At 34.0% G+C, this 72,089-nt stretch overlaps 1 protein-coding gene and 1 long non-coding RNA gene across 2 annotated transcripts; one reads left to right on the plus strand and one right to left on the minus strand.

Moving 5' to 3' along the window:
- The first annotated feature begins 32,902 nt into the window (after positions 1-32,902).
- LOC139525153 (uncharacterized) lies at positions 32,903-34,231 on the plus strand. The gene has a single exon (XM_071320339.1). It carries the CDS (start codon positions 32,903-32,905, stop codon positions 34,229-34,231), a length of 1,329 nt encoding a protein of 442 aa, XP_071176440.1.
- A 13,202-nt stretch (positions 34,232-47,433) lies between these two features.
- Positions 47,434-49,190, minus strand: LOC139524039 (uncharacterized). The gene is made up of 2 exons (XR_011664728.1): positions 48,559-49,190; positions 47,434-48,140 (listed from the first exon to the last, which is right to left on the minus strand). It is a non-coding gene; the product is annotated as an uncharacterized lncRNA (long non-coding RNA).
- Positions 49,191-72,089: the final 22,899 nt, after the last annotated feature.

A 72,089-nucleotide genomic window follows, 5' to 3' on the forward strand; every position in this document is an offset into this window, starting at 1 on the left:
TGTTATCTCCTCCATTTGTATTCAGATGTTCATAATAGTAGGTGCATGCACGTTTAAACACTTCAAAACTAGACGTGCTAAAAAACATTCTAAGGCCACCACCGGTCAATTTAAAACTTAAATGTTCTGATCTTGTTTCATCTAGTTTCTTTATCAAGGCCTTTGATTTATTTAAAGTGTAGTCTCTTCATATATTTTGATGTTGAACAGTTTTGATATGATCTGCGCTTTGAATTTTTTTCATGTTCGACTTTTATTGTTTTTTGTTGCTAGACGCCATTTTCTTAAACAATTGCAGAACGTAACACACACAATAGGAAAACGTTACAGAATAATCAGGGTTGTTATTATGACGTTACTCGTTGGAAACGCTTCTTATGACGTTACTCGTTGGAAAGGCTTCAAATCATTTTAAACAGCAATATCGCTTCAAAGAAAAATTATTAAATTGGCACAGTTTAAGATAAATATTTCTCGCCAAAAGCCTCTTCCAATTTAAATGAATATATTGTACCTTTTTTTTCTGAAGAATTCCGATCATAACAGGTTAAATGCACACTTTTTTGCGGAGCAGTTTTCAAGCAGCTACGCCATTGCACATCCGGGGCTAAAAAAAAGAAAGAATAACTGTTCATATTTAAACTTACGAACTTTTCGGGGTAAGGACTAGAAGCCCCGAAGTTCCCCATCCTAACACGATGTACCTTTAGCTTTCATACTTTATGGTTCACTATATCATGGCGCGATAAACATATTTGACAAATATTGGATGAATTTACGACTTAGTTTAATTGCATATGTGAACAAATTCACATCTGATTAGTTTTACACACATGTACAGGTACCTATCGTTCAATCACCAACCTTGTCCTAACATGTTCAACCCCGCAACATTATTTATGTATGTGCCTGTCCCAAGTCAGGAGCCTGTAATTCAGTGGTTGTCGTTTGTTTATGTGTTACATATTTGTTTTTCGTTCATTTTTGTACATAAATAAGGCCGTTAGTTTTCTCGTTTGAATTGTTTTACATTGTCTTATCGGGGCCTATAATAGTTGACCCTGCGTTGCTCATTGTTGAAGGCCGTAAGGTGACCTATAGTTTTTAATGTCTGTGTCATTTTGGTCTTTTGTGGATAGTTGTCTCGTTGGCAATCATACCACATCTTCTTTTTTATATTGTTGTATATATATTATTTATTTTGCAATCTGATAGTATACCATGAAGCTGGAAATAGTTACTGTTTTCAGCCGGTCAATCCTTATTAATTTTTCACTACCTGAGTCTCCACCAATATGAATGGACAGTCAAGAAATAGCCAAAAGTGTTAACCTGACATTCAACACAATCAATGAATTGTTTTACACGATACAGTGCCATTTGATTTTAAAATTCATCGCTAACCATGGTAAAATTAGAAAAATTAACTCCCCCATACCTGGTAGGATTTGAGGCAACTGAATGGTAGCTATAGATACTTGAAATGTCTTTTTATGCCCTATTTATGAGCTTTATGTTTTCTGTTCTGTGCGACCGTCTGTTCGTTCTTCAGTCCGTCCGTTCGTCCATCTGTTCCGCTTCAGATTCAAGTTTTCAGGTTAAAGTTTTTGTTTGAAGTTGTTTTTGGTGAAGTTGAAGTCCAATCAACTTGAAACTTAGTACACGTGTTTCTTATGAAATGATCGTTCTAATTTGAATGCAAAAGTAGAGATTTTCTTTCCTTTTCACGGTCCACCGAACATAGAAAATGATAGTGCGGATGGAGCATCCGTGTACTGGGGACACATTCTTGTTATCTGTCAAAATTGAAGAAAATATATGTACTTGTATTTGAGGTGAATGAACATGACACATGGGACGGACAACATAGTCAGTATGGAATTGAAAATATGTAAATGCTAGTTGATATACGTATTACTACTGCCTATAAGTATCATTTACAAAAGTACAATTGCTGGTTAATATTTATCTGACCCAATCAAAAATTAAAGTGACTAAATTGTTAATCAAGACTATATTGGCAGTTATACCACATCTTTTTTATCAATTCTATAGCTGTATTACAAAAATATGTATACAAATCAAAATAAGAAGAAAGCAATGTATGTCAGTGTTGTCGAGGATGCTGTCTTATGGGCGTTAATAAATACCCAACATCTTTTGCTAAAACTGCTAGATGTAAGAACCTGTAATACTGTGTAAATACTCCATCACAAGTTTCCAAGAGTCTTTACATTACAAAAGGATAAGATTAAAGAAATTTCTAATTGCTCAAAAAATCCATTTTGGAAAGACATATTTGAATGTCTACACATGGCAAAGCCTCATACAAAGTTATGTGTTCCAGAAATTTTATTATTGGAAATTTTAAACTTGATACCAATATCTGAATACCCTGTGTATATGAAATGGAAGTTATATGGTATACGGTTTATAAGGGACATTGTAGATAGTCAAAATAAATCACTATTAACATTCCAACAAGTAAGTCAAAAACTTAATTCGGAAAATTTTTTGAGATGCTATAGTTCATTATCTAACATTCCAAAATATATCAAAAAATACATCAAAGATTATTGTGATTTGAACTTAGAAAATTTTGTTCCTTTTGATGCATTTTCTAAAAGGATCTTGGAAAAAAAGAAGTTAAAGTTTGTATACAGAGATCTTGTAGATAAAATATGCATACTTCCATATGAGAAATTTTGAAATGGGAGGATGTAACAAAGTCTGAAATTTCAGAATGGTCTAAGTATTTTTCTCTTTTGAAAAGATGTTGTAGGAATACATATTTAAAGAATTTTCAATATAAAATATTACATAGAATTATACCTACTAATACATTTTTATATAGAATTAAGCAAACGGAAACAAGTCTATGTACCTTCTTCAATGAGGAAGAGGAAACAATAGATCAATTATTTTATGATTGTAATGTTACATACAATTTTTGGTTGTCTTTTTTACAGAAAATGAAATTATTTGATGATCAATTCAGCATTAGTAAGACGGAAAATTTATAGGGATTTATAACTAAGAGTTTGTTTATGAATTTGTTAATTATTATATCTAAAATCTACATTTTCAGATGTAAGTTAAGAAATATAGCACCTAGTTTTATAGGACTTAAATCAATAATAAAACAATACCAACCTAATTAATTTTATATTGCAAACAAAAATAATAGAGCAGCATCTTATGAAAGATTCTGGTCCCCACTACATACAATTTTTTCATGATTTATTATCATTTATACTTTAAATTGTACTATAGTGAGCAGTGATATTTTGATTTTTAATTTATATATATAGACATGCATGCATACTAATGGTAAGATTGCAGTGACTGTATGTAAGTAGTGAGAGAAAATATCAGTCTGAGCAGCTATATTCTCTTTTTTTTCTTTGTCTTTAATAACTATATTTCGGATATGTTCCTTACGTCGTAACTACAATCCCCTTCCCTTTCATGAATGTGACCTACCGAATTAGACTATTCACCTGATTTGTTATCACATAACCAACACGACGGGTGCCACATGTGGAGCAAGATCTGCTTACCCTTCCGGAGCACCTGAGATCACCCCTAGTTTTTGGTGGGGTTCGTGTTGTTTATTCTTTAGTTTTTTATGTTGTGTCATGTTTACTATTATTTGTCTGTTTGTCTTTTTCATTTTTAGCCATGGCGTTGTCAGTTTGTTTTAGATTTATGAGTTTGACTGTCCCTTTGGTATCTTTCGTCCCTCTTGTATTATGAATATTTGTTTTTAAAACAAAATGGATAGTCCTGTATATAACTTTAAATATTTACACCAAAAACCATAGTCAGGTGATGATTGTAGGGGTATTGTAAAATCCTGACCATTGAAAAAACAAATAAAAGATAAAAAAAAAAAGTTTCCAAGTTATGTATTCTTTAAAAAGATATTACTTTTGCACAGAAATTTTGAGTAAATTTATTATCAAAATAATAATAGAACAATGCAAGGAATTTTTTTTTTTAGATTAATTATTTCAGTTTCAAAAAATATTGGAAACAAATGATTTCATCATATAATAAATTCATATGTTTTTTTGCAAAGCTTGACCAATTTCAGTTTGGACAAGAATTGAACACATTGCAAAATATTCTGATTTCCAAGTCAGGTAAATGGCTATTGTTATATTATATTTCGTTTCTGTGTGTGTTACAATTTAACGTTGTGTTTCTGTATGTGTCGTAGTTTTCTTATATTTGATGCGTTTTCCTAAGTTATAATTTGTAACCCGGATTTGTTGTTTTTCTCTATCGATTTTAATATTTCGAACAGCGGTATACTACTGTAGCCTTTATTTATATAGACAAAGTAGATACATATACGGCGTTAATGAAAATAATGGCAGCTACACGATATATATACAAGCATTGAAATTATCTATATTTTTTCCAAACATTATATGGCTTTTACAGAGGTCTTTTTAAATGAAATCTATTTTGAAACACGAATTGTAAGAAAATTCATAAATCTCCAAACCGCTGTATTTGAAATTCATATCATCTGCAGTAAAAGCTTTTTAAGATGGTAAACATCAACTTCGATCATTGACACATGGAAAAGAATCTAAATTGTTTAGGTGAAATACCTCTATCTCAGCATTTAAACACTAAATTCAAACTCATTTGTATTGAAACAGCAAATGCTTCTACTTAGTACTTAACATAGAATTACTGCCTTTTCTACTTTTCATGAAAGTATTAAGCGGCTGTATAAACAATACATCAAGAAATTTAACTCGCTTGCCCGCTCCTTATATAGCTACAACATCATCAACTTCGTGTATAAATTTGACGTTAATTCAACTAAAGGAAAAAAAATTAAATTAGAATACAAGTAATAGTTATATAAAATTTCGTTCGTCGTACGTTTCATGAATATTCATGACATGTGACCATTTGTCCGCACTTAAAACCCGTGATGTCACCTTTCTGACCATCGTCTTTCGCTATATCCTAAAGAAGACACGTGTATTATGTCCGAAGAAGAAATTTCTGCAGTGGAGCCAATGGACGAAAGTCAACTCTTAAAAAAAAACGACGAAAGTGTTCTTACTACAGCTGATGCAGTTTCCTTATTTAATAGTTCTATAAATAAGGCTCTACAGAGACAGAAAATTGAGATTTTGTCGGAGATTAAAAAGGAACAAGTAAGCTCTGTCAATGCAAACACACGCACGTTAGTCAGTGGCCAACCTGCTACAATTGCTTCCCAGCCTCCGTCATTTGAATTTAGACAGGAAGGGATTAAAATACAGTTCAATTTTAACACCGACCGTATTCACTTGACCAAACGCTTGACCTACAGTCTATTGTTAAAACTGAACTTGACACTTTGAACCAGCGAAACAAAATTTTGAAAATCGCTGATCGCCATGGGTGGGATACCGTCCACGAATATCTGGACGATCCTATTGCTGACAATGTTGAAGATGCTTCAAAGTTACGGACTGCCGTTTTCAGAGCTAACCGTAAACGTACAGCTTACAAGCCTTACAGCAGAGGTGGTGGCAGAGGAGGTTTAAATGCTAGAATATTTTTAGTGACTTCAGCAAAAAATTTGGACCCAGAAATGACAACTATAGTCAGCAAAACAACTCCCAGCAGCAGTACAACGACGGACTGTGTTTTTACTGCAAAGGACCAGGACACACTGCCTGTTTCTGTCCCTAAAAAGCACGTACCTTCAGTAGTACCAAGTCAGCACCAGCCACTATTACAAGTGCTCCACCCCTGTCTTTATGAAAAAGTTGAGTATGATATAGAATTTGATAGTTATGAATATACTGATGGAATTAAGACTGTAAAAAATCAATTAAAAGATCATGTCCAGGTTTGGGAGATAGTTTAAAACCTTCTGAATTAGTTTTAAGCACTGTAAAATTTGGTTACGTTATACCTTTTATTCAAGAACCTCCATCAGTTTATTTGAATAATAACAGATCAGCATGTAATAATTCCTCATTTGTTTTGAAAGCTATTACAGAATTAAAACTGAATGGTTGTATTACTGAAGTTTCAAATAAACGTTATGTTATAAATCCTCTTACTGTAGCCATCAGTAATTCGAAGAAAGAGAGATTAGTTTTAGATCTGAGACATGTTAACAAATATGTACAAAAACAGAAAATAAAATTTGAAGGCGTTAAAGAGGCCAATCAATACGCAAAAAAGGGTTTTTTCATGCTAAAGTTCGATTTACGTCATGGTTATCATCATATTAATATACATCCAGAACATCAGAAATTTCTAGGTTTTTCCTGGGTAATTGATGGACAAGAAAGATATTTTATTTCTCAGTTTTACCTATTGGGCTATCTTCAGCTGAACATATTTTTACTAAAGTTGTTCGTACATTAGTTAACTTTTGGAGATCACAAAGTTTCCCGATCGTTGTGTATATGGACGACGGATGGGCTTGCGACAGCAGGGAAAGGTATGTACGCATGTCCAAATCTGTTTTACATACTTTATTGAAATCTGGGTTTTTACCAAATTTTGAGAAATAAATTTTTTCACCAGTGCAAAAATTAGACTGGTTAGGTTTTTCATGGAATCTGGTATCTGGTGTCATTGAAGATCCCAGAAAGAAAATTGAAAAAATACAGTTAAAAATTGAAAAAATTCTTGCATATAACCGTTCAACTGCTAGAAATTTGGCATGTGTTCTTGGGAAAATTATATCTTTGATCCCAGCTTTTGGTCAGATTTGCCAATTGATGACACGTAATTTATGCATGTCTGTTTGCCAGAGAAATACTTGGGACTCATATTTTGAAATTTCCACCCAAGTCAAAACCGAACTTGAGTTTTGGAAAAGTAATTGTAAATCTATACCTAATTTATTAGTATGTCCTATACACAAGATTCCAGAACGTATTATTTTTTCCGACGCCAGTATGTATGCTGGAGCAGGATTTGTCGATGGTAATGTTTTACAAATTGCTCATTATATAATTAGTGAACAAGAAAGACTTAAGAGCTCCACATGGAGAAAGTTGAAATCTGTCGAGTTTATATTAGAAAGTATGTTTGCACAGTTAGCAGGAAAACTTGTAAAAATTTATACTGACAATCAAAATGTCGTGCATATTTGTCGAGTTGGCAGCATGAAGCCTGATTTACATGAACTTGCTATGAATATTTATACAACTTGAATAGTTAATAGTATTACGATTGAGGTTGAGTGGATCCCTCGATCTGAAAATGTACCAGCAGATTACTTAAGTAGATTTTTTTATTTTGATGACTGGGCTGTGGACGACAGCGTTTTTCTTATGTTTAATAACAGATGAGGGAAATTTACGTTTGACAGATTTGCAGACGAAAAAAATTATAAAATTGCACGGTTTAATTCGAAGTTTTGGGTTCCTGGAACTACAGGAGTCGACGCTTTCGCTTTCGACTGGTCAGGAGAAAACAACTGGATTGTGACTCCAGTCTGCTTAGTTTGCCGAGTTTTAAATCACATGTGAACTTGTCGTGCAAAAAGTGTATTGGTAGTTCCTAAATGGAAGTCTGCTCTATGTTGGCCTATGGTTTGGAACATTACAGAAAGTATTTTTTACGATTTTATTACAGATGTTGTTGAATTTGATCGTCCTAAACATTTCTTTTTATCTGGTTCAGACAGAGACAGCGTTTTGCTCAATCCCCATTCATCAGTAACGTCCTTGTTTTAAACTTGATTGTTCATCGTAGGAGGTCACATTCCTTTGTACGGTTCAATGCACAATTTTACTATCGGGTGTAAATTTTAACTACACGGTACAGTACATGTATCGAAATAGGTAATTACTACGGAATGTACCCACACGCTTACATATGTATACATTATTAGGTCAAAGTATATAAAACAGTTGTTGGCATGACACGGGTTATGTTCTTCTCATATATGTTATGATGGTATGATACTAAACCCCTAACGGGAAGGATTGTGCCTGATGTTCATATGATGAAATCATAATCTTTCAGTTAGTTTAATTGAAGTCTGGAGCTGGCATGTCAGTTAACTGCTAGTAGTCTGTTGTTATTTATGTATTATTGTCATTTTGTTTATTTTCTTTGGTTACATCTTCTGACATCAGACTCGGAATTCTCTTGAACTGAATTTTAATGTGCGTATTGTTATGCGTTTACTTTTCTACATTGGTTAGAGGTATAGGGGGATGGTTGAGATCTCACAAACATGTTTAACCCCGCCGCATTTTTGCGCCTGTCCCAAGTCAGGAGCCTCTGGCCTTTGTTAGTCTTGTATTATTTTAATTTTAGTTTCTTGTGTACAATTTGGAAATTAGTATGGCGTTCATTATCACTGAACTAGTATATATTTGTTTAGGGGCCAGCTGAAGGACGCCTCCGGGTGCGGGAATTTCTCGCTACATTGAAGACCTGTTGGTGACCTTCTGCTGTTTTTTTTTTATTTGGTCGGGTTGTTGTCTCTTTGACACATTCCCCATTTCCATTCTCAATTTTAGCTTTAAAGAATGGAGATGCGCCTTGTGCGGTTATAATTTGAGAAGCACCTTGTGCTGTTTATAATTGAGATGCACCTTGTGCAGTATATAATTGAGAAGCACCTTGTGCAGTATATATTTGAGAAGCACCTTGTGCAGTATATATTTGAGAAGCACCTTGTGCAGTTTATGATTGAAATGCACCTTGTGCAGTTTATGATTGAAATGCACCTTGTGCAGTTTATAATTGAGATGCACCTTGTGCAGTTTGTTATGGAGAAGCACCTTGTGCAGTATATAGTTGAGAGGCACCTTGTACAGTTTATAATTCAGAGGAACCTTGTGCAGTATATAATTGCGAAGCACCTTGTGCAGTTTAAATGCAAAAATGCACCTTATGCAGACTTTAATTGAGAAGTACATTGTGCGGTTAAAGTACAAAAAACGCAAATTGCGATTTAAGAATAGAAATGCACCTTGTGCGGTTTATGAAATATGCACCTTGGGCAGTTGTTTAAGATGCACTTTGCATGATTGTTCTGTTATAGTGATATATTTATATTTATTATTTAGCTAAGTTGTGCTTAGTTTTATTTATGTTTCATTATTACAGGACACTGCAAGATGGAGGGAAATTTCTCAGTTTGCGAACTCAACAGTTACCGGATGTGAAAAAAGCATTTTCAATATTGTGAGAAGCAGTAAAGCAATTTCTACAAATAAAAAGTATGATGTGTATTTCCAAAAATTTTAAGAATGGTGTATTACATATAAAGTTATTCCGTTGCCTGCAAGTGTATCATCCGTTGCAGTTTATATTAGTGGCCTTGTGCAGCAATCCGTATCTGAGTCAGTTTTATTACCTCATTTTTATAGCATAAAGTGGTATCATGATTTCAGTTTAGTGTACAATCCGTGTGAAGACAAGCTTATTCAAATGATGAGTGAAGGAGCTAAGAGAATTTTAAGTAAACCAATTTTTGAAAAAAGAGCCAGTTACAGCAGATCATTTACAGAAGATAGTGGACAAAATTGGTAGTGATCGTGCTCATTTGCCGAATGTTAGAATTTGTGCAATGATGTTAGTTGGTTATGCAGGATTTTTACGCTACAGTGAGATAGCAAATTTAAAAATGTGTAACAGAAAATATTTTGACACTTATGTTTCTTTGAATATTGAATCTGGGAAAACTGATGTATATAGAAGGAGTAATAATGTTATAATTTCTAAAACAAATTTGCCTACCTGTCCCGTAGTTTGGTTATTGACATACATTAATTTAGCTAAATTGGCTTTGACTTTGGATTCTAATCAATATGTTTTTCGCTCTGTTAGTAAATTCTTATTAGTTAGCAGAGTTTAATCGTCCTTTATCTTATACTAGAGCAAGGGAGTTACTTTTGGGGACATTAACTGCGATTGGTCTTGATTGTAAACATTTTTGTCTTCATAGTTTGCGTAGTGGTGGTGCCACTGCTGCTGCAAGAAATGGCGTTACTGATCGATTAATTAAAGAGCATGGAAGGTGGCGTACCGATTTTGCTAAAGATGGTTATTTCAAAGATTCTGTTAAAAAGCAACTAACGGTTTCGTCAAATATTGGTATATAACGGGTTATAGATATCTAAATTTTTGGTGATATTATACAGCTCAAAGTTATGCTATGAATTTACTATTTTCCCTTTGTCTCGAGGTTACAGCGAGAGCACACATACATTATGTCATTTGTTCTTTGCGAAGGCCATAGAATATAATTACTTTATATTCGGACAAACGTAGCGAGGGAGAATATAAATAAAAAATGAATATTCATGACATGTGACCATTTGTTCGTACTTAAAACCCGTGCGGTCACCTTACTGACCATCGACTCTCGCTATAGCCTAAAGAAGACACATGTATCCATGGATGATTAAATGTGAATTTGTAATTGGAATTATGATATTATTGTTATTCTGTTTGTATTTGATACATACATTGATGTGTTATATAGAATTAAAGGTTATAGCGAATAGCACACCTACATTACGCATTTGTTCTTTGTTAAGGCCATAGAATATAATTACTTTATATTCGGACGAACGTAGTGAGGGAGAATATAAGTGTATGTTATGTCGAGTCGTATTATTATCCGCCGACTTCAGTTGTAATCTTGACTGTTATGTTGATGCTGGATAATCTAAAATACTCATGAAATGATGATCTTCTATAACGAGTATTTGCATTGTAAATTATTTCGTATTGGATTTTTGTATAAAACACCTTTTTGCTATTTGCCAAATTCGTAGATAGTTATTAAAGGCACCAGGCTTATAATTTGAAACGCCAGACGCGCGTTTCGTCTACATAAGATCTAGACTCATCAGTGATGATCAGATCAAAATAGTTAGAAAAACAGTCACATTCACAACTTCTTGTTTGTTTCAAGTGTCATCATTAGGAAACCGAAGGGTGGAAAAAGATATTATTTAATTATGATAGTTTTTTATCCAGGTTTTTAAAACACAGATTTATTAATAAAAAGTTTTGTTAGAAATGTTAAACGACGATTTGAACATGTGTCCCTAGAAACTTTTATGTACAATATTCCTATATTTTCGTAACTGGTGACAAATAGCTTCAACCGCTTTGTTGTTTTAGTAATACGTTTTGTAATTTCAGAACTAAAATAAAAAGCGATCAGGTGTTTCTTTATAATGAACCAGTCCCTAACGTATCAGGAGCGTATACATCTTCTTTGTTTGTTGTTAGTCTCTTTGTTTCCTCTTATTGTTTTCAATATAAATCAGCACGTGTGTTTGACCTTTTTCGCTTTATGGTATACCGGAACAATTCATAGATTTTCATAAGGTATGAATTTTTCTCGTTGTTGAAGACCGTACGCTGCAAATAGATTGTTTTATTGCCAATCATACCACACCGGCTTTATAATGTAGCATTGTAGAATACACGAGTAGTATAGGATTGTTTTAAAGGATATACTTTGAAGTTGATCAGACGAATGATAAGACGTAATTTCTTCCTTGTATAAAAACTAAGAACAGTTAACTATTAAAAAATTATTTTTTACGCATTTAATGTCTTAAAATCTTTTAAAGTCTGTATTTGTATTATACGTTTTGGTGTTTGATTGTAAATTAAGAATCGGTTATCATATTAGCTGTGCTCCTTAAGAAGTATTTTATATCAATGTCTACAAATCCCTTAACACACTTGACATAAACCAAAGCAATGAAAAAGCATGCTTATGTCCAGTTTTTTAAAATAGATTGAATAACGATGTATGGTCTTTGTGTTTGTCAATCCAATGTCTAGTTTAAGTTTTGATTTAAAGCTGTACACCTCTAAAGAACCAAAAAATTCTAAAATAAACTGTTTTCTTAAGCTGATTTTTGTGTTTATAAGACTGTAGAAACATAGTTGATGAAGACAAAAATCATATGATTGTACTCTTCTGTTTTTGCTACGGCCCTTTGAAAGTACCCAATATTGATGATTTTCCCCATTTTTCATAAATTTTTACCCATTTTTCGGCTTTTATCGGGAATAAAATCTTTGTTCCACAATTAAACTTTTTTTTATACTTTTAATAAAGATGAAGTGGATCAATCTGAATAGATTCAACTTTTAAAAAAAAACTATATGTAGGTGTTAAAGTCATATGAAACCTCAAATTAAAAAAAAAGATGTATATGTTTTTTTTTATAACTGAATGGATGAAACTTATGTTTAGATACTTTTTTTCTGAAAAAAAATCTTTAAGTTCGAATTCGAGGTACGAAAAGTAAAAGAAAAGAGATCCTTAATGGAATGAGATCGTCCTAGGTATCTAAGATAATTGTTTTGCGTTGAAAAACAAGGAAAAATGTACGAACAGGTTTATAAGTATCAACAAAGTTTTGAATCCAAAAACAGATTTGAAGATTAATTGATAAATTAAGCGTTCGAATATATATATGCAATTCTAGACTGTGTATAAAGAGAATTTGTCAATTAATTATCCGCCAGAATGTTAAAAAATATAGAGTGAAGTAAAAAAAAGAAAAATTGAGATTAGACAGAGAAGTTACTTCGTACTTTATATGACCATTTTAACTTTTTTGGATTCGATCGTCACTGATAAATCTTTTGTAGTCGAAACTCGCGTCTGCCGTAAATACCAAATTTAATCCTGAGTTTCTTAACTAACCTGTTTTTAAAGAAATAGATAACTTATGTTAACACTCTTTTTATTTGCATTATAAATCACATGTATATGTTCATTGTTGAAACTAAAGACTAAGGATCATAAAAGTGTCAACCTTGGATAAGCTTGTTTGACAAAAACAGGGTCAAAGTACTTTTTATAAAAAAAAAATTACTTTAAAGTAAGTACAACATTTTTATCAACCCTAAAGTTTTTATTCTTTCTTGGTTCAATTCATACATTCTTATTTACTATTCATGTGTCCTTAGATATCATCAAAACTGTTTAAAATAAAATACTTTTCCCTGAAAATAATTTCGATTAAGACTTTTGTTTTCCTCTGAGTCTTTTTAGTTCAGTTATTTACTTTAAAAGTTGTGCGCTTCTATTCCTTAAATTTTTTTGAATTCATTGATGGATTGAATGTTTTAAATCAACGTTTTAGCATGTTTAGATTATTTTATTTTCATATTTATGAATAATACTTTTACCACTCAGACTACGCTGAGAATGTCGATTCCGTTCTTTTACATAACAATCCCCGTATACAACCAACACGACGGGTGCCACATGTGAAGCAGGATCTGCTTACACTTCCGGAGCACCTGAGATCACCCCTAGTTTTTGGTGGGGCTCGTGTTGTTAATTCTTTAGTTTTCTATGTTGTGTCATGTGTACTATTGATTTTCTGTTTGTCTTTTTCATTTTTAGCCATGGCGTTGTCAGTTAGTTTTAGATTTATAAGTTTGACTGTCCCTTTGGTATCTTTCGTCCCTCTTTTCCTACTTGATGACATATTCCGATTCACATCATGGAAGCCGCTTAAGTCACCTCTTAATACAACCATCACTCAATATATCTTTGTATAATTGTCTTCAAAGACGACTTGGCAGACATTTTAAATAATTGTCTTCGACTTAAACTGCAAGGTTCTTGTGTTATGCTGATTGTTATATAAAAAACAAGTAATGATGGTCAATTAATATAAACAGTAGTTTACAGCAAACGGTTAACATGAAAAAAATGTTCTACATTTGTATTTGCATATACCATTTTTATATCATTTTTAAACTTATGTCAAATTCATTTTTGATATGAAATTGATGAAACGCAAATTTCTTGTTATTTTGTCCTCATAATGAAGGATCGAATTTAACCAATATTTAGTAAATCGCGATAAGTATGTAGCAAAACTTCGACGAAATACTCGCGCATCTAATCATATGTTTGCAAAAATATAAAAGGTTTGGATATAAAATTATCAGTTGGTTTTTTTAAGTTTTTTTTAAACGTTATTACATTTCAATATAAAATGTTTCATTCATGCATGTATTAATTTTTATATAACAGACAACAAACGCAAGAAAAATCCATATATTAAGGCGAAAGATACCAGAGGGACATTAAATCTCATAGACCGAAAAAAAACTGAAAAAAGGTGTTTTGTATTTTTGTTGTCACAAAAAAAAATGGAACAACTTATACTTAAGAAGTTTTGATATATAAAAGGTTGATAGAACATATAAATTTACTTTTAGAGGGCTTTTTATAATACTCATCAAATAGAAGTTTTACTATTCAATTGTCACCTCAATAAGTCATGTAACGCTCCCTTATTCTATTTTCCCCTGTCTAATGAAATACTGTGTTTTCACATTGAATCTGTTATGCATTTTCTTAATTTGGGTGAATAAGAATATGGATGTGTATCAATGTTAATGTCTATTTGTCTGAATAAGTATAGATTCTAAGGTTAAATAACTTTTAAGGTGCTTTTATTTTTGAGTTTTTCAAATAAACCAAATTAAACCACATTGGGGCACAACTGAAACAGTCCAAAACAATATTGGCAGAGATAATTCCATTAAATAAGAACGAGTATAGTGCATTAAATTCTGTTGTTGAGCCTTAACGCGTACAAGAAGAATGCACTTTGATGCACTTGAATTAGGGAAAAACAATGCATGTAATGAGGAATCAACATTCGTTAAAACACACTCCATTTGACCGGCTGGTCCAAATGTCTATTCTGGAGACAAAAGTCACACAACCATCTAAGCAATTAAGCGTGCCGATATTGTTTTAAAAGACGTATATTATCAGGTAGGGCATCCAGCTGTGAGTTTACTCTTCATAAATAACTTTAGGGACAAGCCGCTGTATTATTGAGAATGCGTTGCTAACTACTTGTTGAAATTAGAAATAACTTGCTTCTGATGCTGCAAAGAAGTCGGGGCATGATATTGCTTTTCAAAGATGTTATCTGTTAAAGAAAATAAACATTTTCTTTGTCGTAGAGTTCACCATTTACATTTTTTACAAATCTCTCATGATGCGGAAAAATTGTAAAAACCAGTTTACGATCGTTCGAAATTTCAAACTTTTTCTATCTATTTTTGTCAAAATATACTACTCCACAGCTTTACAATGTATTCCAACCTCTCTGGTTAATATTTTGCCTGGTTAGTAGTTGACATTTTTTTAATTGATAATGATTACAATGCAGTCGCATGTGATACTGAACTGATATATATATCTTAAGCTGAGTGTGTGATATCCCTATATAAAAAAACAGTACCCACCTTCCAATCAGAGATGGTATGGGTATATTGTACAAAGTTTTTATGTAAAAAGGTACAACAGTTATTGAGATTTGGCTTAGGACGCCTTTAAAACAATAATATCTTAATTTTGAAGACTTCTGGTGCGTCATGGGCGTGTTTGGTAGATATAATACGGAACATTGTTCCGAATCAGTAGAAAAATTAAGAAGGTCTATTTCAATAATGGTGGTAGATCTAATGTTCTTCAAGTCATTTAATGCAGATCAATCAAAGAATAAAAGAAATTTCTTTGTGCACCTAAACATGAACAGGGGTAGATAACAGTTGCAGGTGCATGACTATGCATTATCGCAATACAATGACTATAATTTGCAAGAACATGAAAAAATATTCCTTTCGGGATCTTTTCAAAATCTATAGACTGTGGAACAGTTTCTGGACGGCTCTGTAGTGGACAGAAGAGGCAGATATAAGAATCATTATGCCGCCTCTATTTGCTAATGAACAGATTGAAAATAGTTATTCCAGGGGTTGCATTAAATTTAAATCCAGACACGTATCTTTTATTTCTAATGAGGGTTTTTTCTCAGATGTCGAACATTGATGAATTGTGGCTTCAGACTAGAAGCATTTCTGCAACCAAATACGCAAGACGGTGTTTACCTGTTCACGACATATACAACTTGTTTTCGATCACCTGTTTACGTGTGAGTGAATGCTTATATCGCCAAACCACTAGCTTAGTCACTTTTGGAAAATGGATATTTGGAATAACTTTGAGTTTGCTAATATGTTGAACCTAATATCCAATTAATTTTTACAGAACCTTGTTTAACATGTGAAGTAAAACTATTTGTAGCAAATCTTGCGTATGCTACAAACAGAATATGTCGTGCACCAGCATTTGCTACGATAAGGATGATAATTGAATCTAAATGCCCAACATTTCAAGTGTTCTCCTGTTAGTAGACCCCCCCCCCCCCTACTTGCTGTGGTTTGGGAGCTCTCTCTTTCTTTCATGTTGTTCGTAAGCTATTAAACGAACTGAAGATATTTTTTATCGATTTTGTATCGAATATTTGTATCAGAAGTATCACATACCATTAGTGTAAGTGTATTATATAGAGAATAATACATGGCAAAATCCGTATCATATGTCGTATTATCCCGAGACATCAATATCAGCCCAAGGGCCTTTAGGCCCGAGGGATGATATTGGTCGAGGGTGATACGGCATGTGATACGGATTTTGCCATGTATTATACGCTTTATCATATATTTCAACAGAAGAGTATTATAATATATGAACTGTTTTCTGATCCATAGCGCCGGGTTACCTTCAGTTCTGCTTTTGTCTTGTTCCAAAGCCTTAGAAAAACTGCTCAATTATTTATACGAAGCACCTGGGTTACCTTACAATTTACGTGCTGTTGTTTTAAAAATATTTTGTTTATTATTGTACATGTATTTATTTTAGTGTTTTGTATTTTTTACAGTTGCATTTAGTGTGCCAAAAAAATATGAAAACTTGATGTTCGTGACGTCACATACAATATGAAAACTTGACGTTCGTGACGTAACATACAAAACAATGACGCAATTCAAAAAATTTACCTATTTTGAGGAAATTTTTTTTCTTAAGCAAAAAAAACCCAAAAACTGACATTATGTTAAAAAAAAAAAAGGTATGCGATACGGGGTATGCGATACGGATTTAGCTATGCGATACGGGGTATGCGATACGGATTTAGCTATGCGATACGGGGTATGCGATACAGTTTGGGTGATACAGACTGGAAAAACGAACCTTTATTAGATATACAAAATAGCTGTCTTTTGTACTAAATATATGATAAATACCTATACAGTTTCTTTTGTAGCGTAATATCTCTGTGAATCATGTTTGTTTGTATTTAACATACAAATATATATTGGGTTTTCAAATTAAATTCTGTATATGCCATTGTATGTCTTTATAAAAGGTGGACGCAAGTGCTCAAAATGCTATTGCTCTTGCACTGATCGAACCATTAACATTTTTGGTTTAAGTAATCAGTAATGAATTTCATAATTTTTCAATAAATCATGGAGCGGGTGTTAACTTTACTGTAATCAATTCTTCTCTGCTCTTAATGGCATTTTAACAAAATTTCCCGAAAACATCTTTATATGTTGTCATATATGATTGCATAGCTAAATGGTAAATATTAATATTTTTTTGCCGATAATTTCTGAAAATAAAGATATTTTATCAATTTCAAGTTGCAGGCGAGGATAAATATCCCTAATTTCTGGCAATCAGGCATACATATGACTTCCCTTATTCAGGGTGCATATGCAGAACATGCTTCGATAGAAACAAATTCTCAGCTATCATGAAAGACTACCCAGAAATTGGCAAAAAGGAACAAAAATTGTGACTTTTAAATTCCCCGTTTTTACCTTTGACCACAGTTTTCAAAAATGGGTACCATTTTGGCATTGTACGACATGCCTCAATCAAAGGGTATTATATTTATCTTCAAAATAAGACCAAATTTAGTCATGGGGTATTTCGGTCCATTTAATTCTAAATTAACCTTACTTGTCACCGTACTATATACAAAGCAGACGACCTGACCATGATTGAGAAATTAAAATCAATATCATAGAAAATATGGGAGTAATCAGCCAGTATACTGTGGGGTTTTTTGGGTTATGGTATTTCCTCAGAAATAACAAAAGTTTCATTTTGTTTTCGAAAATATTTTTTACTCCCTCAGGATAATTGATTAATTTTTTTTTACCGAATCGGTGTGCTTACATTTTGTAAGAGGTATTTCCATTTGTGTGTTTGATATGAGTGATATGTCGGGGTAACAAATAACGCGTAAGCCGAAGATACCTATAGAGATCTTGTTCAAAAACCAGAAAAGCAATGTTCATAGGTCTAAATTTCTACTTTTGTTAGAAACAGTAAATAAATGTGCATAGGTCATATTCTAAACTTCTACTTTTGTTAGAAACAGTCAATTTTCTTAGGGCACAATGTAAGTTGCAGCATGATAATACATTTTGGTCGAAGTTTTCTGATGACTTTTCATTGAAGTTTTCTCCCTGATATGTGCTATAAATTGTATTTTTGTATGATACACCGGACCGCTATTTTTTCAAATCTTCTTGTTTGTGTCTAGTATAGCAAATCAAAGGTCATCAGTAATAAACAGAAAAGGTGGGAAAGAGTTTAGATTTTTTTAAATTTTAACAGATTTTGATCAAGTTTTTTTGAAAAGATATCAAGTGATTTGAACGTTTTGTTTTAAGTCTTTATGGCTCATTGAAAAAGCTTTATGCACAATATCTTGTTTAAACAGACTCAGATAGCTTCAGTCGTTTTGTTACCTCATGAATACGTTTTGTTATTTCAGGACTTATTCGGATTGAAATTGCTATAAGGTGTGTAAGTGTTTTTGTATGTTGTAAATCAAATATGAGAATTTGAGTCAAATTGGTGAACATGAACTTGACTAATATGCCACTTTAAATACAATAGTTTTATCTTATAATGGTAAACAATGCAGCATATTTTAGTTTTAACATGTTTTAGGGGGGTTTCCAGTTCAAAGTCAAGCTTTTTTCAGGCTACATATGACGTCTTGACACAAAACCCTTTTTATATGTATAGATCTTTTTGTCAATTAAAACATGGCTTATTTATTATTTGAAATCTGCTTTGATATAGGTTTCCGTTACTGCTAATTTTTATTTAATGTGATCTTTGTGTGTGTGTTTTGTTGTTGGTGTTTTGTTGGGGTGGGGGTTCATCGAAGCCAAAACTTTTACCACTGACGATTTCTTGGATCTAATGTTGTTTTATTACATAACTGCATAAGGTAAGAGGAGGTGTGAGCCTCACATACAAATTTATCTCCGAATAATGCATATGTGCTATGTGAGGAGCCTGTTATTGTGACAGTGGCTTTCCTTGTTTGCTGTCAGTCTTATCTGTTATTCTTTTATGCTTTTAGTGAAAAATCAACCAGTTAGTTTATCATTTTAATTTTTTTCATACTTTGTTATACAGGAACATTTTATCGCTTGCTTTACGGTATGAGTTTTGCTCTTTGTTCAAGACTGTACGATGACATATTAGTGTTCCGCGTTCTTTGGTCTTGATATGTATTAATGTAGCCAAATACTTAAATATTATCACCCCTACAGTTGAACGGCAAACGATTTAATGGCTTCTAAGTTCAAGACATTGGTCACGTGATAAAAGGTCAGAGTTTACGATTTTTTTGTATACGTGCATGCCTCGTGGTTTTTGGACTCGTATCGTCTTATTTGTACTCGTACATTAATAAAAACCAAGGTGTTCAATTCTAGATTGAATAAGCTTTCTTATTTTATATAATTATAATAAAAAAGTATTGTTAAAATGTTATAAATTCACGAGTGAAGTGAAACTTTTTTTCTGAAAATTTGCGTAGGTCCACGGAAAATCCGTAATAAATCCTTAAATAGGTTTGGTAACGTGTTGAGGGGGTATAAAATATGAAGTAAAACCATTTTTTGCTCAAACTATATCAATATCAGATCACAAAAACCCCGGATACGCAATTGTGTCAGTTTATTCGTGGCGAAGCGGAGATCAAAGGGAGATAACTCGGTACGCGCATCGTAGGATATTGCAAGTTCACAACAGTAAATTTGAGTAAAATTAATCATTGCAGATCTATTTCGACGAGTTCTTGAATACCTTTCAATATTCTATGTTCCTCTACTGTTGTAACATTAAAATAGCCATGGAAAGGTTGAATATGACATTTTTTTTTCAAGTTCTCACAGGTTTTTGAACACTTCCAAAGAAGACAATTACCTACATTGTATAACAGACTGACTTTTTCTTGACAACATACTCGAACTTATTGTATATATATATTCTCAAACACCCTTTTGGTAGATAGAAGAATACAAGATGGGTTTATCAGTCATTTGTCAGAAGAACCTGTGTTACAATAGATGCAGAAGCAGAAGATTACATTTAAACAAAAATATGGAAAAAAGGAAATAGTCTTCAAAATTGTGAGCATTTAATACCATAGATTGAAAATAAAATCAATCTGCAGTGGCCAGAAGTACATGTACAATTTTTGTTTTATTATAGCTGCTTTAAGATACAGTTGCAGATATCAGGGAGTCTGGTGATTGGAACCTCATCTTTTTATGGAAGATTAATGCATTTGAATGGGATCATGCATATAGTTGGAACCACCTTTTTTATCCTTGTTATTATGGTTGAGAATACCACCACTTATGTTTTAAATTTTCTGGATTCACCCTGAGATAAGAAACTACATAAGTTGTACAAGTTCTGTTGCTTGCCTTAATCAAGAGAAAAAAAATCTGAACATTCAAATCAAATTCAAAGAACCAGAAAGGGATTTAAAACATAATAATCAACACAAAGATAACTGAACAAAAGCTGCATTGCAATCTGCTATCCTGCAGTTATCATAAATCCTATTATATGTAATATTTGAGGTTTTGCTTTATATTTTTTCTTCTTTCTTACATTTGAATTCAAAAGTCCTGCAACCAACTGTTAAGTCCTTTCAATTAAATTATTGATTGGATAATAACCTAAGCTGACCAGTAAATAAAATCTGAAAATGCTTTGATGAAATAAAATAGTGGTATGTTGTCATTAGATATACTGAATAACTGCAAATTTAATCCAAATTCACATTTACCTGCTCTAAAATGCAGTCAATTGGACTACAAAAACCTGAGACTATACTTCAATGTATAACATAGAGATTGTGGTCACCTCCCATGTTATAGTAGTCTCAGACAAAAACAAAACTGACTTAAAAACAGGATGTTTAGATTTTTTTTGAAAAAGGACAACAAATAGAAATTTATTATTCTGATATATCAGAAATAATCTCATAGTATCAAAGCAGACTGTCAGTTCTTTTAATTGAGATAACCAGTTTAATCACATTATTTATTTTTATAAAAAAAACTCATGATATTATCTGGAAATACAATCATTGACTCAGCTTGTCATCAACTCACTGACTTTAAATGCTTTTAAAAGTTAACCTGTCAATACTAAAATAAAAAAATGTGGTTAAGACAATATATTTTATTCCAATTAAACACTGTTATAGGGCATATGAAGAGCAAAGTAATGTACATGTATTACAATGATTTATATATTATGTATATATAATGGAACAATGATGCTAATATAAATCAGATAAATATGAAGATAACCAACTCCATTCTTAGATTTTAAACCACAGCCAGTTCAGAGCCACACATGTATTTGAAAAGGCATATAACAATTATATCTTCAATTAACAGGCAAATATTCCCAAAGGCCCAATTAAAACAATATCTGTACTCTATATATTGATAATTTTCTGAGTTCAAACCATTAATTTTAAATTGCAACACTTTTCAATGCCTCTAGGTATTCTTGAATGAAAAGCCAATAAGATTTGGCACTTGTGCTGAACTTTTCATATTTTTTACAACTTGTTATTATATTATCATTAAATTCTTTTCTTTAAAACTTATAAAGGGGAAACTGACATTTATTATATAGTTGCCAATGAGATAACAGTCTGGAAACTTATCACCAGAGTCCAAGTCTCTTTTAGCAGTGACAGTTAAATTACAAGTCACTTTACATACATCAACAATCAATACATTCCAATGTTTTAAGGCAAATGAGGAAAATAAGAGTAACAATAGCTTTTGCCTTACTACAGTACATGCACAAGAGAATATTAGAAATTAAAATATAAATAAGTAAATATCAGAGGCAAAAAAGACAGGACTTAGCCACTGGACTTTAAGTAAAGTATGACTCATCCTTAGAGGAGTTGATATACTAGAAAAAATGATGGTGATAATTTGACCCCATCAATCAGCATTTTAGCATTACATTATTGTCAATTGCTATCTGCTCTATTTGTTCCAACCTGTTATGAGAGTCAAAACGTATACCTAGGGTGGGAATTAAACCCATGTACGTTCGTTTACTTTATTATTCTTTGTGTACATAAAATGTACATGTACATGAAATATATCAAATGCAAAAAAATGCTGTAATGTAACATTACACTCTCATTAGTTAAGGACCAAGAAAAGGAAGTCCCTGCGCCTACCTAGACGTATTTTTTGGGTAAGATTTATTATATAACTCTTGAAAGTATAACACAATAAAGGTTATTGGTAAGTATATAGTAACATCAACGTGTAATTCAGGTAAACAAACTGTCAAACATAAACAATCTACCACGTGTTTGTCTGCTGTGCTTGAATTCAAAACGACTCATCAGGCTTATTTACACGAATTTTTGCTCAATCAGACAGATAAATATGTCCGTTTACCTTATGGGGTCTGTTAAGAATGGATTTGCTGTTATAAATTGTGTATGCATGGAAATATAAGGAAGATAACATTGATTTTTACCGTAACTTTTGAAAACACAACATTCCCAAGGTATCCCCACAAAACACATGGCTACTTTGTAACGACGGCTGGTAACGTGTAGCCACTTTCTAACGGCAAATGTAATTGGATGATATTTAAAGATCAATAATAAAATTGCTAATAAATGATTGGATACGAATTTGTGTCAGATTATAAATAGGTGAAAAAATGTAAACATTGAAATCCGCCATCTTGACGTAGGAAACAAACTAATTTTCAGTCTTGGATTAAAGGACAATGCGCACATTGACAGCGTATCATGCATAAACAGTCGCCTGCAAATATATCTTTCAATTTGTGTTTTACACTTACTTTTCTATGTTTTAGTTAATTTAATGTTTTAATTTACTACAGAATGGGACATCGTTCTCAAAGATGCCGTAGAAAAAATTATAGGTGGCGCTGTTTGTGGGCGTAAACATTTTACATACGGGTTCTTTTTTTGTCAACAAATTGACCTCTATCTGTCAGATTCAGGCGTTTGCCTTCCAACTGCCTAATAAGACAATTGAAAGAGCGAAATATATATATCAGATTAGAATAGAAAGAGATAAAAAAAAATATACACAAGAATGATAAGAAAGATAGATTGTGTTACGTGTGTACACACATCAACATTGACGATAAAAATCACCCTTACATTTGCTCAGTTAACAAAATAAAAGATATGGTCAAATAACATTTCTGAATTGTAAGAAGATAAAAAAAAAAGTTTTACAAAACTATTAATCAATATCATGTTTGGATAGTTTAAATTATTTAGTAACATATTATTTTGTACTTCTGAATTTTATGTTTTTCTTTACAATGTACTGAACTGAGCCTTGTATATTGTTTATTAAGAAGAAAAGTGCTATGAATGCTTTATGTTTGTATATACATTACTTTTTTTGTAATTCTAATTTAATCAGTCACTGGTTACTTTTTTTTTATTCAAGTTGCTTATGAGTTTGTTGCTTTTTTACCTTTACATATGTCAATGTAACATCCAAAGTGTCGTTGTGGTAAGTAAGTAATATTTATTGGTTTGAAATCCAAAATTACAGGATTGATACCAAGACAATACAAACCATTATTATTGATGTAGAAACAAATTCTCACTTCCTGTTATCTTGTCCTATATATACTAATTTAAGACATGAACTATTAGATTCTGTTTCAGTTCTTCCTGTGCAAGTTAACACAAAAACTTAGTTTTTTTTGGGTCAACGGTACTCTCAGATGAATAAAATAGTCTTTTATTTAGTTTGGTGCAGAAATATATCATTAAAAGTAAACGTTTTAACCCTTGATGTTAATGCTTCATCACTCAATAGGAACCAAAGCATTTCACACTGTATACATTACAATAATTCATGTTTATTTTTTTTTATTTTTTTTTTTCTCATTAAATTTTTTTTCTTTTTCTTTCACCTTTTCCATATTCATATATTTATCACAATGCATGCAAGTATTTATGTTTATGTATTGTTCAATAAGTGTATTATTTTTGTAAAAGGAGACAGATTTGAAAAAGCAAATTGCTTGTTTCTGAATCCTTAATTTTTTTTCTCATTTGTATAATATCGTTTCATGATGATTTATCTGAATAAATATTGTTTAAGCTGATGTAACATATTGATTTAATGCTTGTATATACACATTTCGTTTATGTAGATTATTGTTTATAATGACACAATCAAATAACCAATCAGAAATATTTTAATAAAACAATTTGGAAATTCAAAGGTCAAAATGAGGTTCGGTCCTTATAATGTCAATCAGCAGACACAGGTTTCACAATTGCACCAAGTTCGACTAGCTCACTTGGTGATGTAGTAGGAGGAAGGTTCAAAGTATCAAAGTGCTATCCAGCAAACCTTCATCTTGTTCATCCGAGACCACGGTTTAATTCGTGACAGATTTTGGCCTACTTTGGCAAGATGAGGAGCCATGTTGGACGCAAAGTACAAGTGATTTTCAGACCTGCGTGGTCCAGGTGTCAGTGTGATATTCAAAGGTACCACCGTGATATGCGGCACTATAAACAGCAATCTGCTACGACATAAAAATAATACAATATTAAGTAAAAATAGGCTCCGCTGGGACAAATTTGGTCTTGAGAATAATTACAAAAAGTAATATTTTGATATACAGATGCTCTTCTGTATTTTTTAAATTTATGGTGTTGTTCTTGAGAAACTTCTATTATGTGTGCCAAATCGTTTTTTTAATTTAACAACAGTTTGTTACTAAAATTAATTATGAGTAAATTGTATGTTCTACAAGGATCACCATTTTTTCACCTGTTACTGATCTGATACCTTAATTACTAAAATGCATGCGACATAGTTAAAAATTTACACCTGTGCATAGAAACTATCTTGTTTTAAATATCTACTACTTTCCCGTATGCTTTTTTTACCTTACCCGAAGTGTTGTTACAACTTAAAAAAAAAATATCTAAATTGTTTTTGCTAAACAATTTGCTGAAGCCGGACCTAGTGCCGTCTTAAACGTCCTAACTCAAAATTTGAGAGAATGAACAGCAATACCAGCGCTGTTCCTTTGCTTTTTGATTATTTTTTTTTTCAATGCATTTACATGATTTTGTGTCATGGATGGACATCCCGTATCTTTTGTTTTCCGATTAATATATCATATGTACCGAATTTCGGGCAGATTTCTCAGGACAACTACTACCGGAACTGCCAGCGATTTTAAGGGTTAAGTGTAGAGTGATATTCCCCAGAAACACGTAACTCATCATGCTGCCAAAGTTAGATTGTTGGGACTAATGATCACTAGACACCGACGTGAATGTATCTTGCTGTCTATGTACTGATGTGGAAGTATGTACCTGAGTCAGTGTCTGAGTCTGGGGCTGGGTAGTTGGTGTGGACAATGTTGAGGAGATCTGCTATTTGTCGTTTATCAAATGACACCATTATCGGGGCAATCTTCTTCTTAAAACTAAAAAGAAAACTAAAAGAAACTTTTAAACAATACATGTATCAATTGAAATGCAATAAATAATAAACAATATGAAAAGAATGATTATATCGTCAATATATATTTCCATTCTCAATTTTATTAGATAGTTAAACCATATGACAACTGCAAGGGGGAAAAAATACAATATTTTAAGGATTGTAATGATGCCACCACCATGTCACTAATTATCAATTTAATGGAAAAAAAACAATACCCTAAATTCAAGTCTTTTACAGGTGGACTAGTTATAAATACTGCATGAGCGCATCCATGAACCATCGTTTTTTGCTCATTACTGGGCTGGTGTTACCCTCGGGGACGAAACATCCACTAGCAGTGGCATCAACCCATAACTTTTGACATTATTAGTTGCATAGTGTGTTCGATTGGATAGATGCGTTCAAAATATTCACAAAACTGATTTGAGAGGATATAGTTTATATAGCGAAACGTGAAGTTATAGGATAATGCCAGATTATTTTTATTCTTCACAAGACACTTCTTACTTTTTCCGGAGCACCTGAGATCACCCCTTGTTTGTGGTTGGGTTCATGTTGTTTATTCTTTAGTTTTTTATGTTGTGTCATGTGTTCTATTGTTTGTCTGTTTGTCTTTTTCATTTTTAGCCATGGCGTTGTCAGTTTATTTTCGATTCATGAGTTTGACTGTTCCTTTGGTATCTTTCGTCCCTCTTCTGTATGATATCCTGCTATGAATATAGCAACACGTCGACAAGAAAAGGAGCACAATTATTTTCAATGGAATATCGCTTAGTTGTTTTTAATTATGCATATATATATATATATATATATATATATATATATATATATATATATATATATATCAATTATTGGCGTAAAAGTCAGCATTTCGTGCGTAAAAATGACCACCAAAGTAGGCACGGGGTTTAACTATGCATTTCCCTGCATACTTAAACTGTAACGATATATTTCTCTATGAAAAACTTATTTGTTCATTGAATTACGGTATTATTTTTAAAGGCTTTTACATTATCTTCCACATGCACAAAAAATTAGCTCAATTGCGTTTATTTTCGCGAAATGCCGACACTTCGAAATTTCAAGACGTATATATGATGACTTATGCGCTTGCTTCAAACATATAACTTAAGAGTGCACGGTCTTTAATCATATATATCTCATTTAAACTGATTTATATATTGCTTTTTATTTATGAAATAGATAAAGTGTAAAATACCTTAATTTTTGGTTAAATTATATAAAGCCAACTTTCTTAGTTAAAAAGATATATTTAATAAACCGATATATACGCCTCGTTAAAAGGGTTTTTTTTTTCTAGCAATGAATCTCACGTGATTAAATACGTCACATGTAATGTGAAGGACATTTGATATCATGTACAGTCTGTAGAAAATGAAAGTTATATATTTTGAGATTTACACTATATTACGAGTTTATCAAGGTATGAGAATTCCAAATAGGATTTTATTTGTATTATTTGTTTATTGTCAGTATACTAGATATAATAGATAGGTATTAAATGCATCTAGTTGTTATTTTGGGCTAGATGAGCTCTTGACCTACTTTACGTAATAAATAACAATAGCTTATTTAGCGTAGATTTATCACAGACCCTGGCGGATCTAGAAATTTTCATAAAGTAGGGGCCCGCTCTAGTTATTCTTTAGTGATTCCAAAGCGGCGGATTCAAAAGGGGTAAGATTTTTTGTTTTCCTATATAATCCCCCTTTTTTTGTCCTGGTTTAGGAACCCCTTTTTAAAATGACTTGATCCGCCTGTGTTCCCTTTATATTCAACCAATTTTTCAGAAATAGAACCCTGCGCCCCCTTAAATCTACCTCTGGGCTCTGGGTTATATCTCCAATTGAGGTCATATTAGAGAAATCAGGTGTACAAACACCAAAGTAGGCACGGGGTTTAAGTATGCATTAATTTCCCTCTATACATAAACTGTAACGATATATTTTATATATGTATTGCTTTTTATTTATGAAATAGATAAAGTGTAAGATACCTTAATTTTTTGTTTAAATTAAGTAAAACCAACTTTCTTAGTTTAAAAAGATATATTTAATAAACCGATATACGCCTCGTTAAAAGGTTTTTTTTATAGCAATGAATCTCACGTGATTAAATACGTTATTACAATGATTTTTATAATTGTTACAATAATGAAACAATAATGACACAAATCATTAACATGAATTTAACTATTTCTTAGATGTTAATCTACAACCAGATCAGAGCCATATACATAAAAAGGCACAACAATATATTTATTAGCTAGATGAGCTGTTGACCTACTTAACGTAATAAATAACAATAGCTTATTTAGATTTAAATTTATCACAGACCCTGGCGGATCTAGAAATTTTCATAAAGTAGGGGCCCTCTCTAGTCATTCTTCAGTGATTCCACAGTGGCGGATTCAAAAGCGGTAAGATTTTGTGTTCCCTATATAATCCCCCCTTTTTTGTCCTGGGTTAGGAACCCCGTTTTAAAATGACTTGATCCGCCTGTGTTCCCTTTATATTCAACCAATTTTTCAGAAATAGAACCCTGCGCCCCCTTAAATCTACCTCTGGGCTCTGGGTTATATCTCCAATTGAGTTCATATTAGAGAAATCAGGTGTACAAACACCAAAGTAGGCACGGGGTTTAAGTATGCATTTCCCTCTATACATAAACTGTAACGATATATTTTTTATATATATAACGCTTTTCATTTATGAAATAGATAAAGTGTACGATACCTTATTTTTTTGTTTAAATTAAGTAAAACCAACTTTCTTAGTTTAAAAAGATATATTTAATAAACCGATATACGCCTCGTTAAAAGGTTGGTTTTTTTTATAGCAATGAATCTCACGTGATTAAATACGTTATTACAATGATTTTTATAATTGTTACAATAATGAAACAATAATGACACAAATCATAAACATGAATTTAACTTTTTCTTAGATGTTAATCTACAACCAGATCAGAGCCATATACATAAAAAGGCAAAACAATATATTTATTAGCTAGATGAGCTGTTGACCTACTTAACGTAATAAATAACAATAGCTTATTTAGATTTAAATTTATCACAGACCCTGGCGGATCTAGAAATTTTCATAAAGTAGGGGCCCTCTCTAGTCATTCTTCAGTGATTCCACAGTGGCGGATTCAAAAGCGGTAAGATTTTGTGTTCCCTATATAATCCCCCCTTTTTTTGTCCTGGGTTAGGAACCCCGTTTTAAAATGACTTGATCCGCCTGTGTTCCCTTTATATTCAACCAATTTTTCAGAAATAGAACCCTGCGCCCCCTTAAATCTACCTCTGGGCTCTGGGTTATATCTCCAATTGAGTTCATATTAGAGAAATCAGGTGTACAAACACCAAAGTAGGCACGGGGTTTAAGTATGCATTTCCCTCTATACATAAACTGTAACGATATATTTTTATATATATAATGCTTTTTATTTATGAAATAGATAAAGTGTAAGATACCTTATTTTTTTGTTTAAATTAAGTAAAACCAACTGTCTTAGTTTAAAAAGATATATTTAATAAACCGATATACGCCTCGTTAAAAGGTTGTTTTTTTTATAGCAATGAATCTCACGTGATTAAATACGTTATTACAATGATTTTTATAATTGTTACAATAATGAAACAATAATGACACAAATCATAAACATGAATTCAACTATTTCTTAGATGTTAATCTACAACCAGATCAGAGCCATATACATAAAAAGGCACAACAATATATTTATTAGCTAGATGAGCTGTTGACCTACTTAACGTAATAAATAACAATATCTTATTTAGATTTAAATTTATCACAGACCCTGGCGGATCTAGAAATTTTCATAAAGTAGGGGCCCTCTCTAGTCATTCTTCAGTGATTCCACAGTGGCGGATTCAAAAGCGGTAAGATTTTGTGTTCCCTATATAATCCCCCCTTTTGTCCTGGGTTAGGAACCCCTTTTTAAAATGGGTTGATCCGCCTGTGTTCCCTTTATATTCCACCAATTTTTCAGAAATAACACCATACTCCCCCTTAAATCCACCTCTGGGCTCTGGGTTATATCTCCAATTGAGGTTATATTAATGCAGTTTTCATCACTTATTTTTCAAGATTCATCATAACACAAGTTCTATATCTAATAATGTATATGGCTGAATCCGCCCCTGTAGAAATTATCTTTCTGAAACACAAAATGCAATTAACTTTTACACATCTAGTGTATGACAGATCTTAAAACTTTTCCAACTGAAGCCAGAAGCCAGAATTTTTTTTTCTCATAGTGGTGTGAACATGATTGTTGTTCCCATAATACTTGTTCCCCCTGAAACAAGTCTTTGAATGGTAATAAGTTCTTTGGAACAAACATAACATTATTTTATTTCCACCTTCTTAAGATATTTTCCTGGAACTAAAATGTTATATGGTTTCATAATATCTGTTCTTTTAGAGAGAGTGTCATTTGATTTTTTACACTTGATCACACCTTAGTTGATATTCACCTCACATTTCATTTACCTGGACATGAAGTACATACAAAGAACATGAAGAGTGGGCAAGAAAAGGGGAACGCGAACCCTGGAACACATTTTTTTTTTTTAAATCTCCGGACTGACTTTAAATTTAGTCCCTGTTTATTTTTTAATAGACTGTGAGAGAAATCAGGTGTACAAACAAGAAACACGAGGCCGGGATAAGGTACCGGTACTTCATGTATCTCTAACAAATGTAAAATTCAAAAAAAATATTATAACACTAAAAAAAAAATTTTAAAAAGAGATACTGAAATGTTTTATTTAGTGTATAAAGTGCTTTTTCAAAACTAATATATTTTCTCGTTTCAGCTGAAAGTACCTCTCTTATAACTGTTTATGTGCTGCTTAAAAATATATTGCAGCACTTCACAGTTGCTTGAAAGGTTGAAAATGTCATCATGCAGAAATTAGAGCAGATTCCTCAGATTAAAATCATTGAAAATGGATAGATGCACTGGTCCTGGTGGTATACATCGATACAATTAATCTTAATTACATTTGAAATGAAAATTGTCTCCTTTTTTGGTTTCTTGCACGATAAAACCAATACTTAAAGTGAGTCACTGGTTAAAAGTAATGTTTATCCCATTCTTAAACCAATGCATGTATATCATCAATTTAGTCTTCTTTGCATTTCTAACGCAAAATAAGGCAAAATGTTTGGTCCGATTTGATTCTGTTATTACAAACTTTTTAAACAAATTACTTCCCTTTGTCAATCTTAGACTGGTTCCATACCGGACAATATTGGCGTTTGCCAATGCAAAGTATGATGAATTGAAAATGATGTATCGGCGGTTAAACTAATTTTGTATGAAAAATAATTTCTGATGTCGTAACTATTTATCTAAACAACAAATTAATGTAATTAAAAGATTTCAAAACCTAAGATTACGCACAGGTAAATTTGCTGTTCCTGCTAGCTCTCCATTGTTAATGAAAAAAATGAATGTCCCTCATAATGGAGACAACTAAAAAAAGGGTATCTAATTACAGGGTCGGGAATTGGCAAATGGACTATAATAATGGTTTTTTTCTGCTTATCATGTTTGTGGCTTTGATCTTGTTGTACGTGGTTTAACATGATGATGATGGAAGTGTTTAACGACATTGACTGGATATACATCCCGCGGGCAATTGGTGAGCTTTAGATATTTTCTGCAGTTGGTAATCACAAGGATTTGTATAGTAAGACTTACTATACAAATCCTTGGTAATCAGCAACAGGTTGAAGGCCGCTATTTTGTTGCACGACCATCTTGGTTATGCTGAGTTATTTTTGGTTTGTTTACTCTTTTGATGTTTCTTTTATACTTCACAACGGCTACTTTCAGGCCCAGGTTGGTTAGCTTGATAGCCCGCTAACAACGATGATGGCGTACTAGTCTACGAGTTTCTGACGTAGTAATAACGATGACAGGTAGCATAATCAGTACCAAAGTCGTGAGACAGTTAAATGAATGTCCATTATTCAACACCTCGGTTACAGCTCTCGGGCGTTTGTCGTCATAACACTCCCCCATCAAAAAAAGAATTTTGGAGTGTATACTGACGCGGGTTGGTTTCTGTCATCGAAAGAAGTAGGTCGTTAATACATCTAATAATAAAAATTCTTAATTTTTGAAGCAATAATAAAACTAAAATTTTCATCGCACGAAATTAAAATAAAATATAGTGTACGAAAATCCATACAAATAAAATATTAAATAACGATATGTTTTGTTTCTATTAAGTTAATGAAATGAAATGAATAGACAACTTTCGAGTTCGATGCATTTCCGTCAAAAACTCTGGTTTTAGTGAACGTCATTTGTGCGTTTAGTGGGCGTCGTCACTTCCATTCAAATGTTGAGCGAGTGGTTGGAAAACTATACTTATATTGTACGAATTATTCGGCAAATTGAATTCTCAAAATTGACAATCAGCACTACTGTCATTAGGGAATTGTCATTAAGTACCTATATAACAAGCATTATTTCTAGTTTATCCTGCATAATGACGATCACTAAGATGCTTGATGAACGTTAATAGTGCAGGGATACAGGCGATCCCCTCTATCTGGTAAATGACGTCATAAAGGCGCGTATAATTGACGAGTTTTTTCCGGTGACGGATGAACTCGAAAGTGGTCTATTGAATTAACATTTCCAAACTATATATGTAGATTTCTCATATTTCTCGACTGTCTTCAATTATTACAAACAAAAAGGAAAATGTTTATTTAGCGGTTTTTTTCTAAAACAATATATCTTTATTGTTTTTTGATATTCCAAAAGACATCTTATTTTGTTTGTTTGCCAAACTTACTTGTATGCGGTTAGTACCATCACTAATAACTACTAAAGACCATATGACCTAATAAACAACAACAAATGGAAGTTTTTAACGACCTTGACTGGCTAGGCATAATAAACCTGATAATTGGTATTCAATATATATAATCCTAGGTCATGCCTGACATATTTCACAAAAACGACCGATGAAAACTCCTTAAATGTTAAAATGTTAAAATGATTTTATCAAAACAAAAATTATTAGATGAAGAGTTATATTACCTATCGAATGCATACCTTCACAACACACTATACTATAATTGAAGCTGGACAACGCTCGTCGTCGTTTATCGATTCAATGCAGCCTACTGCAATGACCGCATCGTTTTTGACAAGCGCTAATAGAAAAGGTACACCGAGTAAAGAAGTTACATTCGATAACCGTGAGAGACAAACACAAAATATTCGACAAAAACCTTGCATATTCTGCCAGAATTTACATGACCCTGCAAAATGCCCAAATGTTACAGATAACGACACACGCCTATCAATCGTCAAAGAAAAGAAGTTATGTTTTAACTGCTTAGGATCACACCGTTCCGTAGATTGTAAATCGAAATTTCGCTGCCGCCAGTGCCATAAAAAGCACCACACAAGTCTCTGCCATGAAAATACATGTACTAATGATAAGCAAACGTCAGTAAATGCCGTCGTTGATGATAGCGAAAATACATTGATCGCCGCAAGTTTTTATTCGTCTGAAGAAAAGTCCCGTTCGAACGTGCTTCTAAAAACTGCCGTTGCACCAGTTGGGGGAAATCGATATGTTGATACGCACATTTTGTTTGATGAAGGAGCACAGCGCTCTTTTGTTACCGAGGAGTTAGCGTCGAAAATAGATTTAGAAATACTAGGAACAGAAACCATACATTTATCGGCATTTGAAAGTACCGACAGCAAAGTCCGTCATTTGTCAAGAGCACGCGTATACGTAGAGTCGATAAATAAAACGAAAATTCCAGTTGAGGTTCTAGTAGTACCGAACATCGCCAGCCCGTTAAGCAATTACATCGGTAATGGTATACGAGAATTCAAGTACCTGAAAGGATTACGTTTAGCTCATCCGTTTACAGAAGACAACTCTTCTTTTGAAATCTCCTTGCTCATTGGAGCTGATTTCTATTGGGATTTCGTAGAGGATACAATATTAAGAGGAAATGGTCCAACCGCCGTAAAGTCTAAACTTGGTTATTTGTTGTCTGGTCCAATTCCGACGTCTTATCGTCAACAGAGTAATGTAGGTATGTACAACATATTGACATCGCACAAACCAGAGGATTTGAATTTAGAACGATTTTGGGAATTAGAGTCGTTAGGAGTAGATAGCAATACGACAGATGTTGAAACGGTAGACTATATGGAAACAAATGAAAAGTCAGCAATTGAATTCCGAGAAAACAAGTACATAGCAAAGTTGCCATGGAAACCAGATCACGAACCCTTGCCTACAAACTTCTTCGTTACGAAACGAAGAACTGAAAACGTCATTCGAAAATTAAGTCAAGATCCCGAAATGCTTAAGGTATATGGACAGATAATCAAGGATCAAGAACGCCGAGGATTTATTGAGAAGGTTAAGGATCCCGATATTAGTAAAGGTATTGTACATTATATCCCGCATCACCCCGTCAAGAAGAAATAAACGAAGTAACACCATCTGATGAATATATGGAAGAACCAAACAACGAAGAAACACCGACAAGAACATTGCCCTTGCGGAAGGCATCAATTCGTGCAAAGGAAAGAATAAAATCATGGACTCGTTAAAGTTTAATTCAGATTCCTATTTTTGTGTTTTGAAGAGACAGTATCTCCTGCAAGTGTAAAAATTTCTTTTTTTTTTCTTTATTGATGAACATTTAAAGTAATATTCTATTGTTTTGTACATATAAATACACTTTGCGGGCCCCAGTATGTTGAGAATAGTACGAAGTTATAACGTTACGTTTCCCGTATTTACGTTCACATGTTTGTGACGTTGCTTACACCTTGTATGGGCTTCGCCATTGTAAATATTATACGCAAAGTAAACACAACGCAAAGTACATATACGACTTATTTAGTTTATTCCACACATTTATGTCTTTCCTTTGCACGAATTGATGCCTTCCGCAAGGGCAATGTTCTTGTCGGTGTTTCTTCGTTGTTTGGTTCTTCCATATATTCATCAGATGGTGTTACTTCGTTTATTTCTTCTTGACGGGGTGATGCGGGATATAATGTACAATACCTTTACTAATATCGGGATCCTTAACCTTCTCAATAAATCCTCGGCGTTCTTGATCCTTGATTATCTGTCCATATACCTTAAGCATTTCGGGATCTTGACTTAATTTCATGTCCTGAGTGCAGTTTGTATGTCCTCATTTTTTTACATTGTCATTTCGGTGCCTTTCTTACCTGACTAAAGGCCGTACGGTGACCTAAGTTGTTAATTTCAGTGTCATTTTGGTTTCTTGTGGAGAGTTGTCTCATTGCATGGCAATCATACCACATTTTCTTTTTTATGTTTGTAAAAGTTAACGCACGACAAATGATGAGAATTATTCACCTAGCCCTTGTGTCAGGTGAGCTAAAACATTTGCATTCAAGTATGACTACATATTTTGGAATCAAAACAAGGACACTATTGACTATTGGGCGCGGTTTTTATATAATTATCATTAAAGGTGTTTTGTGTATGTTCAGTGGAAAATATTACAGAGTTATGAAATGGAGTTTTGAAAACGATCTGTAAAATATCGAAACATATACAAGAAAAACATACAATCTTCACGCTATACAATAATTTCTACGGAATTGGCTTGTACAATTTCTTTCGACAGGCTTGTAAAATTCTTCTTTACCAGCCAACAGAATTATAATACATTTGTATACAGTGTTAATTTCCATTGTTTAACGGAAGCGTACATTTTAGATAAATAAATTAAATTGTAGTGACCTGGGGTCGTGTCATCGAAGGTGTCTTAGGACTAAGACATGTCCCAAGACCATCGTAGGAGAATTTTTTGCTCTTAGCCGTGTTATTGAAACGATCATATTGCGGAACATATTGACTATATACATTTTTTTCCTCTATTAATAAGCTTTCGATTGAGGTATAATATATATCTATAAATAGGGGCTGAAGGGTCCTGCCAGTCCATTCCATTACTCAAAATTTCTATTTCATTATTCAAAATTGGTTGTTTCTCAATGTTGCCGCGTATTTCGATATCTGAGTCCTGCGTTACTCCTCTAATATGCATTGCGGAACATATTGACTATATACATTTTGTTCTTCTATCAATAAGCTGTCGATTGAGGTATAATATATATCTATAATGAGGGGCTGAAGGATCCTGCCAGTCCATTCCATTATTCAAAATTTCCATTTCATTATTCAAAATTGGCTATTTCTCAATGTTCACGCGTATTTCGATATTTAAGTCCTTCGTTACTCCTCTAATATGCGTTGCAGAACATACTGACTTGATGCATTTTGTTCCTTTATTGATAAGCTTTCGATCAAGGTAAAATATATATTTATACTTAGGGACTGAAGGGTCCTGCCAGTCCATTCCATTATTCAAAATTGGTTGTTTGTCAATGTTGGTGCGTATTTTGATATTTGAGTCGTTCGTTACTCCTCTAATATGCGTTGCGGAACATATTGATTATATACATTTTGTTACTCTATTAATAAGCTTTCGATTGAGGTATAATATATATCTATAATAAGGTGCTGAAGGGTCCTGCCAGTCCACTCCATTATTCCAAATTTCCATTTCATTATTCAAAATTTGCTATTTCTACATGTTCACGCGTATTTCGATATTTAAGTCCTTTGTTACTCTTCTAATATGTGTTGCGGAACATATTGACTATATACATTTTGTTCCTCTATCAATAAGCTATCGATCGAGGTATAATATGTATTTGTAATTAGGGGCTGAAGGGTCCTGCCAGTCCATTCCATTATTCAAACTTTCCATTTCATTATTTAAAATTGGCTATTTCCCAATGTTCACGCGTATTTCGATATTTAAGTCCTTCGTTACTCCTCTAATATGCGTTGCAGAACATACTGACTTGACGCATTTTGTTCCTTTATTAATAATCTTTCGATCAAGGTATAATATATATTTATACTTAGGGACTGAAGGGTCCTGCCAGTCCATTCCATTATTCAAACTTTCCATTTCATTATTCAAAATTGGCTATTTCCCAATGTTCACGCGTATTTCGATATTTAAGTCCTTCGTTACTCCTCTAATATGCGTTGCAGAACATACTGACTTGATGCATTTTGTTCCTTTATTAATAAGCTTTCGATCAAGGTATAATATATATTTATACTTAGGGACTAAAGGGTCCTGCCAGTCCATTCCATTATTCAAAATTGGTTGTTTGTCAATGTTGGTGCGTATTTTGATATTTGAGTCGTTCGTTACTCCTCTAATATGCGTTGCGGAACATATTGATTAATACATTTTGTTACTCTATTAATAAGCTTTCGATTGAGGTATAATATATATCTATAATAAGGTGCTGAAGGGTCCTGCCAGTTCACTCCATTATTCCAAATTTCCATTTCATTATTCAAAATTTGCTATTTCTACATGTTCACGCGTATTTCGATATTTAAGTCCTTTGTTACTCTTCTAATATGTGTTGCGGAACATATTGACTATATACATTTTGTTCCTCTATCAATAAGTTATCGATCGAGGTATAATATATATTTGTAATTAGGGGCTGAAGGGTCCTGCCAGTCCATTCCATTATTCAAACTTTCCATTTCATTATTCAAAATTGGCTATTTCCCAATGTTCACGCGTATTTCGATATTTAAGTCCTTCGTTACTCCTCTCATATGCGTTGCAGAACATACTGACTTGATGCATTTTGTTCCTTTATTAATAAGCTTTCGATCAAGGTATAATATATATTTATACTTAGGGACTAAAGGGTCCTGCCAGTCCATTCCATTATTCAAAATTGGTTGTTTGTCAATGTTGGTGCGTATTTTGATATTTGAGTCGTTCGTTACTCCTCTAATATGCGTTGCGGAACATATTGATTAAATTCATTTTGTTACTCTATTAATAAGCTTTCGATTGAGGTATAATATATATCTATAATAAGGTGCTGAAGGGTCCTGCCAGTCCACTCCATTATTCCAAATTTCCATTTCATTATTCAAAATTTGCTATTTTTACATGTTCACGCGTATTTCGATATTTAAGTCCTTTGTTACTCCTCTAATATGTGTTGCGGAACATATTGACTAGATACATTTTGTTCCTCTTATAATAAGATTTCGATCGAGGTATAATATATATCTGTAATTAGGGGCTGAAGGGTCCTGCCAGTCCATTCCATTATTCAAACTTTCCATTTCATTATTCAAAATTGGCTATTTCCCAATGTTCACGCGTATTTCGATATTTAAGTCCTTCGTTACTCCTCTAATATGCGTTGCAGAACATACTGACTTGATGCATTTTGTTCCTTTATTAATAAGCTTTCGATCAAGGTATAATATATATTTATACTTAGGGACTGAAGGGTCCTGCCAGTCCATTCCATTATTCAAAATTGGTTGTTTGTCAATGTTGGAGCGTATTTTGATATTTGAGTCGTTCATTACTCCTCTAATATGCGTTGCGGAACATATTGATTATATACATTTTGTTACTCTATTAATAAGCTTTCGATTGAGGTATAATATATATCTATAATAAGGTGCTGAAGGGTCCTGCCAGTCGACTCCATTATTCAAAATTTCCATTTCATTATTCAAAATTTGCTACTTCTACATGTTCACGCGTATTTCGATATTTAAGTCCTTTGTTACTCCTCTAATATGTGTTGCGGAACATATTGACTAGATACATTTTGTTCCTCTAATAATAAGATTTCGATCGAGGTATAATGTATATCTATAATAAGGTGCTGAAGGATCCTGCCAGTCCATTCCATTATTCAAAATTTCCATTTCATTATTCAAAATTGGCTATTTCTCAATGTTCACGCGTATTTCGATATTTAGGTCCTTCGTTACTCCTCTAATATGCGTTGCAGAACATCTTGACTATATACATTTTGTTCTTCTCGTAATAAGCTTTCTAATGAGGTATAAGGTTTATTTATAATTAGGGGCTAAAGGGTCACAGCATTCCATTCCTTTAATCAAAATATGTATTTCATTATTCAAAATTGGCTATTTCTTAATTTTCACGCGTATTTTGGCATTTAGGTCCTCCGTAAACCCTATAATGGTCATTCAGGCACATATCATTTCTACTCAGTTTATTTCTCTATCAATAAGCTTTTATTTGGTGTATAAATTTTGTCTTGATTACGGACTGAAGAGTTGCAGCAGTCCATTCCATTATTCAAAATAAGCTATTTCTCAATGTTAACGCGTATATCGATATTTAAGTCCTTCGTTACTCCTGTAATATGCGTTGCAGAACATATTGACTATATAACTTTTGTTCCTCTAATAATAAGCTTTCGATCGAGGTATAATATATATCTGTAATTAGGGGCTGAAGGGTCATGCCAGTCCATTCCATTATTCAAAGTTTCCATTTCAGTATTCAAAATTGGCTATTTCCCAATGTTGATGCGTATTTTGACATTTGAGTCGTTCGTTACTCCTCTAATATGCGCTGCGGAACATATTGACTATATACATTTTGTTCCTCTAATAATAAGCTTTCGATTGAGGTATAATATATATTTATAATAAGGTGCTGAAGGGTCCTGCCAGTCCATTCCATTATTCAAAATTTCCATTTCATTATTCAAAATTTGCTATTTCTTCATGTTCACGCGTATTTTGATATTTGAGTCGTTCGTTACTCTTCTAATATGCGTTGCGGAACATATTGACTATATACATTTTGTTCCTCTCGTAATTAGCTTTCTAATGAGTATAAGGTTTATTTATAATTAGTGGGTTAAAGGGTCACAGCATTCCATTCCTTTATTCAAAATATCTATTTCATTATTCAAAATTGGCTATTTCTTAATTTTCACGCGTATTTTGGCATTTAGGTCCTCCGTAAACCCTATAATGGTCATTAAGGCACATATCGTTTCTACTCAGTTTATTCCTCTATCAATAAGTTTCATTTGGTGTATAAATTTTGTCTTGATTACGGACTGAAGGGTTGCAGCAGTCCATTCCATTATTCAAAATAAGCTATTTCTCAATGTTCACGCGTATATCGATATTTAAGTCCTTCGTTACTCCTGTAATATGCGTTGCAGAACATATTGACTATATACATTTTGTTCCTCTATTAATAAGCTTTCGATCGAGGTATAATATATATCTGTAATTAGGGGCTGAAGGGTCCTGCTAGTCCATTTCATTATTCAAAATTTCCATTTCATTATTCAAAATGGCTATTTCTCAATGTTGACGCGTATTTCGATATTTGAGTCGTTCGTTACTCCTCTAATATGCGTTGCGGAACATATTGACTATATACATTTTGTTCCTCTCGTAATTAGCTTTCTAATGAGGTATAAGGTTTATTTATAATTAGGGGCTAAAGGGTCACAGCATTCCATTCCTTTATTCAAAATATCTATTTCATCATTCAAAATTGGCTATTTCTTAATTTTCACGCGTATTTTGGCATTTAGGTCCTCCGTAAACCCTATAATGGTCATTAAGGCACATATCGTTTCTACTCAGTTTATTCCTCTATCAATAAGTTTCATTTGGTGTATAAATTTTGTCTTGATTACGGACTGAAGGGTTGCAGCAGTCCATTCCATTATTCAAAATAAGCTATTTCTCAATGTTCACGCGTATATCGATATTTAAGTCCTTCGTTACTCCTGTAATATGCGTTGCAGAACATATTGACTATATACCTTTTGTTCCTCTATTAATAAGCTTTCGATCGAGGTATAAAATATATCTGTAATTAGGGGCTGAAGGGTCCTGCTAGTCCATTTCATTATTCAAAATTTCCATTTCATTATTCAAAATTAGCTTCATGTATTTCCTCATTTTTACGCATATTGTGGCATTTAGATCCTGTGTAAACCCACTTTTGTTTATTGCGAATCAGGATATAGGTATAGTGTCACAGTAATTTTTTTTATATATTTATTTCACTATTCACCGCTTCAATTTGAATAATGAAACATAAACTATTTCATTATTCATTATTCATTTTGTAATATTGAATAGTGAATAGTGAACTATTTCATTATTCATTATTGAATAATGAATATTGAACTATGAATAATGGACGTACTTCAGCGCGGTATGTGCCTGTCCCAAGTCAGGAGCCTGTAATTCAGTGGTTGTCGTTTGTTTATGTGTTACATATTTGTTATTCGTTCATTTTTTTTTATATAAATGAAGCCGTTAGTGTTCTCGTTTGAATTGTTTTACATTGTCATATAGGGGCCTTTTATAGCTGACTGTGCGATATGGGCTTTGCTCATTGTTAAAGGCCGTACGGTGACCAAAAGTTGATAATTTCTGTGCCATTTTGGTCTCTTGTGGAGAGTTGTCTCATTGGCAATCATACCAGATCTTCTTTTTTATATTATGTGTGCCTCTCAGTTGTAGGACAGCCTTTGTACTTAATTTTAATACGGCGGACACCTCTTATTCTTATACTTCATACCTGAGAAACAGAAAATGTATGCCATCAATTTTAGAATTCATTCTTACATAGTTTTATATTTCCGCCGTTGCCTACGAATTATTTTTTTTTTTGCTCCGAATTGAAGGCATAACTTTGACTTTGAGATGAAGAATCGCAATAAAGCGCCAAACAGATGATCAGGCGAACAAGTTGACTGTAATATAGTCGGGACTGATAGAATGTTGGAATACTATACATAATTATTCATATCAATCCGTCAAAGGATGCATATGCCTTCAGTTCCATTGAGTCAGTTGGTCAGATACTTGTCACTGAACTTTTTTTTTTAATAAACTTTATTTAGATTCACTACACATAACTCAAAACAATAATATTTTAAAAGGGCATACGATACAGTTACAGGGGAGGTAATGACGTTTCTAACGTAGATTGTTAGTTTCACGACGTCAAACTATGACTTATCGGGGACAGATTCAGTTTTCGACTTATTTTTATCATTCAAACTTATTTAACTTGAAAACGAGTTCATGGACCCCTCTTTTTTTAAAGGCTATCTAGTTTGATTACGCAAGAAGATTATGTGTGCCAATTTTCATGAAAACGTAAATAGTGCAATTACTAGTATTTAAATTGGGAGGATGCTTATAAAATACAGAAATTTCAAATTATTTAACAAAAAGCAATTTGTGTTTAAAAATCTTTTTAAATCTTTTAAAACAAAAAAAAGTTTGCCAGGCCTACCTCAGAATCAATTTTCTATGTTCCGTGGACCGTGAAATTGGGATAAAATCTCCAATTGGGCATTGAAATTAGAAAGATCATATCATAGGTAACACGTGTACTAAGTTTCAAGTTGATTGGACTTCAACTTCATCAAAAACTACCTCGACCAAAAACATTAACCCGAAGCGGGACAGACGGACGAACGGACGGATGGGCGGATGGATGAACGAACAAACAAACAAACAAACAAACAAACAAACGAACGGACGGACGGACGAACAGACGCACAGACTGGAAAACATAATGTCCATAATTGTGCATAATTGGGGCATAACAATTGAGAATCGGAACAAGGAATGTCAAATAGACAAAAACACGACCAAAGAGCAGAAAAACAGCCGAAGGTTACTAATGGGTCTTCAACACATCGAGAAAATCCCGCACCCAAAGATGGGCCTTAGCAAGCCCCTAATCAGTCAATTACGTGCATTGACGGGGGTCAGATCCATAATCCGACAGTCCCATAATCCGACAGTACTGTAGTCCGACAGTCCTATAATCCGACAGACCGATAGTCCGACAGTCCTATAATCCGACAGCCCGATAGTCCGACACACAGTCACTTGTCTGTGAAAAGCTTGCCTATAAAGACATGGAAAAATTGTAAATAAAAAATTTTACACAAAAAATCATGTGTCAAGTCGATCAGTATGACGTCTTCTGGTCCGTATCCTGCGGATGTAACCTTAGAAAAATAGATAACCCGGGAATTTTGAAAATGACCCGTTTTCGTCAGGATTCAAAGCATACAGACTGATATCATAATTAAGCGATTGCAATACCGGTAAATTCATATTTCTCTTTGGACAAGAAGTTCAACTATAGCTGTGTAAACTCAAATTAACTGACCCATTTCACTTTCAGTGCATGGCTTCACTTGACAGCTTTGGTGTCAAACACACTCAATCTGTTGATTAACAGTCATTACCTAAGCTTTATGTCGTTTTAAAATAATTGTGTCTTTCAAAGTTGTTTTGAAATAATAATTTGACTTATTTCACCATTGTTCACCTTTCACAATGTAATCCTTTAACGTATGTTGTTTTATTTTAATTTTAAAAAGATTAAATCTAGAATAAATTGTATGCAAAAACATATCAGAACAAGGATGTGTCCCAAGTACACGCACTATCATTTTCTCAATCTGTTCATTACCGTGAAAATGGGGTAAAATCTATAATTTGACGTTACATTTAGAAAGATCATATCATAAAGAACAATTTACATGTTTTACAAGTTTCAAGTTAATTCATCAAAAACTACCTCGATTAAAAACTTTAACCAAACCTTTAACCTGGAGCGGGTCGGAGGAACGGACGAACGAACGAACAGACGGACGGACGGACGGTCACACCGACCAGAAAACATAAATGGGGCATAATAATACTTTTAATATTTTTTACCGTGGGCTTAGAACAATTAACAAATAAAGTTATTTGAAAATTACCTTTTTCGTCTATACCTCCTTTACTAATTTAACTTTATTGTTATGCCCCACCTACAATAGTAGAGGGGCATTATGATTTCAGGTCTGTTTAACCGCTCGTCTGTTCGTCCGTCCGTTCGTTCGTTTTTTTGGTCTGTGTTTTATACGACCGCAATTTGGTTGTCACGTTGTCGTCGTCAGCGTTCTCCGAAGACACTTGGTTTCCGGACAATAACTTTAGTGCAAGTGAATAGAAATCTATGAAATTTAATCACAAGGATTGTAACCACTAAAAGAAGGCTAGGATTGATATTTTTCATTTAAAATCTTCAATGTTTTACTCATTGAATGATCAATTCTACTGGAATTTGAATAAAACTTGTGTGCGAACGGACCTAATTACACCGAGAAGAGACAAGCAAAACCCAATTTATAACTAGTTTGTCATTCAATCCGATGTAGTTGCTTTCATATCTTCGGGGCGAATGACGCTCAGGTACGTTCATGCATGATGACGAATAACGGTAAAATAATACATGTGACACCCTGTCACACCCTCATATGTTACATACAAGCGCATGTGCATGTGTGAAAACAAACCAGATAAGATTTCATTATTAAACTAGATGAACAGGAATGGAATGACATAATCAATTTGTTCAAACAGAATAAGATATATTTTTTTATCCAATTAAACTGCCCTTGATTCCATTTTTTAAATTTTACAAACTGTTTGCGTTTCAATAGTATATTAACAAGCATTAATTCCGGGTGCGGGAATTTCTCGCTACATTGAAGACCTGTTGGTGACCCTCTGCTGTTGTTTTTTATTTGGTCGGTTTGTTGTCTCTTTGACACATTCCCCATTTCCATTCTCAATTTTATTAGCCTTTCAAAAAGGGCTAGTCGACTCTTAGCTGATGAAAATGGAAAGTGCTCTCGCTTTGTAGATTAATTCATTTACTAGAATAGCCACGTGCACCAATCAACAAATGTTACCACACATGTGAGGTCACACGTTATGAAGTAGTATATATCGTTTAACGTTGTTGTTTACGAAACTCCAGAAGATTCGACTATTTATAGATAAAAGTTACCTGTGTACCAATATCATGAATATGCATGATTAATGACCAGGCAAAATCTAATTGCTAAAATAGAGAGGACAGATCCGATAATCTACGGGATTGAAGGACATTAACTAGGTTTGGATTGTCCTAACCAATCAATAAACTTTGATTATTCACGTCTCGTAATATCTTCCAATCAGGTAGCAAGAAAATTTCACGCACTAACTGTCCATCGTTCAATTCTTAATATCGACTCCTAGGAGTCGATAACTAGGAGTCGATAATAAGCTTATATATATATATAGTACGATATCCATATTTACGTTAACCCGAAACATTTGAATAAAATCAAAATTAAACTACCTTGACCAAAAACTTTAACCAGAAGCGGGACGAACGGACAGACGAACGCACGAATGCACGAACGAACGGACCTACAGACCAGAAAAGATAATACCCCTCCACCATCTTTTTATAAAAAGTAGGGAATGCAATTCAAAATGGCGACATAGATCCCTTTATGATTTTTTAGTCAGACGTTACGCACTATACTGGTGATACCTGACGCTACATTAAAATAACGTCGAAATACACTTTTTGACTGAAGTTTTATCCAAGTCGCTTGTTGTTAAACGAACGTATGAATTTATGTTTGTCGCGATTGTCTCCCCATTCGTTTTTACCTCTTTAAAGCATTCCCTACATGTACATGTATATATTTTCATATATTATTGGTTTCTATAACTACTGTTTCTTTATAGGGATAAATACTGATTAATAAATTTCTAGCATTTTATTTCATTAAAATATATTCTAAAACATTTAAATGTGTTTCTTCTGTGATTCGAATGACATTGTTTGCGGTTACTTCCGAACAAATATAAACCACTGACGCAGCAGGTACAACCGCTTTCCTGTTCACAAGACGATATAGAAAAGGCGAGTTCGTTTTGTTGTAATATAGACCACGAAACATAGGTGTTCCCGCAGGGAGTAAAGATCCCCAAGAATCCGTTGTGTCAATGCGTAACGTCTCCATGCTTTTCTCTACTTTCAGCATGTAGTACTCCTCCTCATCGTCGTCAGTATATAACGCAGTTAATTGACCAAACGAAACTAATTCTTGCAAAGACACTTGTTCATTTTCTTGTGCATCCGCTCTGTATTCTCGCTTCTTTTCCCATTCAGTATAACCACCAGTTTTTATCGAATTAGAAACTGGTCATACATGTGATGACAACAGTTTACACAGAAACAAGACAATTCACTGATATTCATCAACCCTTTAGCAGAATCACGACTAGCTTTACTTGGTGAAGAGATCAAATGCTAGGCACCGGCTTAAAAGACAGTCTGTTGTCACGGTGAATCGTTTCCGCATATCGGAATATTCTTCTCTTACAATGTGACCTCGGTTGTGTTAGAAATGAATTCGCGTATTCATAGAGATCTTTTGCTGTCCTTATCTAAGTCTGTCCGCGTAAAATGGCACAGTCGGCTTGTCTCTTAATAATTCCTCCAGCAGCGTCTTGTGGTCCTGAAATGCACAGATAAGTTTTTTTTATGTCAACTGCATGACATTGGACCTTACCATTTTACCGCGTTCAAGGTTTATGATTTTTATAATAGTAAAAATACCGAAATCGACTGTAAATATTCCGCTATATAATTTTGGACTTGGTGAACAAAGTATTGATCATGAACTAAGTCTTGGCTTATAACGAAAAATGTTTGAATCTCAGTAAGCTCGGAACACCTGTAATTTTCACTAAAGTCACGCACACAAACACATTGCTTTTCTGGGAGATTTCTAACAACAAGTTTTTGAAATTTTTCATTTTGCCATGAAGCTCTGTGCTGATGCACTGGAAAAGTTTCAATTAGTTTTCTGAAATATGAAAACAATTCACCAACTTGACTTTCTTTTTTCACGAGCATTAGTTTCTTTATGGTTTTGTTCCCTTTAACATTAACGCTTACATTTTCAAACTTTTCCCACTTTACAAATTCCGCAGTGTCAGATACATCAAGTTCACAAGGCAGAAAATTCAAGATTTTAACTCCACAATCGGAACAGTTTCTTTTAAGGCACTGTAAATTGTGTGAACCTTCAACGTTTTCGCATAATGTTGCATTAACGACATCAGATATTGAATCGTACACAGGAGTAGAATAGCATTCATTCTGTTCATTTTAATTTCTATCAAAAGTTTCTTTCGGAATTCCATACACGATTTAAAGACAGTTTTAAATTCTACATGGTACTTGCAGCAACATGTTTGTCTGTCCTTAGGTTGGACGGGACGCACAAAGTATAGGGTTTGCACCTTTCGAACATTCTTTGAGCTATTCTAATCAGGCGTGGATCCAGAAGGGGGGGGGGTCCGGGGGTTGGAACCCCCCTTTTTTTGGACAATCAATGCATTTGAATGGGGACATGTAATTGGACCTCCCCCCTTTTTGTCCTGGGTTAGGAACCCCCCCTTTTTTAAATGGCTAGATCCGCCCCTGACTAATAGAGGGGTTTTCTCCGATAAAGTCCAAATACACATCGGTCTGTGTTTTTTTCTAGTATGTGTGTCATGTGGCTTGAATAAGTTTTCGGACCAATGCGGACCCTTTTGATATTTGCCTTGTTACCAGTCGGACGAGAAATACCAGGCTTACACCAGAACTCATAAATACGTTTCTTCGTGTCAGGTGTTATTGCATCTGATCTAGTTTTTCTATTTGTGTAAGTCCAGCTTGATTTTTTAGATTTAAGTATTCTTGTTCTAATTGCATGACCACGGCTAACTTTTCTTACCGGTAATCCCAATTTCCTAGTCAGTTTCTTTCTGCATTTATTGTCACTGATTTTTTTACCACTTACTGATGAAATGATAACATTCATCGTTTTCAAAGAGTCATCCGATCTTTTCCTTTTACAGATATAAGATATAAGATATAAGATTTTATTGATATAAAAATCCAAAATCTGGATTGTCATCAACACATACACAAAGAACAAACAAACAGTAATCATTACAATCAATTATATGTACATAAAATGGTAATATATATTTTCTTTCTTATCTATCTATTTGACTGAGGAGGTACAGTTTTACATCATAGTTATACAATTTATATACAGATGTCAATAACTGTTTTTAAATCTTCCGTCAAGGCTTTTGATGTTTTGTGTTCTTCTATTTCTTCCGGCGAAGAAATCACTTCAGAAGATTGCAGTTTTCTCACAGTCGGCGAGTTCGAATTTTGCAAGTATGCGACCATGGTTGTCACCCGCCTGTCTGGGCTCTTTGGTAGGGCCAGTTTCAGTTTCTTCAATGTCCGATGTTTTTCTGTTCTATTCTCGAAAGTATTTCGCTTATTTAAATTCTCGTTTTGCCTTTGATCATTGATATTTTCATGTTTTCTCTTTCTATATTTCCGTTTTCTCTCCGTTTCTTTGACCCGTCTCATTTGTTCTTTCTCTTGTTTCTCTCTATGTTGTTTTTGGCGTACTGCCTCATCTGATAAAGAATACTCGTTTTCCTTTAGATTTCTATTTCTGTAATAAGATTCAAGCCTTTGTTCTCGTCGCTTTTGAAGCTTTTCTTGTTTGTACCGTTCAAGTCCTTCCTTAGATGACATCATTTTTTTTCACTGAAATAATTATAAAAGTTTTCATTTTGACAATTATCAACAACAAAAAACGTCTGTAACGTTACGTGTAACTTTCAAAAACGGAGTTCCATGTTTGTGACATTTTATTGGACATGCGGTTTTGTTTGTAATTTGTGCAAACCTGGGCGCATTGTCATGTTTCAAGGCTCAAAATGCGAAGAAAGGTGTGTATTTTTTAAAGCGATTAATAGAATTGAGGAAATATTCAATAAAACAAATTAATTTAATCTCATTCGACGGATTAGAGCCGGAAACTGTGTGAAAACTGTACTTGTGACAAATTCTTGGACATGAGAAAAATTCGACCTGTGTAAACCGACGTAACAACAAAGGAAAAACAATGATTTAAAAGGCGAGTCTTTGTACAAAATAATGATACCAATATTGATTAACTTACCAGTATTCTGTTAATAAAAATCAAGTCCGTAAAAGAGGGACGAAAGATACCAAAGGGACAGTCAAACTCATAAATCAAAATCAAACTGACAACGCCATGGCTAAAAATGAAAAAGACAAACAGAAAAACAATAGTACACACGACACAACATAGTAAGTTCGGCTAAAATATTTCCCTGCTTGTGGGACACTTTTTAATATCTCATTCAGGGGTCCATTGCTTCGCTTCTAGTACAGGGTTGAGTTCAATATCGTAGCATCTACGTAGTGCTTCGTAGATTTTGACTATTGAACGTGTAGCAGCTATAGACTAGCAAGTACGTAGCTGCTACGATATTGAACTCAACCCTGGTTGTGTTCCAATTTTTTGACGTCACAATGCTATGACGTTGAACGTTGCGCTGCCCGAAAATGGTGACTTTTGGTGAAAAAAATCACCAATCTTCAGCACATTTTGCCCAAATATCGGCATCTATTTGTAACGCGGGACACGAGAAAAATGACGTTATTTATAAAATCGTGTTCGGTTTATACACATACACTTGTATTAAAATGTCATTCAAGACTTAAAATAAATTCCCAAGACATTCAGCTTTATTTTGATGTAAAATTTATATGTTTTCTAGTAGCAACGACAATATAGTGACCAATTGTTGCTTATGACGCGATATTTTTTCTTGAGTGTCACCAGTTCCGTGCGTAACGTCCATACGGATATGGATAGTAAACTGCACATCATTGCTAGAAAAAAAAGAAATGATGGCAACGTCAAATACTGTAATAAAGTTATACAAATAGACAGGAAATAATAATAAAAAAAATTAAAAACATTGATTTACAAATTTAATTTTAAAGACTATTCAATTTCTAATGGTACGAATAACAATGGACTTTGTTTGCGGGATGTAGAAGCAGGGGTTTCCAGAAATCTCCCTCGTCACACCCTGTGGTCGAAAGCCATTGTTATTCGTAACAACAGATCTATTCAATTTACACGAGTTTCAACAATAGAAACAATGAAGTATAACAATTGAACTGTATAACAATATAACTGGGCTGTAAGCATGAAATCGGTCATATTTTTTTTATCTGACGGGTTACGACGTCTTCACTCTAAATCGATTGGATTTTGTACGAATGTTGATTGATATTTCAGTCTTAGATACAAGATTGTTATTATTAGTTATTACGAATGTCGTTCGGGTCAAACATGGTCACCCGAGTCGTACATATTAAATAAGTAATGTCGATTTTTGCTTGGTCCGTGCATGTAACTAAAACTTTTATGATTCAAACATCTGGAAAAATTTGGAAAATGAATCTTACAATACCGATTCTAGTGCGAATAAAACGAGATTCTTAAATAAACTTCATCAGATTTACACTTGAGACCAAAGTTTGGAAACTAAAATACGTATAGTTACCCTTGGAGATCATCAAACCAAAAAAGACTTATGTAATGGGTGGTTGGGATGAACCGCTGGAATAAGTCACTGTATTATGCTCCTTGATATACGAAAAAAAAGAGATATTTATAAGTTAAAACGGATAAACGGGACTATTAACAGCAAAATTTATTTCTGGATACTATCTTATGATCATAAACAAGTTGCTGTCCATGTTTGATAGAAATACAGGATAGCTTAAAAAGTTATTTAAATTTTAGCCACAGAGTGAATTAATATTTGTGGACGCCTCCTATGCCAACGACGGAATGTAGGATCGCTATGTATCGCTTTTTCTATAAAAGTCCAAGTTTCGACAAAAGTGAGATAATTTACAGTTCTGGTTTTTTTTTCTACTTGATTATTCACTTTTTTAAGAGTAAATAGTATATCTGATCAATGAACCGATCAACTGGTATACATTTGCATATCTTCTATTTTTTATAGTATGATCTGTGCATACTGAGTGTGCATATCATTTGAAGCCTGAAGCCTACGTGAATTATAATAATCAGGAAGCAATTAAACACCTCATCTTATCGTGATGTATTTAAAATTTATAGTGATGAAATACCGATATATTTGCAAAAGATTTTCATAGCATTTTTCCTTTAGTAAACCTCTTGGAAGATTAATGGTTTTGAATCACCGTATGAGGTCAATCCAAATTGAATGCACTGTGTACATTTCACAACTAACATTTTAAAATGTCAGCAAAAATGTTCAAGCTTCGATGAAATGAATCATTTTCCTTCAACTTCTCGGGGGAAACTTCCAGTTTACAGATAGACATCTTTTGCAGTTCACCTATACCAAAGAAGATGCTATTAACAGGGCACTTTGGTTCTGTGATATTTTTGACATTAAAATGAAAGATTTTGAACTATCAGTTCTATGCTACAACACACATGATTTGAAAACACCTCGGATTTCCGAGGTACAACTAAAAGATATACATCTATGTAGACAATAATGTGTCCATAGCACACGGATGTCACATCAGCACAATCCTTTTCTATGTTCAGTGAACCGTGAAAATAGGGTAAAATCTCTAATTTGACATAAAAATTAAAAATATTTCAAGTTGATTGGACTTCAACTTCATCAAAAACTATCTCGACCAAAAACATTAACCCGAAGCGAGACAGACGGACGAACGGACGGATGGGCGGATGGATGAACGAACGAACAAACAAACGAACGAACGAACGAACGAACGAACGAACGAACGAACGAACGAACGGACGGACGGACTAACAGACCGTCACAGACTGGAAAACATAATGTCCATAAATGGGGCATAACAATTGAGAATCGAAATAAGGAAGTTGTCAAATAGACAACAACACGACCAAAGAGCAGAAAAACAGCCGAATGTTACTAATGTTTCTTCAACACATCGAGAAAATCCCGCACCCAAAGATGGGCCATAGCAAGCCCCTAATCAGTCAATTACGTGTGTTGATGTCATACATTACCCGAAACATTTAAATAAAATCAAAATTAAAATAAAACAAATAAGAATAACCTAGACCAGAGGCTCCTGACTTGGGACAGGCGCAAAAGTACGGAGGGTTTAAACAGGTTTTGTGAGGTCTCAACCCTAAAATCTAGCCAATGTAGAATAAACAAACACACAGCAATACACACAGTTCAATCAGTTTAGAAGAATTCCAAATCCGATGTTAGAATAGGTAAGAAAAGGAACCGACATAAATTTACAAAGCACTACTTGCCGTTACCAGTGCCTTGATTTTGCGTCAATCGTCATTTAATTTGCGCCAAACAAATCTTTCATTTGATCAACAATTTGGAGCCGTACCAGTAGATTTTCAGTCCACTGGTCCGGCTGGCCAGTACACAAAAAAGCTTAAATTCTACCCCTGTGACCACAAACCATATTTCATTTGCGCCAATATTGCAAGTAAAAACTGACCGCGCTGAAGTACGTCCATTATTCATTTTTCATTATTCAAAATTCAATAATGAATATTAAATGAAATAGTTCACTATTCAATGTTAAGGAATGAATATTGAATGATTCATTATTTAAGTGATGAATAGCCTCGGTAAACACCTTTGAAATGAGCTAGGTCCAATTCGGAACTTTTCCGTAGGGATGTGACGAAGAGTACCGAATGTGTTGTAGGAATTGAAAACTACGCTAAGGGGCAACTTTGAACCACTGTGGTGGCCAGGCGGGCCCGGATCCCAGAAAAATATTTAAGTTGGAAATAGCCTGGGTCAATACTTTTGAAATGAGCTAGGTCCGGTTCGGAACTTTGCCGTAGGGATATGCCGAGCAGTACCGAATGTGAAGTAAATACGGAAAATTACGTTAAGGGGCATATTGGAACCTCTGTGACGGCCAGACGGGCCTGACTGGATTCCAGGAAAATATTTAAGTGTAAATAGCCTGGGTTGATACCTTTAAAATGAACTAGGTCCGGTTTCGAAACTTTGACATTGGTATATGCCAAGGTATATCGAATGTGTGGTTGGAATGGAAAATACATATTGTCTTGATTAGGGGCTGACGGGTAGCAGCAGTTCATTCCATTATTCAAAATAAGCTATTTCTTAATGTTCACGCGTATTTCGACATTTAAGTACGTCGGTACTCCTCTAATATGCGTTGCGGAACATATTTTGTTCCTCTCTTAATAAGCTTTCAAATGAGGTATAAGGTGTTGGAACCCCCCGTTTTTTGGCCGATCAATGCATTTGAATGGGGACATATAGTTGGAACCCCCCTTTTGTCCTGGGTTGGGACCCCCCCCTTTTTAAAATGTCTGGATCCGCCCCTGATAATGGACGTACTTCAGCGCAGTTAAACATTGGGTTGCGTCCATTGTCGTAGCAGCTATACATATATATAGATGTTTGATTCCTGAATGTGTTAGTAGCCCAGCTGCTATACTATCTATTTTTTTAGCATCTAGGCTATCTGAAAGTTCAGTAATCAAACATCTATATATGTAGCCCTAATTACATTAGCTGCTATAATATTGAAAGCAACACAGGTCATGGAATTTCAAAAAAAAAAGAAACTGTCCTAGGTTATGGGGAGGGTAGGAATCATGTTTAACCCCGCCACATTCTGTATGTATGTGCCTATCCCAAGTAAGTAGCATGTAATTCAGTGGTTGCATGTCGTTTGTTGATGTGTCATATATTTGTTTTTCGTTCATTTTTGTACATAAAAAGGCCCATTAGTTTTCTCGTTTGAAATGTTTTACATTTGTCATTTCGGGGCTTTTTATAGCTGACTATATATATATATATATATATTTAACACACGGCCAGCGAAAGCTCTTTTTTGAAAGCCCAGGTGGTCGTGTGGTCTAGCGGGACGGCTGCAGTGCAGGCAATTTGGTGTCACGATATCACAGTAGCATGGGTTCGAATCCCGGCGAAGGAAGAACCAAAAATTTGCGAAAGCAAATTTACAGATCTAACATTGTTGGGTTGATGTTTAGACGAGTTGTATATATAAATAAATATATATATATGCGGTATGGGCTTGACTCGTTGTTGAAAGGCCGTAGGATATGGTGGTGGTTGGGGGGGGGGGGGGTCTAGGATGACCTATAGTTATTTATGTCCGTGTCATTTGGTCCCTTGTGGAGTGTTGTCTTATTGGCAATCATACCCTATCTTCTTTTTTTAATTTTAATAATAAAGTCAGTTTAAGTCAAAAATCAGTCTTCATAAAATCATAAAAAAAAATGTTAAGACTTTGATAATTCACAGGGGCCGAATCATTGAAAGTATCCTAATATATGTCATATAAGCCATAGATTTATCTATGTCTTAATTAGGACCTTATTTAGGGTGGTCTTATATAATAGGACTTTCGTTTACCTGACTTAGAAATAAGATGTGTCCTAAGACCATCCTAAGACATGTTCTATAGTTCTATGACAGCTTCGTTGACACGGCCCCAACAGATATATCATAAGATATGTCTTCGGACATTATTTAGGATGGTCTTAAGGTGTATCTGAGACATGTCTAAACTGTCAAAACTATCTTACGACAAACATAAGGACATAATTTATGACATATTGTAACTTATGAAACTTCCGTTAACTCAGCACTAAGACGTGTCCTAAGACCATCCGAAGCCGGAGAGTGACTGAACTTAAATAATACGTTTAAATTCATCAAACAAATTGTGACAAAACTTCATCAACATGACTAACTAGAACAAAGTCGTTTTAATACTAAAATTAAATTAAAAAAAAGGTATATGTTATTCTTCGTGCAAACGCCGGAAAGAACTCTTTGTTGACTAAAGGCAATTAATTTTATATTGAATTAAAGGACACATGAAGAGTAAATTTAAGTAATTATTCGTTGATTTTGATAATTGACACAATATTAAATGTTAATTTATTTAAATCATATATCAATATGAATATAATCATCTCAATTCTAAGATGTTAAACCACAGTGAGATCAGGGCCACACATATAACGGTAAACAGGCGCGGATCCAGAGGGGGAGTCCCGGGGGTTGGAACCCCTTTTTTTTGGACGATCAATGCATTTGAATGGGGACATGTAATTGGAACCCCCCTTTGTCCTGGGTTAGGAACCCTCCTTTTTAAAATGGCTGGATCCGCCCCTGGTAAAAAAAGCATATAAATTATATATAATTAACAGGCAAATATTCTCAACAGGTTAAATAAAAACATATCTGTACTTTCAGTTTAAAGCATTTATTAGTATAAATTAATTGCAATAATTTTCAATACCTCTAGGTTTTCTTGAATATAAAAAACCCAATTAATTTTGGCACTTGCGATGAACTTTTAGAACTCATATATAATATATGATATCATAGCTGACAGGTATCTGGTTTTCCCAGGGATTTTCACTTCTACGAACGCCATTGATATCATCGCTGTTACGTTTGGATAACTAAAAAAAAAAAAAAACATGCAAGAAGGGTGAGTTAAATATATTTTCAATCTTTACAGTTTAATTTACAGGTATTTCATTTATTATAATTTCTTTTTGAAACAGAAAACCAAACTGAATAAACAGTGTAACCAGTGATGAATGATCATTGTCAAAATTGAGTTCAGTATTCTATCGGTATCTGTATGGGTACGTCGTAGCTACCAATTCTGGCTTTTATACAACGGGGGTATTTTTGGGGGTTTACGTTTTGCAGGACACAATGTATTTTATTTCTCCACTATAGACGATTTGTTTTCTTCTGGAAAAGTCAAATCTACGTACCAGTAAACGTACCACGCGACGTCTACAAATAAGTCGCCTTTCAGTGGCGGATCCAGAACTTTTCTTAAGGGGGGCCCGCTGACTGACCTAAAAAGGGGGGGGGGGGGGCTCCATTCATGCACCAATGATTCCCTATATAATCAACCAATTTTTTCCCGATAAAGGGGAGGCCCGGGCCCCCAAGCGGACCCCACCCCCTCCTGGATCCGCCTATGCCTTTCAAAATGAGCTCTTAATTACTGATTCAAATATGTTTCAAGCATTCATTTATTCAAACAGTAAGCATGGTATAACTTTTGTCAAACCGCCGTCTTTATATATAAATATTTAAAGACTTAGTTATCAATGTGGTATGAGCACCAATGAGACAACTCTCCATCCGAATTAACAATTTATAAAAGTGAACCATAATAGGTCAAAGGTACGGCCTTCAACACGGAGCCTTGGCTCACCGTGACCGAACAACAAGCTATAAAGGGCCCCACAATTACTAGTGTGAAACCATTCAACCGGGAAAACCACCCGGGCCCCCATGCCCCCCCTGGATCCGCCTATGATAAGGACGCATCTAAATTACAAATTAAATAGAAACATTGTTTTTGAAGAACCGAACCGTCTCATGAACACAGGCATGACTTCAGGAAAGATCGGAGATCCGTCAACCTTGCTTCGGAAGTTGGTCGTCTTATTAGTCGACAGGAGAGTTATTTCCCTTTTAAAGTATTTTCTGAAGTTCTGGTGGTGGATATATATTCCCTGAATTACCATTTTTGCAGTTATCGGTAAAGTTTACTTTAATTTTTAATGAAGCGTTCATAATAATTGTTAAATAAAACCCAAATGAATATTATAAGTCCAAATTAGTCTCCCATCTGTTGCATTATTATCTTATATCAGATCAGGGCGGGAAAATCCGGGACTTTCTCCCGGTCCTACTTAAAAGCGCCCGGAAGCGCCGGAGAGCGCCCGGGAATAGAAAAAGCGCCCGGGGAAGGAACATTAGCGCCCGGGAGAATAAAATAATAATATTTTTAATAATATTTTTTTTCCTTAAAAAGAATAAATAATCATTGCTTGTTTTGTCCTTAATAAGTTAATATAAATGTGGATATGATGCCTGAAGTCTAATATTTTTGCAACTGCATGCCACTATCATGGTGAACACTTTTTTATGCAAATGCTGATATACATTCATTATATCTTTTTTATGAAACTGAAACTGTTTCCATGGCTATATGTTTATCAGGGTTTTAATGCTTATTTTTAAATTTAAACCAAAACCCTGCCTTTTACAAATGTCTATTATCTGAATTTGAATATTACTTGTCTAAAATTTAAGAAAAATGTGCATAACTTATTTCATCAACACAAAATTGTCTCATGCCAATAGAATATATTTTCCCGGGCGCATTTTAGTAGGACCCCTTTCTCCAAGTCCAAGCACAGCCACTGGGCCCCCTTGTTTACGGGACCTGACGAGGTTTGACTGTAAATTCGTTAGTGAATGATTACTAGCAATAAGTAGTTTCAAGGTAGGCATTGTGTCCGGCGGATATAGGTGTTTATCCAGTTCACTCGGTATCACTACAGTCTACAGGTTTGTTCGCGGAAACCGGTTGAGTGGGAACAAAATGAAAATGTTTATAGCAATATTACACTTAACAAACTAGATTACAAAATAATTCAAACCAAACAAAAAAGGGTGTAAACATTTAGGGTGCAAACAGACTTTGGGTGCCAGTGGCTGATCCAGAAATTTTCATAAGTGGGGGCCCACTGGCTGCCTAAGAGGGGGCCTGATTGCTTCATGCTTCAGTGAATCCCTATATAAGCAACCAAATTTTTTTCTCACAAGGCCCTAAATCCGCCTCTGGGTGCAAATGTGTAGCCTGTAATATATATAGGGTTGGGAAGTGAAAGGGTGCTATAATTTACAAACATGAAAATATATGATTTCCGGATTATGTTCATTTCCATTACCAGTAACCATCAATGATTTCGTTTCATTCAAAACTTCCTGTTTCAAATAGATTATTGTATTTCTTCGAGTAATTTAAAATGATTCTACAGATCTATGATGACAACGTCATCTACCGAAAATAGAGATTGATTACGGGAATGGCATAACATATTTGGCTTACGATTAATATGCTGTTTCCAGTGGCGGATCCAGAACTTTTCCTAAGGGGGGCCCGCTGACTGACCTAAGAGGGGGCCCGCTCAAGTCATGCTTCAATGATTCCCTATATAATCAACCAAATTTTTCCCACGAAAGGGGGGCCCGGGTCCCCCAGGCCCCCCCCCCCCCCCCCTGGATCCGCCTATGGTTTCCAAGAATGCAAATTGCTGCATGACACAAATTTTTATGATTAGAAAAACATGGATTTTTTTTATTGAAACTGTACAATGTCAATGACTTAATTTGTGTCAGGAATTTTGGACTGAATTTCAGAATGATATCCAAAGCGCAAGAATTGTGGAACTCATTGGTACAAAAAATGACTGACTTTAAAAAAATTGACTCAAGCACGAATTTATTATATTTTTTTACTGTATATTGAGTTCAAAAAGTCGGCAAACAGACTATGCGGTATGGGCTTTGCTCATTGTTGAAGGCTGTAAGGTGACCTATAGTTATTAATGCCTGTGTCATTTTGGTCTCTTGTGGACAGTTGTCTCATTGGCAATCAAACCACATCTTCTGTTTAACTTTTATATACACCTACATGTAGATTTTTTTAACAACAGCTATTGTTTTCTGTTGACAAACAGCAAACACCCTCTGTCCCAATACCTTCAATAAGGGTTATTAAACACTTCTTTTTGTTAAGTTCATGTTTTTACATTGTTGCTAGCCTATGTTTGCATCATGCATAAGAATCTTTAAAGCACAAACCCTTTTATTTTCAACACTTGTTTGTGGTTTCATTTTTGTCGAGCCTGCAACTTTTGTTGCAGAAAGCTCGACATAGGGATAGTGATCCGGCGGCGGCGGCTACAGCAGCGGTGTTAGCTCACTTCTTAAAAGCTATATATTTTAGAAGGTGGAAGACCTGGATGCTTCATATTTTGTATATAGATGCCTCATGTTACGAAGTTTCCGTCAGTCACATGGCCAATGTCCTTGACCTCATTTTCATGGTTCAGTGACCACTTGAAAAAAAAGTTCAGAATTTTTTTAACGTTAAATTCTCTCTTTATTATAAGTAATAGGATAACTATATTTGGTATGTGCGTACCTTGCAAGGTTCTCATGCCCGTCAGACAGTTTTCACTTGACCTCGGCCTCATTTCATGGATCAGTGAACAAGGTTAAGTTTTGGTGGTCAAATCCATATCTCAGATACTATAAGCAATAGGGCTAGTATATTTGGTGTATGGAAGGAATGGAAGGTGTACATGTCCAACTGGCAGGTGTCATCTGACCTTGACCTCATTTTCATGGTTCAGTGGTCAAAGTTAAGTTTTTAAGTTTTGATCTTTTTATCTAATATTATATGCCAAAGGTCAACTATATTTGGTGTATGGAAATATATTATGATCTATATGTCAGTCCCGCAGGTTTTATTTGACCATGACCTCAATTGCACGGTTCATTGGACAGTTAAGTTTTTGTGTTTTGGTCTATTTTTCTTAAACTATAAGTAATAGGTCAACTATATTTGTTGTATGGAAGCATTGTTAGCTGTACATGTTTGCCTGGCATGGTTCATCTGACCTTGACCTCATTTTCATGGTTCATTGGTCTTTGTTTAACTATCTTATTTAATGTTAAGTTTATGTGACAGTTGTAATAACGCTTTATACTTAGGACTATCAACATAATATCAATGATTAGTAAAGAAGGCGAGACATTTCAGTGTGTGCACTCTTGTATTCTGTACTCATAATTCTTGTGCTGCATACCAATGCATATTTGCTTCATACAAGAAAGCAAAATTAATTTGGTGTAGTTAGTCCAGCTGAAGAGAGCATTTCTACACATCATCACATGGTTTTTCCGTTTAATGAAAATAGGTTTCTAAAGCCACAATAACATCATGTAGAACAATGGTTGCCAATGAATAAGAGATATTTAAGAATTATGTGTGATTCCTTTAATACATGTACATACATGTTCATGATATAAGCTTATTATTACTCTTGCATTAAGAACACGTTACAGGATTGTCTGATATGAAATAAAAAATAAAAAATAAAATCCTCCCCCCCCCCCATTTAAAAAAAAAATTTGGATGAAAATCTAATAATTAAATTAAGTTGGCCTATATACATGTAGCTAACTATACCCAGTATGGGCTTTGCTCATTGTTGAAGGTCTTATGGTGACCTATAGTTGTTAATTACTGTTTTTATTTGGTCTCTATTGGAGATTTGTATCATTGGCAATTATACCACATCTTCTTTATAATTGTGATTATAAAAGTCTTATTATCATGACTTCATCTTTTTATAGGCTTGTAAGTTTTTTTACAGGAAGTATAATTTAGTATTCAAATGTCCATCATCCGTCTATGGTCTGTATGGCGTCCACATGTCACACAGTAACTTGAAAACCACATATCATCTAAATTTCATGAAACATATACATAGTTGTTTCTTATGAAAGTCAAACGATCAGTATACTTTTTGGTGAAAATAAGATTTAAACTTTTTGAGTTACAGGACTTTATAACTAAAACAAGGGTGTGTTTTTTCACATGTCATGCCATATATTTCAATAATCGATTATTACTTAAAACAACACACATTTCTTTGTTACAATGTATATTATTCTACAGATCTGTATACTTTTTTTTTTTGGTGATTATTCAAAATTTTATTTTAGAGTTATTGAGTTGTTTTTTTTTAAAAAGGGGGTCGCATATCACGCTATACATTGTATTTTAAAAACCATTAATTATTTATATGGCTTAAAACTTTACAGACTTTTTAGTTAAATTAATCTCGAGATCTATATATTTTTTGGTGATGATTCAAAGTATTATTTTAGAGTTATAACTTAAGTTATCTAGTTTTTTGTGTCTCAGGAACTATTTATGATTATAATGCATGAAGCCTCAAATACAAGAGGTGTTCCAAAAGGAAATTATATTCTGGAATATTATTTCCTCAGGAATAAATATTACAATATATGTTCCTAATGGAATAAATGGTATAATTACTATGAAATATTTGTTTTAACAGGAATAGATATTATATATGACAATGTTTATAGCAAAGTTTCCATTGGTACTTCTGTAACAAATATATGTGTACAATTTGGAAATTAGTATGGCGTCCATTATCACTGAACTAGTATATATTTGTTAAGGTGCCAGCTTAAGGACACCTTCGGGTGCGGGAATTTCTCCCTACATTGAAGACCTGTTGGTGACCTTCTGCTGTTGTTTTTTCTATGGTCGTGTTGTTGTCTCTTTGACACATTCCCCATTTCCATTCTCCATTTTATTTGTTGACAGACCAAGGTCATATCATGTGTTTGTGGTGCAGCTGTTTATTTTTGAATGTTTTATACATGTTTTGAACATAAACAATGCAGAAATTCCTGATAGTTCACATACATTATTTTTTTAGATCAATGTTAAAAATGTCTAGATTATTTTCTTGCTGGACATAGGGATAGTGATCCTGTTTGGGCTTTTGTGGTAACTAGCTTCTTAAAAGTTTAGTTTTCACATAGATGCTTCATATATTATAGATACATGTACATATATATTATTAGATGCCTTATGTTATAAAGTTTCTGTCTGTCATGTGATATTTCCAATGTTGTTGACCTCATTTTTATGGTTCAGTGACTTCTTATATTTTGTTAGATTCTTGTTATGAGCATTTATACTATAATTAAATTTAGTATCTGGATATTTTGTAAGGTCCTCATGGCTGTCAAACAGTTATAACTAGACGTCAACCTCATCTCATGGAAGAGTGAATAATGTAAAGTTTTTCGAGGTAAAAAAAAGTCAATATTGCAGATACTATAGGTAGCAGATCAACTAAATTTAGTGTATGGAAATAATGCAGGGTGTGCACATCCAACTGGCAGGTGTCGTCTAATCTTTACCTCATTTTCATAGTTGTTCAGTGGGTAAATTAAAGTTTTGTAATTTGGTGTTTTTTTTGCATACCAAGGGCAAATACAAACTAAAGGCTCTAAAGAGTCTGTGTAGCTCACTTTGGTCTATGTGAATATTAAACAAAGGACACAGATTGATTCATGACAAAATTGTGTTTTGGGGATAGTGATGTGTTTGTAGATCTTACTTTACAAAACATTCTTGCTGCTTACAATTATCTCTATTTATAATGAACTTGGCCCAGTAGTTTCAGTGGAAAATGTAGTGAAAATTTACAAATTTTATGAAACTTGTTTAAAATTTACTATAAAGGGCAATAACTCCTTAGGGGGTCTTTTACTAAAATCTTCTCTGAAACTACTGATCGATACTTGGTCACAATCATCAATAGGAGGATGGTAATGCCCTTTACCATCAGGCATCAAACAGTCATTTTCAGCAACCGTTAGCATTAAAATTTGTTAAAAATTTACCATCATTTGTCAAAATATACTTATCATGATTCGTCATATTTAGTCTCAAATGATTATCGTTATTGTCATTTTTGGAAAAAAAATAACGTGATTCGCCTAAATCAGTTGATAGTTCTTTCTTCTAAAAGAAAGTGTACATTTTATCATCATATTCCAAAAAAATTACCGTTTTCATCGTTTGGCAAGAATTTTTACCATTATTTGTCATGAAGGTACCCCCATTACAAGGTTAACCCTCCAATAGGTATCTAGTTTAAAAAATGTGTCTGATGACCCCGTCTGCCAACCAACATGGCTGACATAGCTCAAAATAGAACAAAGGGGTAGAATGCAGCTTTTGGCTTATATGTCTGAAACTAAAGCATTAAGAGCAAATCTGACAAGTGGCAAAACATATGGCCTGCAACAAAGTTGTTGGGCCATACAGTTTTACCCTTGTCCCCCAGCTGATTTTTGGTAATATAAGTGGGTTAACCATGATGAGTTACAAATTATGTTTAAGCTTTGTTCTGCTCTCCTAATTTTTGCAGAAATTAATGGCAGATATACAGACTTTTCTTTCCCCACCAAGTAGAGGGGGCATTAAGTACTATTGTCAGTGTGTCTGTACCTTTGTTTATCCTTATAGATTGGTTTCTCTAATATTAGATTGCCTGACCAAATGTTATGAAACTTGTACACAATGCTCAATACCTCAAAACACAGACCAACTTTGAATTTTGGTGGTGTCACATACAAATTTGGGTTGCTAGACAAGAAATATTAATTAAATGAAACCACCCCCTCAGTCAGGGTGTCACGGAATATAAGTTCCTTCATAATATAAGTTCCAAAAGGAAGAAATATTCTGGAATATTATTTCCACAGGAATAAATATTACAGTATATGTTCCTAACGGAATAAATGGTATAGAATATTTGTTCCAACAGGAATAGGTATTATGACATTGTTTATAACAAAGTTTCCAGTGGAACTTCTGTTAGGCGGAACAAATATACGTTGACAAGGGTCTATTGACTTGCTTAGTTTTCATGTACCATCATTAGTTTGTGATTAGGTCAGTCGTTAGGGAACCACTAGTAGTAAGTTAATCATGGAGATTTTTTTAGCCCTGCCCCTTTTAATAGTCACATTCTATTGACTTTGAAATTTTTGCTCAGTTTTCATGTATAAGTTTGTGATTGGGTCAGTTTACGAGGAATCACTAGTGGTAAGTAAATGATTATTGGCAGTGGCAGATCCAGGCGGAGGCTTCTGTGGGTTGGAACCCCCCCATTTCTTTGGACGCTCAATGCATTTGGATAGGGACATGTGGTTGGAACCCCTCTTTTATCAATGGTTGGGACCCCCCTCCCCTTTTTTAAAATGGCTGGATCCGCCCCTGTAATTGGTATGCAGTTGAATAAGCATTGGCACATTTTATTTCCATAGAGATTTGTGGGCCCTCAGTCACCAGTGATATTGTTGGCCTTTTTCAAAACTACCTCTAACCTTTTTTATTAGCTCACCTGGCCCGAAGGGCCAAGTGAGCTTTTCTCACCACTTGGCGTCCGTCGTCCGTCGTCGTCGTCCGTCGTCCGTCGTCCGTCGTCGTCCGTCGTCGTCGTCGTTAACAATTTACATTTTGAACTTCTTCTAGAGAACCACTGAATGGAATGGAACCAAACATGGCATGAATGTTCCTTATGAGGTGCTGACCAAGTGTTGTTACTTTGTAGCCGATCCATCATCCAAGATGGCCGCCAGTGGGGGACTTAGTTTAACATAGGACCCTATGGGAAATGCATACAAATGACTTCTTTTAGAGAACCACTGAATGGAATGAAACCAAACATGACATGAATGTTCCTTATGAGGTACTGACCAAGTGTTGTTACTTTGTTGCCGATCCATCATCCAAGATGGCTGCTAGCCGGGGACTTAGTTTAACATAGGACCCTATGGGAAATGCATACAAATGACTTCTTTTAGAGAACCACTGAATGGAATAAAACCAAACATAGCATGAATGTTCCTTATGGGGTGCTGACCAAGTGTTGTTACTTTGTAGCCGATCCATCATCCAAGATGGCCGCCAGCAGGGGACTTAGTTTAACATAGGACCCTATGGGAAATGCATACAAATGACTTCTTTTAGAGAACCACTGAATTGAATGAAACCAAACATGGCATGAATGTTCCTTATGAGGTGCTGACTAAGTGTTGTTACTTTGTTGCCGATCCATCATCCAAGATGGCCGCCAGCGGGGGACTTAGTTTAACATAGGACCCTATGGGAAATGCATACAAATGACTTCCTCTAGAGAACCACTGAATGGAATGAAACCAAACATGGCATGAATGTTCCTTATGAGGTGCTGACCAAGTGTTGTTACTTTGTTGCCGATTCATCATCCAAGATGGCCGCCAGCCGGGAACTTAGTTTAACATAGGACCCTATGGGAAATGCATACAAATGACTTCTTTTAGAGAACCACTGAATGGAATAAAACCAAACATAGCATGAATGTTCCTTATGGGGTGCTGACCAAGTGTTGTTACTTTGTAGCCGATCCATCATCCAAGATGGCCGCCAGCGGGGGACTTAGTTTAACACAGGACCCTATGGGAAATGCATACAAATGACTTCTTCTAGAGAACCACTAAATGGAATGAAACCAAACATAGCATGAATGTTCCTTATGGAGTGCTGACCAAGTGTTGTTACTTTGTAGCCGATTCATCATCCAAGATGGCCGCCAGCGGGGGACTTAGTTTAACATAGGACCCTATGGGAAATGCATACAAATGACTTCTTCTAGAGAACCACTAAATGGAATGAAACCAAACATAGCATGAATGTTCCTTATGGAGTGCTGACCAAGTGTTGTTACTTTGTAGCCAATCCATCATCCAAGATGGCCGCCAGCGGGGGACTTAGTTTAACATAGGACCCTATGGGAAATGCATACAAATGACTTCTTTTAGAGAACCACTGAATGGAATGAAATCAAACATGGCATGAATGTTCCTAATGTGGTGCTGACCAAGTGTTGTTACTTTGTAGCCGATCCATTATCCAAGATGGACGCCAGCGGGGGACTTAGTTTAACATAGGACCCTATGGGAAATGCATACAAATGACTTCTTTTAGAGAACAACTGAATGTAATCAAACCAAACATTGCATGAATGTTCCTTATGCCGTGCTGACCATGTGTTGTTTCTTTGTAGCCCATCCTTCATCCAAGATGGCCGCCAGCATGGGACTTAGTTTAACATAGGACCCTATGGGAAATGCATACAAATGACTTCTTTTAGAGAACCACTGAATGGAATGAAATCAAACATGGCATGAATGTTCCTCATGTGGTGCTGACCAAGTGTTGTTACTTTGTAGCCGATCCATTATCCAAGATGGCCGCCAGCAGGGACTTAGTTTAACATAGGACCCTATTGGAAATGCATACAAATGACTTCTTTTAGAGAACCACTGAATGGAATAAAACTAAACATTGCATGAATGTTCCTTATGAGGTGCTGACCAAGTGTTGTTACTTTGTAGCAGATCCATCATCCAAGATGGCCCCCAGCAGGAGACTTAGTTTAACATAGGACCCTATGGGAAATGCATACAAATGACTTCTTTTAGAGAACCACTGAATGGAATAAAACCAAACATGGCATGAATGTTCCTTATGAGGTGCTGACCAAGTGTTGTTACTTTGTAGCCGATCCGCCATCCAAGATGGCCACCAGTGGGGGACTTTTGAATGAAATTAAACATGTTCCTTTCCTTATCAATGAGGTTGTGTTGTCACTTTTAGCCAAATTTTATATTTTTTCATATGATTTCAAAAACCCAAGTAGAATCAGGTGAGCGATACAGGCTCTTGAGAGCCTCTAGTTTGGAAAATATGCCATTTTGTCAAATTGGGAAGTTTATAATAACCATGAATTCGACTGGAACTTCAATTTGCAGACCCCCTTTCAAGAGAAAAACCCTCATTTGAAATAAGACCCCTTTTTATTAGCTCACCTGGCCCGAAGATCCAAGTGAGCTTTTCTCATCACTTCAAGTCTTGGCGTCTGTCGTCTGTCGTCGTTGTCGTTAACATTTTACATTTTGAACTTCTTCTAGAGAACCACTGAATGGAATGAAACCAAACATGGCATGAATGTTCCTTATGAGGCGCTGACCAAGTGTTGTTACTTTGTAGCCGATCCATCATCCAAGATGGCCGCCAGCAGGGGACTTAGTTTAACATAGGACCCTATGGGAAATGCATACAAATGACTTCTTTTAGAGAACCACTAAATGGAATGAAACCAAACATGGCATGAATGTTCCTTATGAGGCGCTGACCAAGTGTTGTTACTTTGTAGTCGATCCATCATCCAAGATGGCCGCCAGCAGGGGACTTAGTTTAACATAGGACCCTATGAGAAATGCATACAAATGACTTCTTTTAGAGAACTGTTGAATGAAATGAAACCAAGCATGCCATGAATGTTCCTTATGAGGTGCTGACCAAGTGTTGTTACTTTGTAGCCAATCCATCATCCAAGATGGCAGCCAGCGGTGGACTTGGTTTAACATAGGACCCTATGGGAAATGCATACAAATGACTTCTTTTAGAGAACAACTAAATGGAATGAAACCAAACATGGTATGAATGTTCCTTATGAAGTGCTGACCAAGTATTGTTAATTTGTAGCCAATCCATCATTCAAGATGGCCGCCAGTGGGGGACTTAGTTTAACATAGGACCCTGTGGGAAATGCATACAAATGACTTCTATTTTAGAACCAATGAATGGAATGAAACTAAACATGGGATGAATATTCCTTATGAGGTGCTGAACAAGTCTTGTTACTTTGTAGCTGAACCATTATCCAAGATGGCTGCAGTGGGGGACTTAGTTTAACATAGGACCCTAATGGGAAATGCATACATTGAAATGACTTCTTTAAGAGAACCAATGAATGGAATGAAACCAAACATGGCATGAATATTCCTTATGAGGTGCTGACCAAGTGTTGTTACTTTGTAGTTGATCCATCATCCAAGATGGCCGCCAGCGGGGGACTTAGTTTAACATAGGACCCTTTGGGAAATGCATACAATTGACTTCTTTTAGAGAACCACTGAATCAAATGAAACCAAACATGGCATGAATATTCCTTATGAGGTGCTGACCAAGTGTTGTTACTTTGTAGCTGATCCATCATCCAAGATGGCCGCCAGCAGGGGACTAAGTTTAACAAAGGACCCTATGGGAAGTACATACAAATGACTTCTTTTAATGAACCATTGAATGGAATGAAACAAAACATAGCATGAATGTTCCTAATGAGTTGCTGACCAAGTGTTGTTACTTTGTCAGCCATCAAATATCCAAGATGGCCGCAAGTGGGGGAACTTAGGTTAACATAGGACCCTATGGGAAATACATTCAAATTTCTTCTTTTAGAGAACCACTGAATGGAATGAAATCAAACATAGCAATAATGTTTCTTATGAGATGATGACCAAGTGTTCTTACTTTGTAGCCGATCCATTATCCAAGATGGCTGCCAGCAGGGGTTTAGTTTTACATGGAACCACTAAATGGAATGAAATCAAACATAGCAATAATGTTTCTTATGAGATGCTGACCAAGTTTTGTAACTTTGTAGCCAAATTTTATCTTTTTCTTATATGATTTCAAAAACCCAAGTAGAGTCAGGTGAGCGATACAGGCTCTTGAGAGCCTAGAGAGTTATCAGTGATCAAATCTGCATACAAGTCATTTTAGGCATGAAAAATGTTTAAATGAGTTTTTCAGTTTGTATTCATGCACAATTACTACTGAGACTGCACTGTTTGGGAAAAAAAGTTGTCTTTTGGGGAATAATTTTAAGCCATTTTTTTCAAATTGGGATTCTACTCCAGGGGGAAAAGCCTTTATTCTCCTGTAATTTAAGCCAATAACATCACTGGTCACTGTCTATGGACTTTGAAACTTTTGCTAAGTTTTCATCTTAGTTTATAGTTTGTGATTAGGTTGGTTTATGGATAAGCATTGGCATATCTCATAACCATAACGACTATTTGACCACGCCCTCTCAGATTTGGTCATTTGACTTTGAAATTTTGCTTAGTTTACATGTATTAGTTTTTTTAGGACGTCTGTTTAAAGGGAACTATAATTATGATAAGTCAATGGTATTTGGTATGCATTGGTATTAGCATAAGCACACATTATTACGATGGAGATTGTTACTTTCAGTCATGTTTCATTGACTTTGAATATTTTCAAAACTTACAAGTGTTTATATTTTAATTTCAACATTTGCATTATCATAATTACAAAAAAGTGAGACATATTTCCGTGATAACAGTTTATTATATACTTTATATCATAGGTCAGGCAAACTAATACGTTTAACGCCAATCAATTTATTTTATTCAGTATTGCACAAAGTCACAAAAGATAATGGTACAGGGGCGGATCCAGCCATTTAAAAAGGGGGGGGGGGGGTTCCAGCTACATGTCCCTGTTATTCATATTTTACACATAAATGGACTAAATTTTTCTGCCAGTTATAATTCATTGATCACTCTGGTTAGAATTTTTCAAATTTTAATAACTTTCTTAAACTTATTTGTAAAAAAATATTTCCTGTTTAAACATATATTACTTATAAATGGACTTCAATATTTTTTCTTCCAGTTAACATTACATACAGTCTGCCGTTAAAGTTTTTAAAGCATTTATTAGATTCATAAACCTTTCTCATTCCTTGATTTTGACCAAACTTGGATAAAAGCTTCTTACAATCAAAAGAAAGTATCTGAAGGAAAATTTTTAAATAATTTTTTCCTCATTTTTGTTGAGCCACTTTTGATTGCATCAATATGGATGCATGCATGCATATATATGTATTTCCTTCATTGATTGAAATTTTATGAAAAGTTATACATCAAGTACCTAAATGAAAAAACAAGATTTTTAACTTCCTATGTCAATTAAGATAAAAACTGGTATGTTTAAATGTAAAATCTGGATGCTATTTAGGTCAGAAAATTTGAAAGATTAATTGATTCACATATTTGTGGTTTAAATGAATGATGCTGAATCAGCAAATGTTAGCATTTTGATAAGGCGTCATATCCGATTTTAGGGAGATGAATTAAATATAAGTCATGTTTTTTTTAAAAATAAAATATGGTTTAAAAACCTACAGTCTACTAAAAAAGAACATTTATTTTTAAGTAATTTGACAGATCATTTTGAATTTATCTATTTTCAGTCTACAAGCAGTCATTAATTGATTGAAGATTTGAAGGTGGCAGGGAAAAGGGGAGAGGGGGTTGTACTCCTAAATTATTTTGGTAGGATTGAGCTTGAGCATGCAACTGAGACATCAAGTACCCCACCATTTTCATATATTTTGTTTATCTGTCGATTAGATATATATATTTAGATATTTTTTGTGGAAGAGTGAATTTTCTGCCTTCCATTTACACTGGATGCATTGATTGTATTATACTGTATGTACTAATTCTAAATATCTCTTGCAGATAATTTATTGACGTAGGTGATTCTTTGTAATCTACTTGTGATTAGGTCTTATTTTATTGGTCATTGGTCAGTCAGGGGTACTACTTGTAGAAGTTAATTTTAATTACTTGAAAAAGTAATATTATTTACTTAGATAAGTAAATTCGTAGGATACTTATACAAGTGAATTTTATTTACTTGTATTATGTAAAAAAAATATTGGCTGAGTTATGTCCCTTAGACATTCAGATTTTTTTACTTGTAGAAGTAAAAAAGTCATCCGATCTTCTTTTATTGAATTTATGATTATTGCTCTAATAGAATTTTAAATTATCTGCCCTTTGTAGATGTCTTTACTAATCATTTAAGTGTAATTCCACGACAATGAAAATCCAATTTGTCTGTTGTCTTCAGAACACTGCTCATTTACAAGCCCCCAAGGAACAATTTTTGAAGGCCTTGCACAAATACTTAAGATCTTTGTGCAATCAATTTCTTTGTTGAATTAATGAGACTCTAATAAAAAAGTTGAGCAAACCTGGGAAAAATCATTATAGGCATGAACTTACATCTAAAAACTTGATGACTTTTGTGGGCTTGTACACTGTAAACATGATAAATACAAGTAAATTTTTGAGAAAATTAAGGGGAGATTATTCAAACATTATTTATTTACTTATATATATATATGCATATTTTTTTTACTTCTTCAAGTAAATAAAATAACTTGTACAAGTAGTACCCCTGACTGTTAGTGGTCTTGTAATAATTGTAACAAAATCCACGACATTATTAAACAGAACAGACGTCTTTTGCAATAAAAATAACACTTGAAATCTGTATAATGTTTCATTTTAAAAAGAAATGAATTACATGTAGGTTAGGATTTCACTCAATGCATCCTCAGCATGAATCCACTCCTTCACTCAATGTTCTAGTACATGTTGATCATGCCCTTAAATTTGTATGGTTTGATTTTAACAAATCCTGTGCTAAAGTTTGTTTAATTAGTTCATTATTTTGTCTCCAGTTGGTTTTTTTCTCCTGATGTGAACATATACATTGTATACATGTATATTTCTATGTAATATTTTTTTACAAATTAATTCGGTGTTATTGTATAGCAAATTTTAAGACAAAAAAAACACGTTTTCACTGTGAAATAAGATATTTCCTCAAAATGGCTCTCAACAAAATAAATGTTTAACCAAATAAACAAATAAAAGCTATGTCAATTCTGCTGCTATCAATTGGGTTCATTAGTTAAATATATTTTGTCATGTTGCAATATTTTTTTGGGAAAATATATAAGTTCTACATGTATATGAAATATATATACTAAAAGATGATTTAATACATAATAAGGTTGACATATATATATAATCACTAATGCTTGATTATATCATAAGTATCTGAAACTTAAATCAGATGTCAGTATTTTTATATGTGGTTAAACGTAACAGTTGTGAATGCATCTGCAGCTATTTGTCAAACCAATTGAACTCTATATTTATCATATTCTAATGTATTCCCACTGATGTTAGTAGTAGATGCAATAAATCCAATCATTTTGACATATGCACCTAGTTAACATTCAAAGGTTTGTACACATGAAACATGATAGCAATTATTAAAAGAAATTCTCTTGGCCTTGTCAGCTTCTTTAACAGGAAGTTGCAACATCATTTTCTCCCTAAATAATTCAGAATTTGTTGAATAGGTAACTAACCCATCTATCCTATCACACTAGAGATAGAGGATAATGCAACAGGTACACTCAAGTAGACTGCCTCTTATCTAATGACTTACATCTGCTGAAATTAACAATGAGGGTTGGTCTAAAACAAAACTACAAATTTATATGAAAACAGAAATGATTTCAGTTTCCCAATTGAGAAAATAATAGGCCATTTCTGTTACATAATTGTATGTGTCTGTCCCAGTCAGGAGCCTGTTATTCAGTTATTGTTTGTTTATGTGTTACATATTTGTTTTTTGTTCATTTTTATCAGAAAAAATGAGATGATGCTTATGTAATAACCAAAATCATTATTTGACTCTATTAAGGGCTGATTAATTACATTACGTAAGTACTTTGATTTGTTCTACATACATGTACATTGTACAGCTGAATATTTGTGTAATGAATCAAATTCAGGAAATTTGTGTCTCCTCTTGCAGAGTGCAGGAATCTTGTTGTATGGATCTGAAATTTGGGGTTATATACCACATAAGAAACAAATACATTTGGATAACTTTATATCAAAAGAAACTGATTATCTTGTACTAGAGAAAATTCATACTAAACTTTGTAAATTTTCACTTGGAGTTAATTAATATAAAAACATCAAATATGGCATGTAGAGGAGAACTAGGTTCACTCCCTACACTGTATTATGTAATAATGAATATGGTAAAATATTGGATCTATCTTATGAAAGATATTGAACCTTCAAATATTATTCTAAGGGAAGCCATAAATCTATTTCATTCTATGGACAAACATAACCAGGAATCTTGGATAGAGAGCATTAAACATATATTTAAATTTCTAGACTTAGAATATCTATTTGTTAACCAGTCAAACTTTGCGATTCATTATAGTCTGTTAGACTTTTCTTATTTTAAACACATGTTGGATAAATGTCAATAAGATAGTAACCCAGCAACAATAAACCAAATCTACATACGGCCTAAAAAGATGGACCTTCAACTCGATCCTAAGATAGGTTGGGGAAATTCTTTTCATTGTTTTTTCTT

Source organism: Mytilus edulis, chromosome 5 (genome assembly GCF_963676685.1).
Source record: "Mytilus edulis chromosome 5, xbMytEdul2.2, whole genome shotgun sequence".
NCBI lineage: Eukaryota > Metazoa > Mollusca > Bivalvia > Mytilida > Mytilidae > Mytilus > Mytilus edulis.

Excerpts from the sequence above, each read along its gene's own strand:
- LOC139525153 (XM_071320339.1), top strand. The coding sequence starts at position 32,903 with ATGACCGCATCGTTTTTGACAAGCGCTAATAGAAAAGGTACACCGAGT.